The following is a 72089-nucleotide window of genomic DNA, read 5'->3' on the forward strand; positions in this document are numbered from 1 at the left end:
AAAATGAATATCATAAAAGCCAATAAATGAAAATGCAATATTATTACAAAATAATAAAGGTGAATATTGGTCGATTGGTGTCGATTCTAGGATAAAATCAGCACTGAAACTAACTGTAATGTCTATATGTGGTAGTTGGTCAACGGTCGATTCAGTTGGTCAATTTTCTTTTTCTTTCTCTTGTTTAGCGTGTATGTGTCCAACGCGTGTGTTTCAAGTCAACTATTGACAGACTTCAATTCAATCAGATTTGTTCAGTCATATTGATTTTCAATGTATTTATGTTCATGTCTACGAAATTGTGTCCTACTTTTATAAAATTGATATTTGTAGTTATGTCAGGATTGTTATCATAGTTTAGACATCTTATACTTGAAAATTGAAATTGAGCATATTTATACTTGTAAGTTTGTTGTTAGGTTTGCATGTTTTTACATTCATTTTGAGCATTTATGTCATCTGATTTTATGTTTTAGTTGTTGAATTTTGTGTGATTTATTACTTTAATTTAGTTTTTTGAAGCATTGATTGCAACACTTGTTCATTTTCATAGTTTAATTAAAAAAAAGTTCAATACGTTGAAATTGATCAACTAAACAAATTAAGTAAACAAACTTGAATATATATAACTAAAACCTAACAAAATATAATGCCTAACTTTTTTTCTAAGCAAAAAAATAAACATAATCCAACTAACATATGAATATGTTAGCGATTAAAAGATTTATAGTTTGAAATTCATACATCTATTGTATTAAAAAAAAACATTTTTTAAAGTTGAAGCTAGAAAAAAAGAATAACTCAACTAAATGTAAAGGGTGAATTATGTTATAATAATAATAATGATGATGATAATAAGTGTGAAGAAAATTTTTTTAAAAAAAACATATTTTATTTTCTTAATTATGTCACAAAAATGTGAAGAAAATAATTATAGCATGGTGAATTTGTCTCTCCATCCTACAAAATGTACAACAAACAAATAAGATTTGAGAGAGATTATGGTTTGTTTTGTGCAATTTAAAAGGCCAACATGATCTCAATTCTCTGACCAAACTGTTGGACTTTGTGTTTTTTGAAACTCATTATTTTATGTATTTCCTTTTGCTTTGCAAACTCCCATAACCAATCTTCAAACTAAATATTATTCCAAAGCACAATGTGGATTTCATCATTAAATACTCTCAATATTCTTTTAACTTAGGTCTATAAAACTATATATTATTTCTTACCAAGTATTTTGGTAGCAAGTTGGATTTTTATAATTTAAGATAAAGAAATTTGTGTTTGTTATTCAAGATTTGCTTGTTAGATGAGTTACACATAATCCCGACTTCTGACACTAAAATTATAAAAATACAATTTTCTTAAATCACAAATTTATGGGATAAATTTTTTTTTTTAAAAAAAAAACAATTCATTCAAGAACTAACCAAGGCCACACGAAAAACCAGTTCGGGATAACAAGAGAAACCCCACCCATAACTAAATATAGATTATATTAAGTATACATACATAAAAAAAACTTGGGTGCAACTCTTCTATTCTCTGTTCTATCTAAATAAAAATATGCAAAAAAAATATATATATTAAAAAATTATTTTTTTATGTGTATTGACGAAGAGAAGCATGGAATTTAGGTGTTGCCTATGCTGCATTATAAATATATTTGTAATGTAATTATTTTACAACTGGGAGATTAGTTAAAATTCTACATATAATCTTAGGTTAAGTGCTTAATTAGGGTGACTATATTGATTATAAATTATTTTCTTCCTGTTGTGTCAAGGGAGCAACTCATTATATTGATTAGAAACAAGAGTGCAACTAATATAATTAAACAATATATCTTTTAATTATTTTATATAAATTTTGTTTTTTCCCCTTAAAATACATTATTATAAATTAGAAAAATCAATTTTGAATCAAAAATCTAGAAAAGAATAATATTGTTGTCTAACCATTTGAGTTATGTTTTAATTCGGCCATGTGGGTTTAAACTCAAAATATTGGACCATGTCGTATTAAAAAAGAAAATTTATTATCTTGACATATAACTAACTATATAGATGTAGATATACACATGCATCTCAACTATATATTAATGCTTAATTGATTCTTAAAGGACTCAATAAGTTAATATGTTTGATGAAGGTAGTAATAAGAGGCATGGTTGTTAAAAAAAAGTTAGATCTTTATATATGTGAATTGCAATATTGCAAAAAATAATGTGATATATTATTATGGCATTGAATATATTATAGTATAGGGTCAAACAATTATTAAAAAGGCTATTCTACTCAATTTTTGAAGAAAAATTAAAGGCAATTAATTAATTTGTTTCTTGTTTCTAAAGAAGAAGAGTGACTATATTGTTAAAATAAAAATAAAAATGTCATTAAAAAATAAGTTAAGCACTCACCAAGACTTATTTCATAATTTATTTTTTTTAATTCTCTTTTTTTAAAAAATAAAATCATTATTAATTCGTTGGTTATATGTCAAAGTTGGGTATAATCTGAATCATATTCAAATTAGGATTTACATTATTTCATAAACCAGGAAAATAAAAACTACATACATTTTTTTATAATTTAGCGAAGTTATCTCAACTCTCTTTAATATATTACGTAATTATGATACATTAACATACTTTAAATTTTATATATATAAGAGAAAAAAAAATATATCACATGATTTCTTAACTAATGGCAAGAGTTGTGATGATATTATGTTTTCTAAGAAGTAACAATTATCCTTTTTGTATAGTTTTAATTTTAATTTTCTATTTTAACCATTTCAAGTATTTTCTTTGAAATTCTATCATTTTATATATATTATCATAATTATATAATGTCATTATAAATCCCTATCAAATTATTTAAAGCATTCCAACTAACCCAATTTTCAGTTAAAATACAAAATAAACTCATTATCAAAAAAAACCTAAATTTAAAAGTAGAGATAAACAAAACCCCATGAGAAAGAAAAAACTAAAAAATAAATAAATATAGTAATAAGAAAAATTAATCCTAGAAAAACACAGCCACAATCAAGCAGATCTAAAGTGAGGATTTGTTAGTAATAATTATTAATTTTCACATGCATGACAGTTAAAAAAATTGTGCATTGAAAAAGACAAATAAATTAAATTTGTTGTGTGTGATAATTATAAATAATTAGAATTCATTTTTTCATGTTTTCCTTTTTGGCTAATTCCCATGATCTCTTGTCTGCTTAGGGTTTTGTTTTTAACACAACACAAAATATTAATCTTTAAAAAAAAAAAAAAAAATTCTTTATAAACCCATTGGAAGATTTAGGGAATATATGATGGGGCCATGCTTCATTTATCTGATTAGACATTGGGTCTTTTGTTTTGGATCTAACTAATTTAAAATAATAATAATAACTCTGAGAAAAATTACAAAATGTAATTACAATTACATCTATAAACTTTTAATAATGAAAAAAAATAGACCCTCAAACTTGTATAATTATAGAAATTGTAATAATTCTATAAATTTGAGGATTCAATTTCTATTATTTTAGAAATTTCGAGAGTCTAATTTTTATAATTGAAAGTTTGGGAGTGTATTTATAACAATTATCATCATATTTTAGAGGTGATTTTTACCATTGTCAATAACTTTTAACTTATTAGAATGTTTTAAGATCTTTAAAGTTAGTTAATTACTTATGTTTTTAATTAATTAAACCCTAGGTGCTTATTCTTTCATGAACTGTTCAAATTATAATGGTGAAGAATTAGAGAGAGAGAATCTAATGTCTATGGCTTCCACTAATTGAGGCACCTAATTAAAGGAATATCACTAATCACTCTCTTTTTAGAGGTTATTAATAATTAACACTACTTAATTAGAGACATATTAATCATGATCCTTGGAACGTTGTTCAAAATGCTTGAACATGATTATTTATATAATTCTTGATTTGGTTCTAATTTGTAGATTCCAAGCTAATTTTTAGTTAAAATTGGTGTTGAATTAGGGAAAAAAAAGATGGAATTGAAAATTGATATTCTTTAAATTATTCCAACCACCTGTCCAAAAGTTTTAGAAAAAGAAAAAAATAATAATCAACAATAGTCAATTAAACTAAAAAAAAAAAAACTAAATTGATTTGAAGATATATAATAAGAGCTCTTTAATATGGTTGTTTCTAATTGATAAGTGTCCTTTGATTTGTTAAGTATATAATTGGGAAATTTTCACCAATAAAAAAAATGTTTAACTATTTACAAAAATAATAAAAAAAAATACTGATAGATATTGATAAATTTCTATTAGCGTCTATCACATAGTATCAATGATAGACTTTTATTTGTTTCAATCACTAATAGACATAAATGGACTTCTATCAGCCTCTATCAAAGAAGATTAAATTTTGCTATTTTGTGTAAATAATTTTTCTTATTTTTCTATTTTTTAAAATTCCCTTATATAATTATTACTTTTGCATTTCAAATATCTTAAAAGTTTCTAATAAAAGATTTTTGTAACTAAATTACCAATTCGGACTTGAGCTTATTAGGGATTGTTATAAACTTTAAAACCATTACTAGCAACGGCACTTTTAGGGAAAAGAAAAAAATTAATACGAAGTAAATTAGTGTTTAGTGATTTCAAAATAAAACACAGAAAATTAAGTGTACTAAAACAAGAATAAAGTAGGTAATTTTAGGAGTTTGGTTAAGAAAAGAAATCAGATTTTATATCTTACAAAAGAAATATAATAAAAAAGTTATTGTCTCGAAGTTAATTTATAATCAAATTCACCCGACACTAACCACGATTAAGAGTCGGTTTGGATTCACTACATAAAAATTGTTTTTCAAAAGGTCATTTTGATTTATATTCTTTTGATAAAATCCGCTTAAAATACACTTTGAAAATGTTTAAATTTTGTTTTTGAGTTTTGTCAAACATTTCAATTTTTTCTAAAATTACTTATTTTTAAAATTAAATCAGGGATTCTCTCATAATTACTTTTAGTCGCGACAAAATTATCCATTCCAAATGCAACCTTAGAAAGAGGAGGTCATTTGAATCTTCTAGATATTTTTTAGTCTATGAAAGAATTAGCTACTTTATTTGATTCTTCTATAATACCTTACCAAGCACATCTTTTATCATTAATTTTGGGAAAAAAAAACCTCTCACTTCTACTATATTAAATTATAATCATAAAATAAAACAACAAAATAAGGAAACACAACTAGAAAATCTACATGATTTTACATGAAAACTCCAAAATGAGAGAAAAACCATATCTCATCTGAAAGAAATCTACTATATGAAAATTTATTACATCACATAGAATTTTTCTCTTTGGTTTCAATGACGAGTATTTTCCCATGATTTTTCTAATACTCACCTTTTTCTCCACCGAGAATATAACTAAATTAAATACACTCACAAGTTTAAAGTGTTTCTAACTATAATGATTTGAAACCAATGTCATATTTCCTCCTTTGAACTCACCACTTTCTCAAACTTTTTAACGGTAAGATAGCTACTCTTCTAAAATTCTGTTGAAACCCTATCATTTCATGACTTTGTATTCAAGCTTAAACAATTCTATGAAAATTGAAAGTTTAAAGTTAAAATTAAGGGGTTTTACATATAAGGCCTAAAGAAAATCCTATATTTCATAAATGACTTAAAATTTGAATTTTTTCAAAGATGACTTTTAGGGTTAATTTTGGACAATTATACCATTTTTCATTTATTTACATTCGATTTTTTATATATTTTCCCCTATTTTGGAGCTACTTTAATGATGGAGAGAGAAAATAAATTTCTTATAAAGAGAGAAAATGCATTTAATATAATTTTTCTCACTTATCAATTGGAGAGAGAAAATATATTTACTGTAATTTTGTTTCATTTTTCAATTTGAACAAAAAGACATTTAATAAAATTTTATTTTCTATTTACGTTGGTTTTCACGTATCAATTTATTGGCTTTTTTTATGGATTAATGGTTATTTTAAATATACTTTGGAACATTTTGACGAATTCATGGTTATTTTAATATACTTTAGAACATTTTGTTAGGTATTTGAAAATATTCTAATCAATACATGAAATATACTACAATTTATAAATTAGTGATTCACTCAATGTTTGACATAAGTCACAGTATAAATAATATTTGAAATATACTACAGTATATAAATCTTTATGAATTTCATTTACACCATAGTATATATATCTTAAATTACATGAAATCTAATTAAAAAAAAAAAAAAAAAAAGAACACTGTTTATATCAAATAAATGAATACATATACCACAATATATATATAAAAAATAGAAAAAAAATAAAACTAAAAGTTGAATAGAGTCTTTTGTTCGTCTGCTCCGAGTTCACCGTCGTCATTCATTTACTCTGAGTTTGCTGTTGTCATTCATTTTCTCCAAATTCGTCATTGTCGTTCATCTGCTCCGAGTCTGCCATCGCCATTCTTGCCGTCCTGTGCTCCCTCCATCACCGGATCATCCAACGTCATCCGTCTCCCATATGTAACTCACACTGTCGGGAGGAGAAAAAATAGGGTGGAAGAAGGAGAAAAGGGATGGAAGAGGAAGAAATAGCCGCATGGGGAAGAGAATAATATATATATACCTATTTTTAGGCTTTTTATATAGAAATCCCTAAAATTAACCCACAAAACTAGGGCAAAGTTGAATTTTTATTATTAAAAAAGAGAAAATATCAATTTATACCCAGAATTTTCATAACTGTATCAATTCAAATAACCTCCCTTATATTTTATTTGGATACATTTATGAAAATTCATGGCTTAAATTGATATATAAGTTCAGGGTTTAAATTGATACAATTATTAGTTTGGAGTTTAAATTGATACGATTCCCAAGTTTAGGATTTAAATTGATACGACTCCCAAGTTTAAGATTTAAATTAATACAATTTTCAAAATTCGGGGGTATAAATTGATATTTGTCCCAAAAAATCAAAACACCAAATTGGTACAAACCTAGAACCACAAACATATAATTCTAATAAACAAAACCCACAATTTCTCATTTCTCACTCTCCATTTATATATAACAAAAGGCTGTGAAATGCATCACATTTGAAGCATATAAAAACACCAAAAAGACAGATCGAAGTACAAAATTCAACAAATTATAGACATCCATAATGGAGAAGGTGAAACTTTAAGATTTTTTTGTTGCTCTAAAATTTTCAAATCTTCCTTTAAAAAAAAAAATGTATATCTTAAGATGGTTCCCATTTCATATCTTTGAAATTAAGACACAAGACAAAAGCAAATTAAAGCTTGTGTTTGAGACATGGCAATTTATTGATATTAATAAAATCCTAATTATTTTGAGATCATACCCTTCAAAGGCCTAAGGCTGTTTCAGACAAATCTAAAACAAACAGACCACTCTCATAAATATTTGATTCATTTGCTTATTCTCAACATAAAACCCTATAAATTATTTTGCTATAAGTGTTCGATCTATTTAGAAAGCTAGTAGTCAAACAAATTACGAATTGTTTTCTAGATCTAAAGGATAAAAGGCGTCTTTTTTAGTGATTTTGAAATTATTAATCATTTATTATTTTATTTTACCATTTTAAACGTGATTTTTTTACTATTGAAATTGATTTTGAGTCCTTATAAGTAGAATGTTTGGAAATGGTTCTAACATTTTCAAAAATTACTACAAACATGTTATTGAGTTTGTCAAATATGGATGGCCCAAAATTTGGGAGAAAAATGAAATGATATATTTTTTTAAATTCAAGTTTCTTGACTTTTTGCTTGTGTCGTATTCATGTGAAATTACTAAAACGGAACCTCTCGCACACATATTGAGAGCCCTCTTACTTGATCTCCTATCGTTCTCCTCACTCTCACTCTCCTCTCACATAGATCAATCGTTCACTCTCACACTCTTGTTCTCACTCTCGCTTTGAACACAAACCACACAAATGGAAAAAAAAAAAAAAGCCTATGAAGAACACGAAAAAGAAGAAAATACACAAAGGAGACGAGGGAGAGGAAGGAGAAAAAAGGAAAATCAAAGGTGGAAACGAAGGAGGGCAACGAAGGGGGACAAAGGAAAAAAAATCAGGAAGAAGAAGAGAAAGGAAGAGATAAATGATAATTTTGTAATTTTACTTAAAATGATGTAAACAAAAGGACGAAATTCTTAAATTTCAAAAAATCAATAGGGCAAAATTCTTAACTTGCTCAGATTTCAAAGTAACCTGGACAATGCTTTTAAAGTACAAGATAGATTTGAAAATTAGTGAACTTTATTGTGATGTTTTTTCTTTTTTGAAAGAAAAATTTATTTATGGATTAAGATTAGGTTGCACTTAATCGTAGCTGTTTTGATATAATTACCTCTCTATTAATGCTACATTTTAGTTGTCACATGGTTTGAATTTAGAGGCATGCGCGACAGCTTTATTGGAACTTAGGAGGAATCAAGTAGGGCAAATGACAAAGCTCAAGAAAAGCCCTTCTATTCATGCTTTACACAACTGCCTCAAAAAAAAATCCGGTGCGGCAGTAAGTTCATTCTTCTCGATTTTGAGGTCAACTAAGAACAAATCCAAATCAATCATTCTTTTGAACAAAAAAAAATCAAATCTATGTTCGATAAAGGATTGAATCATTAGTTTAACTTTTGGTCGGTTCTGTTTGTTGTCAATTTGGTTTTGATTTTTTTCCCAATTGGATCTTTTTTTTTTTTTTTGCTAATGTTTTCATTTTTAGAGAATTTTTGTTTTGAAACAGATAGACCTTAGTTTAGGTCAATTTTGAAGGTCTTTTACAATGAAAACCTAATCAAAACAAAACATTTCAATTTTCGTTTAAAACCAAATTGTAGTGTCCAATACTTCTGTAAAAATCAACCTGAACTACTGGATTGGTTTGGTACGGTTCAATTTTTTAGTTTTTTCTATTGTACCCCTACTTCGTACCATGTAGATTCATGCTCATAATCAAACATATAAGTTAAACGTTAGTTTTTTTTTTTTAATCTGTGAGTGTCTCGATCAGTTTACATACACCTCAACTAACTTCACAGGGCAACCTGCTTAACCTTCCAATATTTGGGTGTCAAAAAAACTGGTAGAAAATTATTCCTATGTAGATGACCACCATGGATTGTACCCGTGACCTCTTAGCCACTAGTACGTTATAAGTTTAGTTAATTAAATTTTAGTTATGTGTCTATTTAGTCTTTAAGTTTTAAAAAGTATTCAATAAGTCACTAACTTTTTATTCAAAATTATAGACACGCCATTGAAAATTTAAGATCCCATTAAACACGAAATTCAATTAACTAATAAATCAATAAAGTTTAAAAAACTTAATTTTTTTAATATCTTAAGGACCTATGGAGCACAAACTAAAATTTGAGAAAATTAGTAAATACATTTTTAAAGTTAGAGACTTACTAGACATGAGATTCAAAATTTAGTGACATACTCGACATCTTTAAAAGTTAAAATACCAAATAAACATGAACATGAAAATTTAAAAAGCTACCTTGTCATTTACCTTTACTGGTCTCGTAAAGCTTTTAAATAACTAGTCTATTTAGTAGGGTAAGTATATATAAGATTACAAAGTTATGAGAGATTCAAGGTTTAATTTATAAAAAAAAAAAAAGGTTACTTGTGGCTTAACTAGTTAGACGATGGTGTCTTAATGTAATTAGTTAGATAGATGATCAAGTGTTCAAAAATATCCAATATGTTTTTTCAGATAAAGAAACACTCATCTGACTGAATATTATTATTGGAGTGTTACATCTTATCCATTCTCCACAAGGGTCCAAATGCAAGAACCATATTCAACCATAAGATTTTATTGTTTTTGCCTTCTCGATTTTTGAATTCAAAACCTTTTACAATTAGATCTAACTCTAGTGTTGCTCTTTTCTTTTCTTACCAAATTGTACCATATCAGTGTAGATTTCATTCCTATGGTCAATAACCATCTACAATCGAGTTAAAGATGGCAAAAAAGTTCGATCATTTCGATACACAATTTTATCTTGTTAATGTTTCCTCCCGTTTCGTAACTTTCATCGAGATATATTCTTTATAAAATCAAATATCATTTAAAACTATGACATGTCTGCTGCTACTAGAGTCCCTCTCCAAGTAGGGTCGATGTCGATGAAATCAACCATGTCATTTCAAACCACGAATGTGAACATATACTAGTCCCCTTTGAGCACGGTCGAGGCATCAATGAAATACCACTTTTGAAATACACAACCTCTTTTAACCTGGGTTTTAAGAAAGGTTTTTTTATCGCACACATACCCTCCCAAGAAAACCTCACATTTACATCCACAATCAATCAGAGGTTACAGTACGAATCAAGGATAAAAATATTCATCGATATATTCATAAATCAAAGGATTCGACATCCCTATTAAATATAGATTGATATCTCCGACATTTTCAATTAATACTTGTAAAACATTAAAAAAAAATGTCATACATTTAATCCAATATGAAAGACGATTCAATTATTAATCTAAATAATTTTTATAAATTTCGTAACTTACAAATATATCCTTCGATATTGATATTTTCTATCAATATATCCGTCGATATATTCATAAAATTAACATCTCGATGTCGATATCGGCATCGATGTTTTAATCCTTAGTGGGATAGATCCTCCATTCGAATGAACAAGATCTCTAGACACAAATCTGTCAAATACATCATATTTCACATGGGAGCATAAAAATACAAAAGGACGGATCCCAAGTACAGAGGTCTAACAACATCTAGACATCCTTAATGGAGAGCATCCCCAGACCTCATGAGGGTGGAGGAAACGTGAGATTCGTTGCTCTCCCCTTCAAGAACAATCATATCCTAATATGGTCCTTTGGAGTTGGAATCCACAGACAAACCAAAAATTTGTGTTTCACACATGGCAATTTATTGGAATTTAACCTTAATGTATGATAGCATCAAAGGCCAAGGCTGTTTGGACAAATGAACAAACAGACCAATTATATAAGTATATTTTCTTCATTTGCCTATCCTCCCTCACAATGGCCAATATGGCTGTTCGGCTAAAATGATCCAATCCTGCTTAGATAACTATTTTCTTTTAGAGTTACTATGTTGTATTCAACATTAAAAGATTCAAAATTCTGACAAGAGTACATGTTTAATGTCCGTTAAGCTACGCTTACATTGACTTGAATGTATGTATATCAAATGTCTGACATTTCGATATTTTCTAAGGGGAAAAAATGTTTTATATTAAAATTTTCTATCTAGGCGTTTCTCCAAACATGAAATTAAGAATTAGATACAAAATTGAAAGCTTAGGATTAAACTTGTAATAAGCTTAGAGACTTATTAGGCTCCATGTTTTATCTAATAAACACACTCTATTTGGAGTTTGAAATTTCCATCATCCTACAAGTACGTTTGACTCGTAGGTTTTGTTAGTCAGAGTTCGAAAACAAAGCCAACATTTGATGGATGGATCAAATCTCTCAAACTATGAATCTACAAATCCTATTCACTACATAACTTAAAAGAAACAAGTATGTCTTAATCACAGAAAGCACAGCCTAAGGGCAAGGGTGAGGATCCCCCTCCAAGGATTTGAGCTACGCTATAGTTACATAAATTTTCTTGAACAAGAGACCGAACTTTTCATTAATGTAATGAAAAGAGACTAATACTCAAAGGAAAATACTTGAGCCTCATCAACGGGCCCGAAGCCCAAAGACCAACCTAGACTGGATTCAAGCTCGACCCGAAGTCAACGTTTGATTAACCCAACCCAACCCGTTTGTTATTTGGATTGGATATGAATCACTATTTTGATATGAGCCGACCAATTTGAATCATATTGGGCCAGCCCAATGAGCTTTTCATTGAACCAACCCAAATATTTCTATCGAATGTATTATATTTTATATATTAAAAATGTAAATTTTTTAAAATTCTTTTTCAAATATACTTAGATATATTGTTGTTTTTAATTAACATTAATTTTTTAAAGGGTTAAAAACTAATAAAACTTTTCAAGGCAATTAAATACGAAATAAAATCTTATAATATCAATAATTTTATCTAAAAAAGTAAAAATATAAAATAAATTTAATAAAATTTAGTAATGTTTCTTTCCGAAAATCGCATATATATTTTTAAATAATTAAAAAATTAATATTCAATAGGCTAATCTAATGGACTGACCCTTGGGCCTGTATAGAACTTAGGCCTGCCCAAGGATGAGGGGGTGAAACATAGAGTGAAATGTGTACAAAAAAGAATCGTTAAAAAAATAAAAACAGTAAAAAAGTTGTTAAAAGACATATATCCTGCAAAGGGAAACTAAAGGGAGATTTGGATATAGAACACCAGGATGAAACCGACGAGCTGATTCAAAACAGCCATGCTTGGTCTGGAAGCTATGCCATAGTTACATAAATTCAAACTTCCAAATACTATTCCTCAAACTAAAGCTATACCAATCACGAGTTTCGTACCAGCACCAAAAGAAATAAAAAAAACATCTATGCTAATATTAATTGAGCTGACCAAGTGTATCCCAACTGAAGTTAAATCCGACATGGCTAATAAAAACTTAACACCTTGACCTCGACTAACCCCATGGTCAACCACCTCTACCTACGACATTTAATTGTCAGAAAAAATAAAATAAAATAAAAACAATAGAATTTTAGTATCACAAACTAAGTGGCCACCAGAATTTGAACCTTGAACCTATTATGCCAGTTTCCTTGTTTCTGACATACTCACAGTACCACTAGACTAACCCTCTAACTCACGATGGCTGTTCGAATTTCCTTTTAAAGCTCATTTTTTATTTTAGAACCCAAAAAATTCGATGACAAATTTCAACATTTTATCTGAAAGCAGCTAAATTTTTCTTAATGATTGTTAGAAATGATCTTTTCTTGTTGACAATATGGATACCATAACATAAAGACACATTAATGAATTAACACAACACCTGCACCAAGAAAGATGAGAAGCAAATTATTCATTTCAATCAAAGAAAGGAATCAAATGATATGTTAGTCCTCTCATCCATCCATCAAAACTAATTGTAACTCAAATATAGTTCTTAAGACCGAGGTAAGATACATCTACATGACTCTTCAATGAAATATAGAGCCATTCAATGCAACATGGAACAAAAAAGTATTAAAGAAAAGTAGATCGTGACCAACTACCATGTATTATTTCCCTTTGAAATTCAACTGGTGCCTCACTTTTTAGTCTGAGCGGAATCAGCCATACCTCAGTGATGAGCCTTTGCTTCAGCTTTCTTGTGAGATTTTGCCTTCGCCTGCGGTGATAAAAATAGGAATTGAAGTATAATTCTAAAATCAGACATGTACATTTAGAATGGCCTCGAAAGACAAGACAGCTTGAAATAACATGAGATTTTAAAATCATAATGCCTATAAGTTAAACTGAAATTGAACAGGAATGCCATTAGAAATAGGAGAATAAATAATTCGTCTTCATTCGTATATTAATGGAAATTAGGGAATAAAGTCCAAGACCACCAAACATATTTACCATGGTTCAAAAACCAAACTCTATGTTTTAACTTTGAAAATAGTTACTTCCAATATCATTTTCAATCCAACTCAATTGAACCGTCAAGTTCAAAGAAATTGACAGCCCATTAAAAACAATTAATCCTTTCTTGGCATTAGACATTTAGACCAATTAATCCAATTTAATATATTTATCAACTATGATGTAAAACATAAATAGTTGCTTCAAAAAAAAATGTTTAAAATGTAAATCGTAAAATGATAAATTAATGATGATCTGTTATAAAATAAACGACAAAACAAATATTGCAATCAGAAAACACATCAATTGCATCATACATAATAGTAACGACAATAAAAATCTTAATCACTAAGGAATCAGTATTCTAGATCAGAAATTTTTTCTTCACTAAATTTCAAAAAGAGTGAAGACAAGAGATGGCTGATGGCGTTCCTTTTGATGGAGGGGGAAAGAATTCGGAGAATTGTTGAAGAAAACTTGTCAAATCTACCAGAGATGATTGATGGCATTACCTTTTGGTTTCTGGACGGTATACTCTTTTCTAGGAAGCTATGCAATTATTCCTTTTTCGATATTCAAGTTAACTGGATGGTTCAATTTATAACTCCCATCATTCAGTAAGATAACCTCTCGCCTTCACTTTCTACTCTACTTCCTTATAGAGAAAAAGACTAAATTATTGAGATATATATATATATATATATATATATATATATATCCATGAGCTTTGAGGTTAGTTTCAATTACACATTTATCGTTTCAAACTCTTTATTTCTATTCTTGACCTTCAAAATTGATTAAAAAAATGCTCCTGAACAATTTTACCATTGTGATGAAATTGACATGGCTGTTGAGTTGTAGATAAAGTACTGGCAGATATGTCTATTTAAAAAGGATACGAGAACAAGACCATCCCTTTTCAAACTACATTGGCCCTTCATTTAGTCCATTTTTGAAAAGCCATGTCTGCCACTGTACACTTTCAAGTTAAAACTAAGCAGCCCCATCAATTTCCATAACTCGTTTTAAAGATAAAATTCTCAAAGAGCATATTTGAATCAATTTAAAGGTTAAGGGTAGAAGGGAGTCTTCAACAATAAGAGTAAAATCGAAACTAATCTCAAAGCACAGGGGCATTTTGAATAACTTAGCCTTAAAAAACAATCAGATTAAAACTTACATACGCTCTAAAAATATATCCTATATCTAGAATGCGACGATATATAGCAGATGGCTCAACGACACGCTTGGCAGGAATGAGAATTTAGAAACACTAACAACGGAATCCCAAATCAACGAACCTGAAGGTACTTGAGCTTGAGGCTTCCGTAGACAAGTCCAACAGAGAACGCCGACGCACGAGCAACCTGGCAAGGATCAAGACCGTTGAATATGAACATTAATTTCCATTATTGAATCCAAAATCAGATCCAGAAATAGCAATTTCAACACGAAATGTTCTACCTAATCTCCAGACCAAAATTTTGAAGGAAAACGATGGGAAAACAAGAAAAACATACCAAAGCGAGGGTGCTGGTTCCAGAATAGGGGCCTGGAGGAAGCGCCATTAAAGGATTTTGCAAAGGAAAATGGAGAAGAAGAAAGAGTTTTGTAGAAGGAGAAGCCGATTTTGAGAAGAGAGGAGCCCTAGGAATTTGGAGGTTCGACTCTGGAGATTAAAGTCCATTACTGACCAGTCCAGGATTTAATCCCGTGCGGAGTGCTCTCTAATGCACTTGAGTTTTTTTCTTCTTCTTTTTTTTCTTAATTACGATGATTTTATTGATTTTGAATTACTTTAGTTCCATATATAGATAGAAATATGAAATTATTTTCATTTTTTAAATCATTAAATTTAAAATCATACGAAAGTATTTTCATTTTTTAAATCATTAAATTTAAAATCATTTCTAGCGAAATTCATACATCAAATAGAGAATTAATATTATGGACTTTTAAATAGGGACAGATCTATAAAAGGACCAAGAAAGACAAGTGCCCCTTCAACTTGTGACTTTTTTTATATATGTATATTGTTTTTCATTAAATATTAAATATTAAATATTTGTAGTTATAATTAATATATAATATTCATTCAACAAAAAACCAATAGCTAGAGAATTGTTAAGTGGTGTACAAGGGTTATATTTTTATATAACATAAGCATATAAAACCGTCAAAACAAACAATCTCACTCTATAACTTAAGCATTATAATTCTATTAGAGCATGAGTAGTGAAAATCGCCTCCAACAATCTAATCATTACCATAAAAACGACGATGAAGACTATGATTGATATAATAAGTGTCAAGACTTCTACGGTCAATATTGTTTTGTTGAAATATGATTGTGGGCACAACGAACGACAGATGGAAGTGGCAACAAATTTATCCCTATTTGAAACTTCTGGATTTTGAAGGATTTCAAATCAAAATGAAAAACAAATGAAAAATAAGTATAAAATCATACTGACGACCAACAATGGCACTAGTGAAAATGAAGAGAGAAGAAAGAAATCAATGACGGTGCAGTGGCTATCACGGAGATTGAAAAAGCTTTCTTATTACTGTAAATGCTATGGAGAACGTGAAGAAGAAGAAAGTAATCAAACACGACAAGGTTTGGGTGTGATATGGCTACCACACGTAGAGGTTGAGAAACTTTCCTCTTCTTAATATGGCAATGAAGATCGCAATTAATTATAATAAGTATTAAGACTTCTATGGTTGACATTGTTTTATTGAAATGCAAGTGTTATTCTACTAGGCACAATGGACGACAAACGGGAGTTGGCAACAAATTTACCATATTTAAAACTTCTGGATTTTGAAGAATTTCAAATGATAATGAAAAACAAAGGAATAATGAGTATAGAAGTGTACTGATGGCCAACAATGACAATGGTAAAAATGAAGAGAGAAGAAAGAAATCAAAGACGATGGGTGTGATGTTGTTGTCGCTGAGATTGAAAAACATTTCTTACAACCAACAATGCAACAGTGAAAATGAAGAAGAAGTAAGAAATCAAACATGGTAAGGTATGGTGTGATGTGGTTGCCACACGGAGTGGTTGAAAAACTTTCTTTTAGTAGGTTTTATGCAAGGTCGCGGTCTGTAGGTTGGAGAATGAATAAAAGCGATTTAAGGGTTATATATATATATATATACATATACATACATATATACTTCTCTACTATATTAAATTCCCCACATACTTCTCTACTATATTACATGAAGAGAAAAAATAAAATTAAGGGGAAAAAGTAAAATGAAAACTTTAAAAGGAAGTAAGGACAAAATAGAAAATTAAAGATTCTCTCCATTTTGTCCTTTTATTATAGTAGAGAAGTAGAGATATATAAAAATAATAAATAAATAAAATCTAAACCCTAAAATCACTTTTGTTCATTCTCCAACCTATAGACCACGACCATGCATAGAACCCACCAAAAGAAAGTTTTTCAACCACTCCGTTCGGCAACCACAAACACCTAGACCTTGTTGTGTTAGATTTATTTCTTCTTCTTCATTTTCGTTGTTGCATTGTCGGTTGTAAGAAAGCTTTTTGAATCTTAAGGGCAACAACATCACACTCATGTCGTGTCGTCTTTGATTTCTTTCATCTCTCTTAATTTCCACTATTGGCACTTCTATACTCATTTTTCCTTTGTTTTCTTTTTTTTTTTATTTGAAATCTTTCAAAATCTAGAAGTTTCAAACAAGGGTAAATTTGTTGCCTTCCCACCCGTCGTCCGTTGTGCCCAGCAGAATAACATTCGCATTTCAACAAAACAATGTCGACTGTAACACTTATTATATTAATTGGAATCTTCATCGCCATTTTTATGGTGATGATTAGATGGTTGAAGGTGGCTTCCACTCCACCTCTTGCTTTGGCATTTCCGCCTCTCGCATTAGGTCTGGATGGCATCAGTAATGACCTCGTGCCATTCAAATTTCTAATTACTTATAATTGTTGGGGCAATAAGAGATGGAAAAATATTTAGTATCACTTTTGCAGATGGTTGGATCGAGCTTGCAGTGTCATTTGTCGATGTTATGAATGCATGAATAGGTGAATATTGAATAGAATCATAATGCTTATGTTATAGAGTTGATTTAATCATTCTAATTCTCTTTAAGTATTTTGTTTAGTCAAATCTAGAGATTGTCTATTTTAGTGATTTTGTAATGATACAATTATTCATATTATTTTAGTTTTCATGTCCACTTGTATATAGAAAAATGATAAATATGAAAAGTTCAAAATTCAAACAAAAGATGCAATTCTCACTATTTGGACCCAACACCTATCACCAGTTATTGAAAAATAGAGCCCTTGCACTGAACCATTCTTTGGATATTGGTCTATTGTTGAACAAATACTATATATTAATTATAACTACAAATTTTTAATATTTAACGAAAATCAATATACATACATACATACATACGTACATATATATATATATATATAGGTCATCGATTGAAAGGGATACGTGCCCCCCAGCCCCTTTATAGATCCGTCCATGTTTGGGCCCCCGAGATGAATTTTTGGATTCGCCACTACTTTCAAAAGTATAAATTATGCAATTTTGGTTCATCAACTCTAAGGGGTTGTTTGTTTGGCAGGTATCTAAGATTCCTATGGAGTGGGCATCTAGATTACTGCACTCAATTTGCGGTATCATAAGATGTATGTCATCCAAAGATTCTCAAATATCCTAAGATACCCTTACGAAGGGCATCTTGAGAGTCTGGATATCCTCCTAAAACATGAGATTTCTAGATTCTCTTATTGAGACTACGCCCATTTTACTTTTTTGTCATTTCTTTTTCAATAATATATATATATATATTATATATAATATATATATAAAGAAATGGAATTCCATAGTGGAAGCGTGTGAACTCATGTGTCAGTGTAATTCATTTTAGAAATGTGTGAAAAGCAGAGATCATACAACATGCATAGAATAAATAAAATAAATAATATATATATATATATATATATATATATATATATATATACAAACAACATGCTTTAAAGGAAAGAGAAGAATATCTCTTGAAGACCTTCTTCAACGCAATATCTCTTAAATATCACATATTTAGTTTCATTTGAATCGTATATTCTCTCACATAACCTATAGTTAAATATGAATTTTAACCTATGGTTTTATTTGAATCTCATTCATATAACTAATATTTAAATCTTATTTGAATATTTATCTCTCTCATAAAGTATAATTTTGAGTCTTATACAAAATTAACTTTATATTATAATGTATCCGCATATATATATTAATTGTATCTCATAAAGTTAATTCCCTTATTTAATTTGAACAATTCAAATTAATCCAAAATTAATTGATTCTTGTTTTACCCTTATTGACCTAGTAAGGGGACCTAATAGATCTATAGATTGAAGCTCCAATGATACGAAATGAATTGGTTAAACTCTTTAATTACATTAATAAACATTCATTAATTGTAGATCACTCCAATAAAGACCCACAGTTACATTTTTCACACTATAAATATATTTCTGTGTCCATGAATATAACCAATCAATAGTAAGTCGACTCTTCAAGAATCGTTCATAATTATAGCTAGGTCAAATTACCTTTTTACCCCTGTAATTACATCTAACTTCTTAAGTACCATTGATCCCTCTAATGAACAAATAGTTGATAGTCTAATTATAACTAATCCCTCTTGGACCAGTGAGAGGGTGAGTTCTCATTGTTCAAGACCCGAAATCAGCCCATAAGGGAGCAATTCATCTACTTACCTAAAGATAGGAATGAGTGAATTCCATCGTATGTAGCTATATTCCCCGCTCCCTACTCGAAAAAATCCCCAAAATTGTAGGTTTATTGAGTCCATGAATTCAGCCACTCTCTCCCATACAGATTAAATGACTGCTTTCATAGACATGAGTTCATAACTAACTCAGGATTAAGGTCAAGTCACCTATGGTCACCTAATGAAATATTAATCTCTTCAATTAACGGTGTTAAAAGATAGACTAATCATTTCGCAGTTTAGTCTCATACAAATTCTTTATATAGAATACTCCCACTCACATATCTCTACGTGAACGATTAGGATCACATCATTTGTAACACTTTACAACTTTGTAACAATTACAAAGTAGGTCGTATCCATAGTGTCACCAAAATAAGGCATCAAACCTTACCCATATACTACAGACCATTTAGATTATTACTTAAATATGATCCACCTGTATGTCAACCACATATATGTTTAAGTTACATAAAATAACCTGGAATCTTAGTTTCTTGGATTGAGTAAATGCAATCTAAATGTCGAATAAAATAACACATTATTTTATTAAGGAAATAATTCGTATACAAATTACAAACTACAAAAACCACGAGATTTAGGACATCAACCCTAACAATCTTCCACTTTTCCTAAAGCTAGTGGTGTATACAATAAAAAGTACAATAAAATAAACTAGGGCATACACTATACCCAATAAAATCTTCCACTTGCCCTAGACAAAATGATGAAGTCCTGTAGACCTAGACTCTCCAGGTGACTGTAAGCCCTTGTTCTTTTTCCTCTTGTTTATGCTTAGGATTAACTTAAATAAGTAAGTTTAGATTTTACCTAAATGAATCACATTGATTATATGACCTAAGCATGTTTTGTTGCTAAGTGTTGAAGTTAATAGTTGAAAATTACTTTACAATAGCAAGTTCATTTTTATTTATTTAGTAACTTGGTAACATTATTGATTGTTGGAGTAATTAATTATGACTGGGTGATTGGCTACAGAAAATGAGTTATGATTGGCTAAGTGTTAGAAAGAAAGAAGAAATAAAATTTGGTAGGAGAAACAAAGTGAGTTAAGAGTAAGGAGGAGGAGTGTTTAGGTTGGAAAATAGTTTTCAATTAATTTCCTAAATTTATAAATTAATTTAACTTGATAAACTTAATTAAGGATGAAAAAGATAAGGAAAAATGAGAAGAATCCACGTAAAAGGACGAGCAAATGGTTGACTCAAAATGGTTGGATGAAGAAAATGCAGTTTTTGGCAGCATATGAAGGGCATTTTTGGAAGGCTAGTTCTTCCATACCTGTGTTATCTTCGTAAATTTTAGATCAAATGAAAGTTGATTGAGTGTAGAATAAATATTAGGGCTGCTGAAATGATTGGAGATCAAAAAGGTCAAGAAAACTTGAAGAAAACAGAGGTTGTCTAGAAATCGAGTGAATCTAAGCTTGCTGTTTTAAAGGAGTTTTCAAGGCACTTAGTGGAAGATTTTAGCACCCAAAATTTTTTATAAGCTAGTTAAAAGGTCTCACTTAAGTTTCATAAAATTTATTTAAAGTTTATTTGATTGGAATTAGTGTTTTAAAGCTTTGAAAAATCAGGTTGCAGTAGGAAATTCACTAGGCAAGGACAGTAGCCACCCCCTCAGCCATGCCCAGCCCCGCGCGCGCGCCTACGTTGTGTCACCACCCTCATTTGCACACCTACGCTAGCCTAATCCATTCACTCATCCGTCTATCCCCCGTTCACGCGTCTCCTACCCATTAACCTTATGCCCACGTGTGCTTCTACCATGCCAACGCCCACCCCCACCCCCCAACGTGCCTCCCACGGCCACCCACGCACGTGTCACACCCTGCCCCAAACCACCCTCTTAGCCTAGGAAAGGGCATGATTGCAGTAGTTATCAACCCTTTGGTTGACACTTATTGCCTAATAACTCTTGCGGAAATAACTCTGATACCAATGAACAAATTTAACAATCAACTGATTAAGTAGGCCCATTTTATTTACAACAATGTATCATTTATACAACTTCAAGACATAATTACAAATTACAACAACAACTGTAAAACCCTCCGAAAGTGTAACTGTGGCACGTGGCAGACCTTGATCTTAGCAGCACCCTGGAACTCCTCACTTTTCGCTACCTGGGGGGAGGGTAAAACATAAAACATGGAAAACATGAGCTATAAAGCCCAGTGAGTAGTGCCTTTAGATAAACAAATAAATTTGTCAACAGAAATATACTTTTGGGAAAGCAATATATAGTCAACAAGAACATTACCACAAGTTCATTATTATTTTCCAGCCAAACCGCTGGGCAATCCCCAACTCGACTGCTGGTTAAAACAATCAACCCCAGCTTGACCGCTGGTTATCACATAATAAAAACATCCCCAGTACTTTCACACATATATAAGACAACAACAATTCCTGTGGAAACTTTCCCTGTACCCTATTATCCCGCCAATGTGCACATCGACTATTTTCACGCTAGCTATGCTTAGATAACTTGACTATATTTCCCGTCTGTCATCACCGACTATCATTTTCCGCCGACCGAAGCCGACTATATTTCCCCGCCAGTACCCTTTTCAAGCATGTTAACTATACATCCCGGGTACAATTTCACTTTCCAAAACAAACATACAAGCAATATCTCAACAAGCATAGTAATCAGATAAACATATATCCCTGATCATGCCTATTTAACATTATCCCCTATATATATTTACCTATATATAGAAATTATATCAACAATACAACACACAATAACTACTCGCCTTGATTGGTTAGGAACTTTCCTTTCCGAAGTTCCTTAGGTTTCCTTGGTTTCTCTTTTGAACTCTAAATTCCATATTCAAATATCAGCTTAGATTACTTATATTTCCAGACCTTATTTTAAGATACTTCCTTCTGCAAACATGTTCTAAAATGTCTCAGAAAGCTTACCATAACATCTTAGCTCAGAATTCCTCATGGTTTAGTCAAAATCTTCAAAAAATCAATACTAGCCCAGCTTACCCGATAACCTGACCCTTTTGTCTTTTTCTCAGCTTTCAGCCCGATTACTTGGAGCTTCTTCCCGGCAGCCCCACCATGAAAACTAGACTCTTTTATTTTTCAGATGGCTTTAGAATCACTCCAAACGCACGAGTATTCTGGGAGAACTCCTCGTTCCAATTTTATGTTACTTCTTGTCTTTTCTACCCGACAGCATCTCCCCTCATGGAACTTCTTGACCAACGAATGGTCTTCTCCCACTTAGTCCTCATACACTCTTCTATATTTTCTTTGAAGAGAATTTGAGTTCTCAACTGAAGTCCTTGGCTCTATTTATAGGCGTCCAAGATTGCTCCATGGCCGACACCTCCTACTTGGCCGCACGACCAAGTGTCTCTACCTTACACCATCAACGCAATCTTCTTCTTTCACCAACGCATAAGCTTCCAATCTGATGCAACCACCTCAAATTCTTAAGGCTTAAGGCTTCCTCCCAAGAAGACACATGGTTTGATGATGTTTTCTATGTGATCTCATCCTTTATATGCGTCCAACTCTTGGATGTTCAACGCATAGTCCACTACTCAACGCTTAGCAACCCAACTTAACCATCGCAATCCAACTTAGCCATCACAAGAGCCAACACCATGCGTCTAACCTAGTCTATCGCATGGCCTATGTCCAACACATCCCTCGTGCAAGCCATCACCAACCTCCAATGCATCGCAAGGTCGCACGACTCCAATGCATTGGCTTAGCATCAACGCATAGTATTGCACTGTTGCATCCAACACATCCAACGCGTCCAACGCATCCAATGCATCCCACGCATCCAACGCGTCCAACGCATCCAACGCATCCAATGCATCCAACGCGTCCAACGCATCCAACGCATCCAATGCGTCCATCATCCAATGCCTCCAACGCATCCAACACATCCAACGCATCCATCCAGCCTAATGCGTTGGTCTAACCTCCAAGGCATTCGTCACTCCCACTTTAAATTCTCCCTTTGCCCAAGTAATCTTTCCAAGATCTTATGGCCAATGCATGGCAATACCTAGTCCAACACTTAGTCGATTTTTCATCAATTTAAGCTGAAGTCAAAACTACTTAAGGAAAATCTATTCAACATCTAGAAATTTTCCTTCACTTCAACATAGAATTTAACTTTTACTTAGTTAATCCTTTAATCGCTGGCTTAATTAGGAAAAATGGAAATTCGGGTTTCACATGCACGCTCACGTCCAACATTGCCGCCCAGCCCATTGCCCAGCACCACCTATTTTTAGTGCCCAGTTGCTTGTTTTTTAGCATTGTGAATGTTGATGAGCATTTTTTAAGCCCAGTTAGGATATTCTTGATATTTTGACTCTAAAATGAATAATTTTATTTTAAAGTGACTTTTGGGCCATTTTGGATAATTTGATAAAAATGGACTTAAGAAGCAAAATGTGAGTGTTTAGAGTTAAATTGAGTTCAATTAGTCTCATTGAATCATTAAGGGTTGTTTAGGGTTAATTTCACCTCTTGTGAATATCTAGTAACCTTGGGACTTTGTTTCAGGTCAAATTGAGATCCAGAGGGCTTATAAGCAAAAGAACTCATGCCCGTGACCATTAGTGATTTTATTTTAAGTATTTCGATGCGAAAAATATATAAGTATGATAGTATACTATGATTTATGAAATGTGATGGCATGATCTGTTTTACTTGGCTATTAATTCAAAAATGCTTGAATCATGATTTCTAAAATCTCTTTGGTTTATATGAGCTAAATTTATGAAAATATAGTTTGGAACCTGATTTTACATTATTGTGATTTGTATGGTTTTATTTAAAAACCTATTGATGATGGATTTAAGAATGTTGATTGGTTTGTGAAAATGGTTTCAAACTACTAATTCTTGTACCCGGGAGATGGTTATTTTTTCGTGCTACTTGAATATGTTTCAGTAGCGTTGCGAAGGCGATCAAAAGGCTACCGGAGTCAGATGTGGCCAAAGTATACTGGGGAGTCCAAAGGAACCTGTAACTGTAACGCCACCTAGGCTACCAGGGGGCTACTGAAGTCAGGTGTGACCAGAATATACCGGGAAGTCTAGAGTATCATGGGCCTGTGGTATAGATCTATATATAGCCTCGAGGTAGCTCTACGTGCACGCATGACTTTCTTATTTGGTTCACACTGCATGGGGCATTTCTTTTCCAGAGTAACCCGCCGTTGTAAACAAGTATTTGGGTACAGAGTTGGTATGGTTTCTTGATAACTTCTGTATGCTTTATAATGTGCTTGATCATGCCATTATTTTACTAGCACGTGTTTGAAATGTTACTAAAACTTTATTACTTCAACGATGATTTACTGAATGATTCGACCAACTTTATTGATGATTTAGAAAGAGAAAAATTTATGTTCATATTAAATTACCACTCAGTGGGCATTAGCTCATGCTTTTCAATGTTTTATGTTCCCCCAGGTAGCGATAAAGTTTCGAATTCAAGCTTAGTTGTCTACTGCCACATGACGAGGGTCTCCTGCTACATTATAAGTCTACCTGTTTTTTAGTCTTGTTGTAAATAGTTTGCACATCATGAACCATATGTATTTGAGTGTTGGGAATGTGGGATAAAAGTAGTTGTATGGTTGTATAGTTTTAAAAAGTGTTTTTGTAGTACATGAACTTTGTTGATGGTTTGTATATAACAGGAGATGGGAAAGCTATGAAATATGTTTGTGAATGCCATTAAATGGAATATGTCGAATGGAAATTAAATGTATTAAATGATCATTGTGTAATTGTTCAAGTTCATGTACAAGTTGAGCTGGTTAGTTGGATGCTAAATGTCATCAGGGAAGGTGATGTTTAGCATCTTCACACCTCTTTCTAGATTAGGTGGGTAGTCTGGGAGGGGGTGTGACAGTGACCCTAAAAAACTTTAACTGTAAGAGTATTTGTATATGGATTGATAACATTGTGCTTCGAAGCAATCTTCGTGACAATCACGTCTCCTCGTTGCACAATCTCCCTATCAAATGATACAACTACTACAAAAATGGGCTTTAATGTTGGTTTAAAACTAACATTATAAGAGTATAATGTCGGTTGACAACTGACATCAAAGATTGTGTTATAAAAGTTCTTCAATGTTGGTTGTCTTTAATGTCAGTTTTAAATCAACATTATAGATGACCAAGTTTTTAATGTCAGTTATCTTCAATGTCAGTTTTCAACCGATGTTGAATATTATTTTCAATGTCGGTTTTCAACTGACATTGAACATTATCTTTAATGTCGGTTTTCACCTACTTTCTGTTAGTAATTGTCCAATATTAAATATTTGTCATCGTTTTGTCATTAAAAAGAATATATATAAAAAAAATTTGCTTGCGCACATGCAAATCAATAGTATTTATCTTTTATTTGTACATGCACAAAATAAAATCTTATTTGCTTGTAGGTATACAACTTAGCTTTCATAAATAAAATTAACTAATTTACAAGAAAAAAATGATAAATTGTTTAACTAAGTAACCTATCAACAAGTTACATTGATATTGATACATAGAGCTCGAAAGTCTAAAGTTTAAGAGAGCTAGTTGTCTACTTTTGAGGGTTCGATTTAATCCAAACCTACAACCAACAACCTTTCACAAGTCATACTATTTTCAAAGATCAAAACTATAGTTTGACATCTAAAGATGAAAAAATGTCTCTATTTGAGATCTAAAAAAGAAAAACCACAAAGCTCAAATACATAATGTGTTGGATCTAGAGTTCCCCAAGAAAAAGCATAAAGAGGCTGTGATACCAAATCTTTATTGTTGCACCTGCAAAACAAGAAAGCTCAATAGTTGAATAAATAGAAGACAACTAATAAGAAAAATATAGACCTGATTTCTAAGCCCTAAAAAAATCAAAAGTAAACCTTACTTGGATGGGTCTTCCAAAGGCTGAAATTATATATCTTTCTACCTTGAGAATTGATGGCCGTATAGATGAAGATTGGAACTAAGTCTGGTAGTCAAAAGAGAAATTAATCATTCACTCATGTCCATCAAAGTATGAGACATGATGCATACATTAGTTCCATAAAATGATAATAATAACATTCAAAGTTCTTTCCATTCTTAAAGTTCCAAAGGGAACTACAAAACCAGAATAGTTCAAGGTACACTACTTTTGGAAAATCAAGTACATTATGTTCACTTGTAACTTACCCACGAGAAGGGAAACAATGAGAAGAAAAAATGGAAGAATGGGTGGAGCCAAAACATAAAAGGAAGGCCAATAGGGCCTCTAAAGATTAAACTTTAAAGTTTAAAGCCTATTTTAAATAGACTAAAAAGCTTTCAAAAGTATAGCAACTATCAAACTATCCTCTCATTTTGGTATTCTTTATGAGTAAATTAGGATATCAAAGAGAAATTGGAGAAAATCAAAATAATATTGCTTAGGAGAGAAAAACAAACTCTTTAGAATGAAAATCCTTGTGGTTAATTACTGGCTCAATTCCTAATGTTCCCAAATCTCACGGTGTAAACTATCTGGAGATGTGGCAGTTGAAATCTATATATCGAATAATTGATTTATGTTTGAACAACTTCCTCTTATTCACCGCAATCTAGATTTAAGCTAAAAATTACTTTCCGTATGGAGGTCACTCCCAGGGTGATAGGAAGTATCGCTTAGATCTTGATTGTGAACTCTTAGAGATGTAAGAGTTAAAAATAATTTATCGTATATGTTATTAATCTCCCAATGAAGTGTTCTAATAACTTTATCATATAGAAGTTATTAAACTGCCACTGAAGTGTTCTATTAATTGGATAGATTTATATTTAGGTTCTTTTCGGCTAATAAAACAACCCTAAGCCTATGTGGTTTATCCAAATATAACGCTTATAATTGGATTTTAACCTACAATGTCTAGATGATAAACCATTTTATTACATCACATTGCTCACGTATGCTCATAAAACTGGTTACCAACGCTCAATAATTCAGTCATAATCTCCAGGTAGGAAGTGTTTCGTAGACCGTCAACTTAAGTACCCCCAGCCTTAGACAGGATTATATACTGGTTGAGTTTGTAACCCAAGTTTTACAAGTTTTAACTATTAAAACAGATGGTCAACCTAGTGAGCATGCAACTGTTCTTTATGGATTTTAAATGTCTAACCTAATTTTATAACAACTTATAAAACTTTAGACATACTAAACATCCATAACATGCATAAAGGCATTCAATATTTAATATAACACTTATATTAAATATAAGAAATCCTAACATGTGTTGGAATGGTACTAGTACGCAGCGGAAGCGATGAGAATCGATAAACACTCTAACTGATTAATTTTGGCAGAAATGAAAGCATGCTCAAACAGAATTTAATGGGTTTCAAAACATACCTTTGATGAACCTTTGAAATCTCAACTTCCAGCTGCAAATTCCTCCAAATCTTTCTGCAGATCCTTACAAGATCTTCCCTACTATTCTCTTGATGTTCTAGATTGAGTTATGGGACTCAAAATAAGTTGGAATCAAAGAGAACTTGGGGAATGCTCACAGTAGCAACCCAATGAAGAACACATTCTTCAACCCAAATTTTTTTAACTAAAATTCTATCAATTGCCTAACTCCAACTTCACTCCAATCTCTTCAATATATTGCAGACTATCATGCAAAGAGATTTGCTACATGGGATGTAGCTCATGCTTGGAGTAAATGAAGTTTGAAGATAATGGGTTCTTCGTAAGCTAGTTGAAGATGAAGTTGGAAAAAACCATTTTTCCATTTTGTGTATTTTCTATTTCCAAAATCCAATTTTGATTTTAAAATCATATTTTATTTCTAAAATCAAAATTTATTAATTTTATAAATTAATTTTCTAATAAAATTAATAAATAATTATTTAAACAATTTAAATAATTTTAATTAATTTAATATCCAATATTAAATTAATTTTACATAATTCCATCTTCATATATTTAAATCATATTTAAATATATATTCTCCAATTCTGTTTGATTCTAATTTGAATGTTTCAAATTAACTTAACACACTACTCTAGAGCTAATCCATTTTCGAGCTAGTAGAGAGACCTCGTGGACCCACAGATCATGGGCCCCAACGATCCGAGATTAATCGACTAAACTTATTAAACCGATCTAACCCTCATTCATTAACTAATGGGTCACTCCACTAAAGCCCATAGTCGAACTCCTTTCACTATAGATATATTATGTCCACTCGATATAACCATGATTAGTAAGTCAACCTTTCACAGGTTGTTTGTAATAACGGGTCGAATCTCTGTTTTACCCTCGAAATTACCTCATGTTCTTTGAGTCCCCATTGATCCCCTAATGAACAATTGTTTTGTGATCCAATCAATAAAACCGAGTCTCTCTCGGGCCAGTGAGAGGGCAGGGCCCCTTATTTGAGACCCAAAATCAACACTTAAAGGAACAACCTCTCTTTTATCCCTAAAACGGGTAGGAGTGAATTCCGTTTTGCACCCTATGTCCCCAGCTATCTATCCAGTCTTACCCCTAAAATTGGAGGTTTATTGAGCCGACACTGTTGAGTCAACCCTCACCTATGCAAATCTAAGGATAATTCCAAATAAACAAGAGTTCATAGTTAGCTCAGGATTAAGGTCAAGTTAATTATGTCATCTCTTTGAAATAGTTAGTCTTAAACAGTAAACGGCGTCATAAAGTAAGAGTGACTAATTTCGTGGTCCGATCTTGTACAAACCCAACATAAGGACACCCTTCACTTCTCATGTCCCAACATGAATGAATTAGGATCACTTCATTTATAGCACTTTACAACTTCTTGTAACAACTACAGAGCATGCCGCATCTAATAGTGTTGCCATAATAAGGTACCCAATCTTATTCATACACTATAGATCATTTTGACTATTTACTCGAATCTGATCCACCTTTATGACTCCACATAAAGTTTAAGTACTCATCCAATAGTCAAGGGACTTTCAAGTTTATTGGATTTCTCATAAGCAAAACATCTATTCAATATCACCTTATTGAACTTTCAGAATAGGTTCCATTGTTTACATACCACAAGTTTTAGGACATAAAACCTAACAACATGCATACTATATATTATAACAAATTATAACATAATTTCAATGCATGTAACATGCTTCCTATGGTGGGATTTTAAATCTAAATGGCATACTGTATGCACATACAAGATTTATTTAATTATAACATACATCAAATGCATAAATAATTAAACACAGACCATATATGGTTTCAGTTTTGGCATAAACAAGCAAACAGAAGCCTAACTATTATAAACAACTTCAAAACCCACTCGAACCGCTCCAAACCGAACCCAAGCATCTTAGACCGAACTGGATAAGTCTGAACTGGACCAGTCAAAAGCCCTTTGAGGCTGAACCAGAATGGACCTCGAGAAAATCGGTCGAACTGGCTGCTCTCAGTCCAACCTCAAAATCTCGCTAAGGCTAATCATGTAACACTGAGGCTATCGTCTAACGCCAACACCTAGTGTTGGGTAGAGGTACACGATCGCTTAGTGTCTTTTGTCTATCGTATAGTGCGATCATTTAGCTCTCAAGTAAAACTACATGATCACTTAACACCATTGCATAGCACTTCTTATCATCGTTTAGTGTCCATTGAAGCTACACGATTACTTAATTCCATCGCATAGAACTTCACCGCATCGTTCAGCATATAGCTACACGATCGTTTAGTTCCATCACATAGAACTTCAACGCATCGCTTAACACCGCAGCTAGACGATCGCTTAGCGTCATCAATAGCACTTCATCACATCACTTAGCGTACGCCGCAGCTACACGATCGTGTAGTGTCATCGTATAGCACTTCCAACGCATCATTTAGATCCCACACAAAGCTAAACGATTGCGTAGTGCTATCATATAGCATTTCAACGCATTGTTTAGCTCCCGCAGGTACACGATCGTCTAGCGTCCAATATCATAACGACCAGCGCCTATAGCTATACGATTGTCTAGATTTTCTTCACATCATGTAACGCCTGGAACTAGACGATCGTTTAGCATCTGAAATTCAACGACGATTTTGGGCAGAAGCTAAAAAAACTGGAAACAACAGCTCGACCTTCTTCACTTGTTTCTTTAATTACAACTTAATTTCAACTCTAATGACTCCAAATAAACTACAGACTCTTGGGTACACATATAAGCTCATCAAACAAAAGCCAATTACAAATTTAATTAAGAAATCAAAGAGAAATTAAAAGCCAAAACTCATAAAACCATATCGGTGTAGAAGTTTCATATAACTCATATAAAACGCCCACCACACCAGATTAAACTGAATTAAATGCTTATATGATACTCTAATATCAATTGTAGGATTGTATCAGCAACAATGGAAGTAACAAGGATCATTAAACACTCTAATTCATTAATTTTGACAAAATATAAAGCATGCTTTTTCAGAAACAAATGAGTTTCATGACATACCTTTGTAGAACTTCTTCAAAGCTTAATCTCCAGCTGCAATCTTCACCAAATCTCGTTTCAGACCACCTCAAGATCTTCCCCACTATTCTCTTGGTGCTCTAGATTGAGTTGTGAGACTCAAAACAAGCTTGAATCAAAGGAACTATGAGAAGTGCTCATAGCAGCAATCTGGTTGAAGAACACCTTCTTCACCACGAATTTTCAACTAAAATTCTATCGATTGCATGCCTCAAATTCACTCCAATCTCTTCAATATATTACAGACCATCATGCAAGGAAGATAGCTACATGAGTTGCAGCTCATGCTTAAAGTCATTGAAGGCAATGGTGATGGATCTTGTGTGAGCAAGTAGAAGATGGGTAATGGAAAAACTTGTTTTTCCATTTGTGCATGTTACCAACTTTTCAATTTCCATCAAAACCGATTTCAAAATCAATTTTGATTTTAAAACTGAAAATTTTTATTAATTTTATAAAATTAATTTTTAAATAATACTAATTAATTTAATATCANATTTTTATTAATTTTATAAAATTAATTTTTAAATAATACTAATTAATTTAATATCAAATATTAAATTAATTTTTACACATATCCATCTTCATATATTTAAATCATATTTAAATATAAATTCTCCTATTCCGTTTAATTCTAAAATTAAACACGTAATTACATCTCATATAATTACTAATTTTCTTAATTCTAATTTGAATATTTCAAATTAACTTATCACGCTACTCTAAAGCTAATCCATTTATGAGCTAGTAGGGGGACCTCGCAGGTCTACAGATCATGGGCTCCAATAATCCGAGATTAATTGGCTAAACTTATTAGACCAAATTAACCCCCATTCGTTAACTAATGGGTCACTTCACTAACACCCATAGTTGCACTCCCCTCACTATAGATATATTATGTCCACATGATTTAATCATAATTAGTAAGTCGACCCTTCACTGGGTTAAATATCTGTTTTACCCCCGAGATTACTTCTTATTCCTCAAATTCCTACTGATCCTCTAATGAATAACTGGTTTGTGATTCAATCACTAAACCGAACTCTCTCAGCCTAGGGAGAGGATGGGGCCCCTTGTTCAAGACCTGGATTCGGTACTTGAGAGAACAACCTTTCTCCTATCTCTAAATCGGGTAGGCGTGAATTCCATCTGGCACCCTATATCCCCAACTATCTATTCAGTCTTACCCCTAAAATGAGAGGCTTATTGAGCCGGCATTGTTAAGCCAACCCTCACCTATGCAAATCTAAGGATAATCCCAAATAAACAGGAGTTCATGGTTAGCTCAAGATTAAGATCGAGTTACCTAGGTCATCTAAGTGAAATAATCAGTCTTATACAGTTAACAGCATTATAAAGTAAGAGTGACTTATTTCTTGGTCTGATCTTATGAAAACTCATTGCAAAAGACGCCCCCACTCCTCATGTCATAACATGTACAAATTATAATCACTTCGTATGTAGCACTTTACAATTCTTTGTAACAACTACAGAGTAAACTACATCCAATAGTGTTACCAGAATAAGGTATCCAACTTTATTCATATACTATAGATCATTTTGACTATTTACTAGAATCTGATTCACTCTTATGTCTCCAGATAAAGTTCAAGTACTCATGTAATAGTCATGGGTCTTAGTTTATTGGATTTAGACTCTCATGTATATAATTTATAAAATCAATAACAAGTTTATTGACTATAGAAAATGTTTATCATTTTACAAATTGCGAGTTTTAGGACATAAAACCCAACAAAAGATGCCTTTATCGATGAGCAGTTGCTTGCTATTGACCATGTTCCATGGTATGTTGATTTTGCCAACTACTTAGAAGTTGGAGTTTTGCCACCAAAAGCTACCAGTAAGAAAATGAAAAAGTTTGTCCTATTGGGGTTGATGCCCTAAATAACGTAGGGTCCTATAGTTTGTAGTATTATACAAATTTTTTATTTATGTAATAAAAATATGTGTTATTTTATTTCAAAATTAGTTGCATTAACCACAAACCAATAAACTAGCATCCAACGTTATCTTGTAACTTAAACATGTATGTAAAGACATTAGAGTGGATCATGTTTAAGTGAAAACCTAAATGGTTTGTAGTAAATGGATAAGGTTGGATACCTTATGTTGGTGACACTACGAGTATGCCTGCTTTGTAGATGTTATAATTGTTATAAAGTGCTACAAATGATCTGATCCTGATCATTCATGTGGAGACATGTGAGTGGGAATATTCTATACAAAGGAGTTAGTATAAGACCGAACCATGAAATATTAGTGGTACTTAAGGAGTTAGGTGTAACTACAAGGACAAAATGGAATTTTTGGTCCAGCTATACTTACGAGCAATTTGTGAATGGTCATAGTACTGTTGATTGGTTATATCCAATGGACACATAAATATATCTGCAGTGCGAAGAGTGCAGTTGTCAGTCTTTAGTGGAGTATCCGACAGTTAACGGATGGTGAATAATTTAATTAAATAGTTTAATTAATTATTCACGTACCGTTGGAGCTTCAAGCTACAAGTCCATGAGGTCCCCACGGTAGCTCAACGGGAACTAATGAGAATCAGTTTTGGATTAATTTAATTGTTCAAATTAATCGAGGGAATTAGTTAATTATATGCGATATAATTAATTCTAATTACATGTGATATAATTACTATAATGTATTTGATTCATTATACTATTAATGAGTGGAAATAAATGTTTGAAATGATTCAAATATTAACTATATGAATTAGATTCATATTGTTAAATTTAATGTAAATGTGATCTACATTAAATGTCATTGGTGAGAGAAAGGAACTATAGGTTATATGTTATATTTTATATAACATATAGTTTAATATATATATTAAATATTTTTTAATTTATTTATTTTAGAAAACTAATTATGGGAGTTGTAACTCCCTCCCCACCTTTTGCTCTCTCAGATGTGAGAGTGGGAGGTGATCCTGTGCAGTTTTTGTGAAAATTGGATACAGAGTTTCTCTCTACACATAAATGGTCTGTGAAAAATTCAATCCTTCCTCCTCCTCCTCTCTACTAAGAAAATTCGTTCTCTCTCAAAATCCCTGAGAATACCATGGTAGCCATTGTGGTGGTGTCCTTTTTTAAGAGGATTTAACGTGAAGATTGGATTTTTCAAAGATAAGGGTTCTTAACCCAAATCCATTCCCTTTTGTTTGTTTTTTCGGCATGTTGTAATTATTTAATTAAATGCATATTTTTTGTCATTTTACTGTAAAATTTTTATTCTATGAAATTTGGGACAATTGGGACGATCTGCTTCTGCTCAAGAACCCTAACAAGATTCCTTCATTTTCCTGATCTCAAACATTATTATTGGGATGACTCATACTTGTTCAAATTGAGATCAAACTAGATCTGGAGATGTGAGTTGTAGAAGAAAAGTAGCCACTATTCTTGAAGCATGTCACAAGGCTCCATACGGAGGCCACTTCGAAGGAATGAAAATAGCAGCTAAGGTATTATAGAGTGGGTATTTTTTGCCGATGCTGTTTAGAGACGCTCATAAATTCACTCAAGAATGTGACAAGTTCTAGAGAACAGGAAATTTGACAGCCCACAGCGAAAATATTGATGAATTACATCCTTAAAGTGTAGATCTTTGATGTATGGAGAAATGATTTTATGGAGCCTTTTCCACCATCGCTTGGAAATTCTTTATATCCTCCTAGCGATAGATTATGTTTTGAAATGGATAGAGGCAGTGGAAACTGCTTCTAATGATGCCAAAGTGGTGAAGAAGTTACTCTTAAAGAATATCTTCTGCAGATACGAACACTAAAAGCCCTAATTAGTGATGAAGGAACTCATTTCATCAACTGAACTATGGCAAGCCTATCGCAAAAGTACAATGTGAAGCATCGAATTGCCATAGCATATCATTTATAGACTAATGGTCTGGATGAGCTTTCAAACTAGGAGATCAAAAGTATCCTCGAGAAGACAGTGGATCCTTCAAGGAAAGACTAGTCGCAGATTTAATTTCATTTGAACTATATATATATATATTTAAATAGTATTAATTAATTAATTATTATCACATATTTAATTTCATTTCAAATAATATTCTCTCGCATAACCTATAGTTTAATATGAATCTTATTCATATTAATTTTAACTTATAGTTTTATTTAAATCTCATTCATATAATTAATATTTGAATTTTATTCAAATATTTATCTCTCCCGTAAAGTATAATTTTAAATCTTATTCAAAATTAACTTTATATTATAATGTATTCACATACATTATATTAATTTCATCCCATACAATTAATTCCCTTATTTAATTTGACCAATTCAAATTAATCCAAAATTAATTTATTCTTGTTTTACCCTTATTAAGCTAGTAAGAGGACCTAATGGACCTACTCCAATGATACAAGATTAATTAATTAAATTCTTTTATTTTAATCAACATTCATTATCTGCAGGTTTCTCCACTAAAGACATACAGCTGCACACTTTGCATTGTAAATATATTATTTTGTGTCCACGGATATAACCAATCAACAGTAAGTTCATCCCTCATGAATCACTCGTAATTACAATTGGATCAAATTATTATTTTACCCTTGTAATTACATCTAACGTTTTAAGTACCACTGATCCCTCTAATGAACAAATAGTTCATAGTCCAACTATAAATTAATCCCTCGCGGGTCAGTGAGAGGGTGGGGCCTCATTGTTCAAGACTCAGAATCAACACAAAAGGGAGTAATTCATATACTCACCCTAAAGACGAGAATGAGTGGATTTCATCTTGTATAACGTTTTCAACTCCCTACTCAAATAAATCCTCAAAATGGTAGGCTTATTGAGTCCGCGAATTCGGTCACTCTCACCCATACAGATCAAAGGGTTGTGCTATAAACAGAAGTTCATAACTCACTCAGGAGTAAGGTTGTCATTTATGGTCCTCCTATGAAATGTAATCTCTTCAATTAACGTTGTTATAAAGAGAGATTAATCATTTTGCGATCTGGTCTTATACAAGCTCTTTGTATAGGATACCCCCACTCGTATATCTCCACATGAACGATTAGGACACATCGTTTGTAACATTTTACTGAATGACTACCAGTGACAGTTTCTATGCGAAAGTGGGGATCATTCCCAATTTTATTTTTACAGAATTCTAAAATTACATAACATAACAGAGATGCATTATCAAACCAAATTTTACAGCATGCATTTGAGGGTAAAAGGGAAAGAAATATACATTACTTTGAAGCCAATTTCTTCATGTTACCTCGAATAGACCCCGATCTCTTCTTTGATCAGGACACCACCACAAACTGGAACCTTTTGTATTCTCAAGGGTTGAGAATATGGCAGGAGTTGTGGGTTTTGCCCAATATTTGGAAGAGAGAAGAAGAGGATGAGAGGGAAAGAAAAAGGTTTTCTTCTCTATAAATTTTTACAAAGAGAGTTACCCGGAGAGTTCTCAAATCCACAATTGGTGAAAGAAGATGACTGAATAATCCTCCCAACCACACACTACACATTTTATTCAAAGAAAAAATAGGGGAGAGAGTTGTAACTCCCTCCCTTTAATTAAAATAAAATTAAAATTAATTTAATCAAATTAAATTAATAATGATGATGATATATATATATATAATAAGGTATATATATAATAACTACCTTATTATATATATATATATACACACACTATATGTTATATAAAATATAATACATAACATATAGTTTTTATATTGTATCAAATACAATATAACTTATAGTTTTATTTTCTCTCAACAATACATGACATTTAACATAAATCATATTACTAAAATCAATTATATGAATCTCATCCATATAACTAATATTTGAATCATATTCAAAATTTAATTCCTCTCAACTCATTATGGTATTTAATATAAATCATATTTATATTAAATTTAATTATATGAATCTCATTCATATAATTAGTATTGGAATCATATTCAAATTCCTCTCAGAATACTTTATACTATAATATATCAAATATATTATATTAATTATATCATATATTTAATTAATTTAATCAATTATATCATATATAACTAATTCCCTAAATAAATTTGAACACTTCAAATTAATCCAAAATTAATTCTCAATTAAATCCCTGTTGAGCTACAGAGGATACCTTATGGACCCGTAGATTGAAGCTCCAATGGTGCTTGAATAATTAAACAAACTCTTTAATTAAATTATCCAACTTCCATTTACTATCGGTCACTCCACTGAAAACCAACAGTTGCACTCTTCGTACTACAGATATATTTTGTGTCCATTAGATATAACCAATCAATAGCTTATCCATCTACTACAAATCGTTTAGGTTATTACTTAAACAAGATCCACCTGTATGTCTCTACATATTTATTTAAATTACATAAAAATAACCTAGGATCTTAGTTTATTGGATTGAGCGTATACTCATAAAATAACAATTATTTTATTAGTAACAATTTGTTTATACAATGTTTACAAACTACGAGAATACAAGATATTTAGGACACTAATTCCAATATTTACAACCTTTGTAATAATTAAAAAATGGGTCGTATCCGTAGTATCATCAGAATAAGGCACCCAACTTTATCCATATATCAAAGACCATTTAGGTTATTACTTATGAAGGACCTGTGAGGTCCACTGCGAAAACGGGGATCGTTCCCAATTCCCAATTTTCACCGAATGATAATTTACAGTATAAATTAATATACATTAACATAAAATTACATTATAAATTAATATACATTAACATGAAATTACAACATGCTTAAGAAAAGAAGAGGAAGGGTTAGGAAAACACTTACCCTTGAAGAACAGCTTCTTCACGTAATTTCTCCTCTCCGGTCACGAATAACCACGATCAAGAACCCTTTGAAGATTACAAACAATAAATCAAAGGGACACCACCAAAAGTAAGTCTTCTGTATTCTCTGTAGGGGATAAGAATTACAGGAGGTGTGGGCTCTGTGTTCTTTTGGAAAGAGGGAGAGAGATTTGAGAGAGGAAATTTCTCAGGGATGAATTTATATAAAACTTACAGAACCAGAACCCTTTGTTCTCACTTGGGAAGAAGAAATAAATGAATGATACGTCAAAAACCAACTCCCCTTCTCCATACATTTTGAGAGAATTAAGGGGAGGGAAGTTATTTCCCTCCTTTTAATTTTAAAACTTAAAATTAAAATTAAAACTAATTTAATTTTAATAATTATATATATATATATAGTAACGAACTTATTATATGTATATATAACTATATGTTATATCATATATAACACATGACTCATAGTTTTTATATTGTATCAAATACAATATAACCTATAGCTTTTATTTCTCTCGATGATATATAGCATTTAATATAAATCACATTTATACTAAATTTAGTTATATGAATCCAATCCATATAAATAGTATTTCAATCACATTCAAATATTTAATTTCTCTCAAAATAAACTTTATATTATAATGTATCAAATACATTATATTAATTATATCATATATAATTAAGTTAAATTAATTATATCACATATAATTAATTTCCTCAATTAATTTGAACAATTCAAATTAATCCAAAATTAATTATCAATAATCTCTGTTGAGCTACAGATGGGACCTTATGAACTTATAGATTGAAGCCTCAATGGTACTCGGATAATTGATTAAACTATTTTAATTAAATTATTCAATATCCATTAACTGTCGGTCACTCCACTAAAGACCGACAGCTACACTCTTCGCACTACAGATATATTTTTGCGCTCATTGAACATAACCAGTCAACAGTGCGATGACCCTTTCACAAATTGCTTCTAAGTACAGTTAGGTCAAAATTACCGTTTTGCCAATGTAGTTACATTTAACTCCTTAAGTACCATTGATCCCTTTAATGAACAATAAGTCATAGCTCACTATGACCAAACCCCTCTCAGGCCAAGAAAGGGTATGGCACCACATTGTTCAATCCCCGAAATCAGCCCTTAAGGGAGCAATTTATCTACTTAACCCGACATTAGGGAATGAGTGAATTTCGTCTTATGTAGCTATGTTCTCAACTCTCCAATCAGATGAATCCCCAAAATGGTAGGCTTGTTTGACTCGGTGATCTGGCCACTCTCACCCATACAAATCAAAAGACCGCCTTCATAGGCAGGAGTTCACAACTCAGGATTCAAATCATGTCACCTATGGTCATCCTAGTGAAATGTAAGTTTCTATTATTAACAGTGTTATATAAAGAGACTATTCATTTCATGGTTCGGTTTTATACAAACTCTTTTATATAGAACACCCCCGCTCACATGTCTCCACATGAATGATCAGGATCAGATCATTTGTAGCACTTTACAACAATTGTAATATCTACAAAGCGGGTCATATTCGTAGTGTCAATAGGATATAGTATCCAGCCTTATCCATCTACTACAGACCATTTAGGTTATCACTTAAACATGATTCATCTGTATGTCTTTTACATACATGTTTAAGCTATACAAGATAACCTTGGATGTTAGTTTATTGGTTTTGTGGGTTAATGGTACTAAATGTTAAATAAAATATCTCATATTTTATTAAATAAAAAAATCATTTGTACATTACAATTACAAACTACAAAACCCACAAGATTTAGGGCATCAACCCCAACAACTTAAACATGATCCACCTATATGTCAACCACGTACATGTTTAAGTTACATAAAATAACCTCGAATTTTAGTTTATTGGATTGAGTTAATGCAATCTAAGTGTCGAATAAAATAACTCATTATTTTATTAACTGAATAATTCATATACAAATTACAAACTATGAAAACCACGGGATTTAGGGCACAAACCCCAATGTATCAATGAGACTTCTATCAGTTTCTATACACTTATAAATTTTTATCATCCTCTATCAGTCTCTATCAAATAAAATTAAATTTTGCTATTTTGTGTATATAGTTTTCTTTATTTTTCTATTTTTGAAAATCTACCTACCTTAATATATATATATATATATATATATATTTATATATAATTTTACCTATATATAGAAAAAAAAATAAAAAAAAAAAAAAAAAAAAAAAAAAAAAAAAAAAAAAAAAAAAAAAAAAAAAAAAAAAAAAAAAAAAAAAAAAAAAAAAAAAACATATCATTATCTTTCATTTGCATTATATAACTAAAATAAATACTGTCAACCATATATATCACCTTTTTTTTTTTGTTATATCGTAGTTCTATTGTTTTTTAAGCGTAATATTCAAATTCAAATTTGAAATAATATATAAAATTAGATAAATCGTATTAATTAAAAAGATATTTAAATTGATAAAAGAAAATATGTTGTTTAAGTCCAAATATAATTAAATTAATTGTAAATTAACAATTAGTCTCAAAGGTATTCTTTGAACTTTATATAATACATCTACAGTTTATAGATCCTACGAAATAAACAAAGTTATTAAAATATACCCAGATATCCGTAAAAATAATCTTATAAAACAAATATGGTTATCTAAAGATTTCGGTCGTCTACGTTACAAAAAAAAAAAAAAAAAAAAAAAAAAAAAAAAAAAAAAAAAAAAAATCTATTTGATAGATTCTTAAAACTTCTAATTTTATTTTTAATAGGCCTCTAGCATTTGAGAAGTGATGTTTCAAAAAAATTATTTGAAAAATGTCTAATAGTTTTTGGAGTTTTCAATTTTTTGTTTAACCGCAAGAATATTCCACATATTTTAAAATTTACACGTATATAAAGCATAAATTTGAAAGTTGTCTTATTAAAATTTAATTTTATATTTAATAGTTAGTTAATGTTTAAATTTTTTAATATGTTCGAGAAGCTATTAATCAGAAAATTAAAAGTTCTTAAATTATTTTTTTAGTTTAGAACTAATAGACTTTTTAAATTTCAAATATTTATTAAACATATTTTAAGGTTTAAAAATTTTTAGAATTAAACTTGTAAGTTTATAAGCTAAGCTTATCACTTAATTTTTTTTTTAATTCTATTTATGCAGGTGAACTTTTAAATTGGTTCCATTTTAGTTCAAAATTTTTAATATACCTATTTTAATTTCTAAACTTTAAAAAATGACCATGCAAGTCCTGCTACATTATTTTCCACAAAATGTTCATTTTCCCAATTCTCATCTCTAAGCTATGCAACTTCAAAACATGCTCATATTTCTATTTTCTTTAGTACAAATCATGCTCAATAATGTGTCATTAATTCATTGAAGCCAAAACAAATGTAAGAATAAAAAATTATGTTGAGACTGGAAATTTTTAAAATTTTAGGAATAAAAATGAAATAAATCTAAAAGTTCTTTTTCCAATTAAAATAGAAATATTAAAAGTTCAAAAGACAAAAATAGAGCCATTGTAAAACTTCAGGAGTGAAATTGGTAGGCTTAATTTCAATTACAATTTCCGGAGCCTTCAAAAGAGGAAGAAAATAAAATGAAGCAAAAATAAAATAAAAATATTCATTAAATTCAAATTAAAATAAATATATGCAATGACACGAATTAACAATTAACCCACATTTATCAATCCGTAATGATGTATAATTATAATAGAATTCGATTGATCTAATAATAGGTCACAATCACAAATATAATTAGATTGTTTTTTATCACATTTACTTAAAATTACGAATTTATCACATTTATTGTTATCATTAATATTTAGGATCAGACTAACAATAATGATAAATACAATAACACACCTAACAAGTTCATAATTAACATATTGTAATCATAACAAAATAGTAAACATAACGATGTCAACTAATGGGTCTCATAATTTTGAAACACAATTGGATTGATCATCCTCCACACCTCAATTGGATTGTATTCTTTTATTACAAACGTAAAAGTGAACCCCGCATTTTATTCGATTACAGAACATAGGAAAGCAACAAATATAGTCGAATAGAGTCCACTTTTCAAATAATCATTGATTTACTAAAATAAACGTATCTTAAATGTAATAATTTAACAGCTGTGCAGAAAGGGCAGGCCAACAGATTTGTCCTTTTTTTCCTAATTACTGCAGCAGATTTATGATGTAATCGGAACATAAATATATAAATAATTTGTGAGAAAACTAAATTAGCTCTTCAGCCACTTAACTGGCGATGCACGCGGCAAAGGCCTTACAATACTCTGCATCAGCAATGGCACCAAGAAGAGAATTGCAGCGATCATCTTTGTAGTAACGAATCCAAATTAGCCATTTTCAGCTCGGTCGTAGGCGTTGGACTTGTGTTTGGGTGCGAACGAGAAGCCATCAGGAACTTTACCAAGCAACATCTCTGAGATCTTAATCTGCAAAAATGGGAGGAGATTACAATTCAAGTTGATGGTTTGATTTCTCACCTTGCAATTGAAAGGTATTAACCAGCCAAAATTACTGGTGAGTTATAAAAGTGTTACCCAGTCAGCAGCAGAGTCAGAGGACATGAGCGTCTCGAGGTCATCACGGCCGAAATACGATGGTGGTCGCCAGTTTAGACGTTGGGGAACAACATCCAGAAGACCAACGGGAATATATCTACATGTGTAGCTAAGCCATTCCAATAAGAAATGCCTTGTCGTCTCAACACCTGCAGATTTAATATAGAGGGACAAAAGGATTGCATAAAAATCGACCGAAGAAGCCCACGGTAGCAACAGAATGCTTTGCTGAATATTTAAATCAAATTTCTATTGGCTGTCGAATATGCTTTGAGAATAAATAAGTATTTAGTAAATTTTTAATTTTAAAAGCGAAAAAGTAGAATAAAATAGGAAAAATGAGAATCTTAAAAAGTTAATTTGAAGAGTCATTTAAGAAGTCAATCCAAAAAGCTACATTACAAATCAACATAATTTTGATTTTTTTGGGCTAAGTAATAGTTAGTTTAATCAACCACTGGAACAGTTAAATTCTTCACGTAATCACTTGTAACGCCTCCAAAATCAATCCCAAACGGAATCTTAGTCTTTTGTTGAATAAAACGTGTACATCAGTATAACGAGCAACAAGCAATAAGTGGCATACCTTTTGTGTCGGATCCCCAATGCTCAAGCCCAAAATGAACAAAATCCTTCAAGATGTTTAGCCGCTCCCCTGAAGTGATGTCCCAGTTTCTCTGTTCCTTAATTTCAGTAAATAACCAAGGCTGCAAAAGACAACAGATGATATTAAGAAATATTCATAGATATCTACGTAAATCAGAAAGTGCGACATCGATATTGTGGTTTAATTGATATCCTTGATATCTTTTATAAACACTCGTAAAATTAAAAAAAAAAAAATGCAAACAAAAACAAAAAATCATCTACTAATGCCAAAATATTATAAATACTAATAGTAAGATCTATTACCAATTTAAATAATTTTTATGATTTACATGAGCTTCCCCCAATATTTTATCAATATATCTGCAAAATTTGAAATTCTGATAACATCAATATTTTAATCCTTCTCCAACTAAGTCGAAGCTTTGAAACAGAAAATCGAATAAAAAGAGATTGTCAAAATCGAATAAAAAGAGATTGTCAAAATCGAATAAAAGAGCATTAAACTGCAAACCTTAATCAGTGCTCCTCTAGCAATCATGCATGTGGCTAACTTTGGACCTTCGTCCCTATGTCGATTCCAGTCTGAATATGAAAATACGTCCCCGTTTCCTATAACTTGCAGAGATTCAGGAGCCAACGAGGAACAACGATTTATGTATTCCCAGTCAGCAAGCTTGCTGTATCGTTGCTGACGAGTCCGGCCATGAATGGTTACAGCACTGGCTCCCCAGTTACCAATATCTGCAATAAGTGAATCGATACGGTTTTTCCCTTCAAAGTAGCCTGTCCGAACCTAGTTGGCATGATAGTACGATACAAATTGAAAAACTTGGGGATCAAGAAAAATAACCAAAACATAGATTACCATCCTAAGTAATAACAGTTCCCGTTCCCCCCTCATTTCCCCCTCCCCAAAAAAAGAATATGCTGGCGTTCAAATTCAACAATATACTCTCCACTACTATACAAAACTATTTCTTTTTTTATTTGGGATAGGAAATAAACACCATGCATTCATCACTATATAGAAGTGAAATTAAAGGTGGAGCTACGACTATGATTAGGATTGGTAACAGAGTCGGACGTGGGGAAACTGTCCTCGGCGCTTGGGAGAAATCCACCCCATAACCTATGATTGCAACTACCCAAAAAGATATGGTCATTCTATTTGGTACTTGCATTCTATTTTAATGGAACGTGTTTTTTTACCCAAAAAAGGAAATTGAAAAAACGAAAACTAAAGATCTTTCGTCACTAAAACAAACCAACTGGGAGAGCAGCTTCACATATAGAGTGGGGAAAAAAAAGAGGAAAGGTGGGAGGAAACCATAACTGGTCTCTGACTATTCCTTGTAAGACTATGAATTAAATGATTTCACATTTTTCTCCATATTACAAATGTTAATCCTCCATTAGGCTTTTTGCCTCTTAAATTCTCAAAAATATTTATCTGACTCATTTTCTGTTTTAACTTTGCCCTCCTAACCAATTCATGTTATAAATTTAGGATATTATTAAGGAAAAAAGAGAAATGTAAGGAGTGTGCCCATTACTTCAGTTAAGAGCAACTTCACCAGTTAATTTTGGTCATTCCATTGAAATATGTACATAAGACTCAGATACCTTAATTGTAATGGGTGTATCCACAATTCCCGAAGCTGCTTCTACTACACTTTTCATGCGCATTGGCTTTGTGAGAAGAGCTGATCCAGCACCCTTATTCACAACAATGTCAATTGGGCATCCCATGTTTATGTCGATGAAGTCAAGCACACATTCTTTGTTTATAAGTTCCACAGCACGTGAAACTGTGTCCGGATATGCACCGCATATCTGTACACCAAATAGATCTTCTGAGGAATGTCGTCTCAACAATGCCCATTCTGAAGCTTGACCCTATACCACATGAGTAATAATATAAAAGAAGGTTTCATTAAATTTATCTTACAAAGTATGAAATGGAAACATCATTAAGTAGTAATTGTATTAGAAACATGCCAAATAAAGTACAATACAATGATATTTAAGATCAAAATGAAAAAAAGCCAAACCATGTTTGATAATATAAAACTGCACATCTAGAACTGAAAATGTTGTTGCATATTATCATAACTAAATGCCTAACCAGTGGACCTTATCACAAACATACAAATGATTCGTTATGCAAGAACATACAAATGATTTCAAAACCAATAATTTGGAACTTGGTAGCTAGCTGATGCTAATCAATTAAGGACCCTTTACTGATATTAATTTCTGTAGATCCATGGAAAAGCTGTACAACCTGCAAAAGATTGGTACACATTGCCATTTCACCGCATGTCACATCTGCTCCTAAAACTTTGCAAACTCTTCTAAAGGGAAGATTCCCAACAGTGGTCAGAGGGGCAAGATACAGCTTATCTCTAAAATCAATAAGCTTTTTTTCACGGGGATGTGGTTTTAGACTTGCATCACTATCAAGAAGTACACTGTCATTCATAACTTCAGACTCGATTGGTGTATGGCCCTCACCAATGGTTTCATCGATCATACGTGCCCCTGTTGAACACATGAAAGTATAAATAACAAAAGGAAGATGAAAGTATAAGATAAAGTACTTGCACATAAACATCTCTGAACAAAACTAAACGGAAAATATAATATAATATAAACCACCATTGTCAACTTGATCAGAATGGAAATTCTCTGAAGACAAAGATTTTGATTTCTTCAGGGGTCGAGATTCATCAGATGAAAATGTTCCTTCTTCCTGCTCATTTTCTTCTGGCACTTTCACAGAGATCTCTAAGTCAGCATCCAAGTCGTTGTTCACTTTGCTGCAGCATGTTCTGTCTGCAACCACAATGTCATTTGATACAGCATTTTCCTTATCTTCTTTGACCCTCAGTTTTGACTTTCCCTGAGCCTAACAGTGCCAAAATTACGTCAATGATTATGCAATGTAAACAGACTACATTATGGGTAACAGATTAGGAAATGCATTAGAGTATATTCCTTAAAAGCTGTAGCCTCTTCACCCCTTATCTCAAGATGATACATGGACAGGATTTATGTAACATTTTATCGTGAGAAGAAATCAAAATACAAGTGTCATACCCAATGACAAAGAAAAAGGTCTCAAAAAGATACAAAGTACGCTTTCTGGTCATACCAAGAGCCCAAGTTCTTTGAGTTTGGAATCAGCTTTGGGAAATTTCATCTTGTTTTTCCATAAGAGCTTTTGAACATCTTTATTCAATCCATTCATTTCAGAGCATTTCTTCAAAGTAACTGAAGAACCAGCAGGAACACCTTCCTTATGGGTCCCTGCAAATCTACACGCTAAACCGTAGGGGCAAAGTTGTTCAGCACCACTGAAGGGACACTCTCCATCGAGATCAGCAGGTTTCTAAGATCATAAACCTCTAGTCAAAAATAAAGGTAAAATCACAAATTACTTGGAGACAAATTTTGATAGACAAAAATGGGCTAGAAGTGAAATTTACAATAAACTACCTGAGATTTAAAGGCTTCAATATCATGACTAAAGCGGCATTTATCACTATACCGACATGAACTAACATCTCCAGTCTTCGCTATTTCAGGACACAAGTGGCGAGTGGACTTCTGTTCCTGTAAAGATTAAATCCGATACTCATAATCTGTACTTATCGAAGAGCCTATACTTTTCACTTAGAATAATTTTTCTTCATGAAATCAACAAAAATATACAGCGATACTCATCACATTTATTTGTAAGTATTTGTAGTGTTCAAGTTAGTCGTAAACCATCAATTCCAGATAGGAACGTATACTCCAAGCTACATTCCATTCAAAACAGTATCCGGCAAAGAAATCCCACAGTGCAAGTTAAAATGACGTAAGTTAACGAACACTACAAGAACACAAAGCGATATGAATAACAAGTTAACCTGACGTCGTTCTCGTTTCAATTGACGTTTGGACTTCTTCTCCTTCACCAAGCCGGACGGAGCAGGTTTATCATCACTGTCACTCTTAGCGGTGGAAGTGGCATCCTTCACGTTGTTAGAGGATGATGACCTCACTGGCGGAGGGCGAAGAAACTCCCGCTTAACAGGAGCTATGGCCTTGGCCACCAGTTGTTGAGGCGTCAACTGAGTTCCGTTGTCGGCCGAGTGAGAAACCGGCTCCTCGGAAACCGCCGTGTCGTCGAGGAGCTCCGCCGTAACCGAGTCTTCCATTGGTGGGGGAGTGTGCTAGGGCGAATGCGAACGAGCAACTGAAAGTGGAAAGTTACGTCAAAGGGCTTCAAGAAGTTGGACTTGGACCATGGAAAAATGGCGTGGATGGCCTGAAAGAAGAGGCCCAGATAGTAAATGAGTACGTTTTTTAAATCAATAAAAGTGCTCTTATGTTTATGTTATCATGGTCTGAAATTACCATTTTAATCCCAAATGTATTCCTTCTCTTTTCTTCATTTTGCAACGTCTCTCTTTTTTTGGGTTTTTTCTTCTTACTTTTTTTTTCTCCTTTTTTACAACTCTTTTTTGCGATTCTTTTTTTTTCATTTCTTCTTCCGTTCTTTTTTTTTCCTTTTTCTTTTATGTCTTTTCTCTGCATTTCTTCTTCTATTTTTCTTTTCTTTTTTCTACATTTCTACTTCTTCCTATTTTTTTCTTTTTTGCATTTCTTTGCATCAAGCATAGAGCATCATGTGCTATACATCAAATATCGAGCATTGTGTATCGTGCATCGATATACAATGCTCGAGCATGGGACATCGTATATCATGCATCGATACATAATGCTCGAACGTGGAGCATCATATATCGTACATGGAGCATCGAGCATCGTGCATGGAGTATCGAGTATCGATTGATCATAAAGTATACAACATAAAGTGTACAGTATAGAACATGGAGTGTCATGTATCGTGCATCGAGTGTCGTTCTCAGTTGCAAGCGCACTGGTGGTTTTTAAGATCGAATTGGTAAATTCAGAGCAAGTAGAAGACCACTTTTCATTCCCTTTTAAAAGTACCCATTTTTCATTAGAGCTATTAAAAAAGGGTCATTCATCCCGCGGACCCCTTAAACCACGTTAGGGTTCGATTTCATTTTTAGCTTCTAATAAGTCTAATTTAAACTCTTCTTTGACGACTTTTCTTGTAGAAGTAACTATAAATATACATTTTTGTCTTACGATTTCAAAACATTACAATTTTACCTTTGAGTTTTGAATTTTGCTTATTATAATTTAAGTATAAAATAGTAAAATATAAATATAGTAGGTTTTTTTAAGGGAAAATGCATTTATTACGCCACAAGGAACAGATGAACAACATCAAGAACAACAATAGTAAAAAAATTGATGGAGGGAAAGAATTGAACCAACTCCCAGAGAGGGAATTGAGCCTAGCTTTCTTAGCCAACTTTCAGCTAAGAAATCACATTCACATTTAACAAATTTCACTTTACATTCCATAAGGGTTTGCGATATATCCCAGATTTCAGTCAGTCAGCATACACATTCATTTAAGGAAGAAGAAGATCCATTGATCAGATTTGAAGCTTCAAGACAGTCTACTTTTACTTCAACGTGTAGAACATTCATACTTCTGGCAAATGGAAGGCCTTCAAGAATGGCCAAAAGCTCAGTTAATGGCGGAGAAGAAGAGATATCTCGACAATTTACAGAAACAGCTTCGTAAAAACCTTATTATCTCAAATTATAGCACTCCATCCTCTCATTTCTAAGCTGCATCTACATTGAGCTCGAAGAAACCACTTACTGGTGGAGTCCATTTAGGTTAAATATATTATGTTAAAAATCACTTTCTGGTGGAGTCCATTTTGTTTAAATATATTAGGTTTAAAAAATCACTTTTTGTTTCTAAACTACGATAGAAGTAACAATTTAGTCCCAGAAATTTGGTTTATAATGATTTAGTCTTTATACTTTCAATATTGTTACTATTTGTCTCTAAATTTCACTATGTAACAATTTAATCCTTGTACTTTACAATTTGTAATGATTTAATCCCTATTGTAGAAATTAATATTAAGATTTAATGAGATTTACATAAATAAATTGATAAACTTATTAGAGACTCATATTTATATAAAATACAAAGTCTGCGTCATAAAGTAATAAAATTTGACATCTAATTTTGATAACAATTTTTTATGTCAATGACTAAATTGTCACAATTTTGAAAATACAAGAACTAAATTGTTACGTACTAAAGTTTGGGGACTAAACTATTACAAAACTGAAAGTATGAAGACTAAATCGTTACAAATTAAGGACTAGATTGTTATTTCTATGAAAGTTTAGGGACCAAAGTAATTTTTAACCAATATATTGTTATGATTGCCTTATTTTAGTCACCATACATAGAATGATCAGAACATAACTACTACATAGAAAAGTTCACTTGATCGATTTTATGGAGTTGGAGGGCAAGGAAATAAAGACCTACCAATATATTTTCCATAATCTTTTGATTTAACTATGTTCCTTTGATTCCAAGTAAAATTGTTATGCGTGGGATGAAGAATTTATTCGCTTCATGATTTAGATTGTACTTGAGTCCTTGAATTTTCCAATTAACGTTTTAATTCCTAAAGTTTCAAATAGTCTCGTTCTTGTCCTTACAACACTCCTTATCCTTCCCATAGTTAATTATTTTTAGAACTCATGAATCTTAAAATTAGTAAATTTTTAATAACTTTTAACTTTGAATCCTCTCACAATTTCATGATAATTCTTATTAGGTTAGAATCCTTCGGTAAAAGTGTATATAGTGCAATCTCCATATGACACATTTGTGTTATGTACTATTGTTTATTTGAGGTCAAATTGTGAGATGAATATAATCTAATTGATAAAAAAAATATGACCTCTCGACCAAGAATTAGTAAGAGCTTATAATCTCTTACCCATATATTGTTAAACTATATAAATAAATTTTTTTAAAAAAAAAAGAAAGAAAAGAAAGAAAAGAAAAAAAGTCAAATTGTCTAAAATACTATGATACTAATTTTAATAAAAGAATCATTTTTCTTTAGAAACATGAGAAAAAAAATCAAGTTTTCAGCAAAATGAATACAAATAATTAACCAAATAGACAATTGAATTAATCTCTCATAAGTCACAAATTTCAACAAAAATTTAGTTATATTCTCCTTCTCTTTTTTAATTATGTACTAAACATATATATTAATCCATAAAAAACATGTGAAAATATTTTAATTGACAATTATTCAAATTAATATATATATATATATCTTTTAGAATGTAAAAACTACAACACTTAAAGTTTATTTGCAACATCTCAAAAATTAAGGATAAAAAGTGATGCAACTTAACATGTTTAAAATGGATTCCGTTATTTTATGGGAAAAATTTCACATTCAAAATGTGTAATGTTATATTTAAATTCACTCAATAAAAAATAAGAAGTGTGAGAACCCATATGACAAAAAGTGATAAAGTATATTAGAGTAAAAAATAAAATTAAAAAATATAAAAGGAACCTTTCACCAGTATTCATACAAAGATCTTTTTGAAGATTTTGTCATCCCATTTCAATTCACAATTTGGACAATGCCATCAATATAATAATTCCAATTGTCTTTTTGTCAAGTATATTTATTGTTTTAAAAAAATGTTGTCACGTATTCAAAATATTAAATATAAACACTAACGACTCAATCCAAATCATAGAAGCTTCTTATGATTAGAAGATTCTATGAAACTTGGATTGATTCTCTTGAAATTGGTTTAATTTACAAGGAGAATTAATTGGACTTTTGCTTGATTACTATTGTATTTGTGTTAAACATGTTCAGAAATCAAACCAAAACACTACTGTTCACACGAGATTTCAAGAGAAATTTATTTCGTGGAACTTGAACTTTGTATTTGTATTAATTTTGTAGAAAGTGAGTACAATCTCTAATACACAGTATTTTAATGCTTTCAAAATAAACTATAAACTTTAAGCTAGTTGATCTTTTTGTGTGATCGACCTTTGGGCTTGTTGATCTTTGGGTGATTGGCCTTTGGGTTTGTTGATCTTCTTGGGTGATCGGCCTCTTTGGGCTTGTTGATCTTCTTGGATGATCGGCCTTTGGACTTGATGATCTTTTTGGATGATCGGCCTTTGGGATTGATAATCTTCTTGGATGATCGACCTTTAGGCTTGTTGATCTTCTTGGATGATCGGTCTTTGGACTTGTTGATTTCCTTGGATGATCGGCCTTTGGGCTTGTTGACCATATTGTAGGATTAGTGTTCGCACGAGGCTTCCGGAGAAACTTGTTTCGTGGAGTTAAACTTAAGTTGGTGTTGATGTTGATGTTGAAGTTGATTTGATGCAATGTGGTTCGATCTCTAGTACTTGATTCTCTGATTCTCTCTCAGTTGAATGAGTACGCTTGATTGCGTGGAGTTGAAGTCTTGGAAGAATACTTGTATCTCCAAAGGACTTCAGTCTTTAAAGGTCTTCTATCTTCTAAGAGCGTTGCTTTAAGAGTTTTGGAAATCTTCTGCTTGTTGATGAATTCTCTTTGGATTCTCTAAATGTAGAATTGCTTGTATCTTCAAAGGACTTCAGTCTTCAGAATGTTTGTATCAAGACTTCAGTCTTCTTCAGAATGTTTGAAGATGCATCTTCAAAGGACTTCAGTCTTAGTCTTCAGAGTGTTTGTATCAAGACTTCAGTCTTGAGTCAATGAGTCTTCTGATTGTAAAGAATTCTCTATAAGCTCTCTGGAGTATAGAATTGTTGATCTCTCAAAATCAGGAAAGCTTCTCTATTTATAGAGTTTACAGGTGGGCTTAGGTTTGGTTGATCCATGGGCCTGGCTTTTGGGCCCAACTAGTTAGACTTGGGCTTGGTTGGTCCATGAGCCTGGCCTTTGGGCCCAATTAATCGCATTTACGCCTGATTTGACATTTGGTTCAAATTAAGCCTATTTTTCCGCTTAGTTGGACTTTCACCCAAATAATAATATCAAATTGGATCAAATTAATCTTATCTGATTCAACGGTCATGATAAAATCACGTGGCATCATTAGGACATATGTCAACTCCTAATTGAGCCCAAATTTAATGATTTGGAATTTCATCATTAATTTAGTAAATGACGTTGCAACTTATGATTGGTCCAAAATTTCTCATTCAACAACTACTATTTAGATTACTAAAAGGTTAACTTCCAAAATTGGAATATTATCTGACTTTTCATAAACATAGTAAGAAAACATTTCAATGTTGAACAAAAAACGAGACCTAAAATGATGTGACAATGACTTGGAATTGAAATTGAAACTCCAACACAACTACACCGTTCTAGATCATCACCCCAGCCATAACATATCTTAATTTTCCTCCAAAATTCTAATAAATTTCTACTACGAGAATAGTTGTGAATAATTTATGAAAAGTCAGGAGTAATATTGCAACTGTTGAGAGATTTAAAAAAATGCATTTTAAATAAAGGACAAAGTTGAAGGATATTTATGTAATTTAGCCCGTATTAATAAAACGAAGTCCACTACCCTAAGTAACAAGGTAATTGTGAGATTAGGAAGCCTGAGCCAGGGGGAAGGAAGAAAAGAGGCTTTCAAATGCTACAATATCATATAAAGTAATAATTATCATCCAATGAACACTTCACTTCTCATTTTTTTTGGTAACAAGTTTGCCTACATTCACTAAAGTATTTAAAACAAAGCATAAGGTTAAACTGTGTGATTTACACAACTTTAAAAAGACTATTGGATGTATTACAGAATTACCATTTGCCAAATGCCAATAATAATAAGGAGATTTGCTTACTTTAATGCTGATGGACAATGTGATCAAAGAGATAATGAAGCTCGTCCATCTTCAACGAACTATTATTGGTTGGATTCTGGTTTTGCGGTTGCACTCCCATTTTGCTGCATCTGTTGCTGTTGTTGGTGGTGCTGAAGCTGAAGCTGAAGGCTATGGTGACTGATGGAAGATTGGGGCACTACTCCATTAGCGGGATGAGACTGTGCGTTTAGCTCTGTCGTAGCGAGTTTCAATCTTTGAACCTCCGCGGTTAAGGCTTCATTAAGAGCTGTCACATTTGAGAAAGCAAAATAAATAAAAGCGGAAGTATAAGTGAATTTTCGACAACTGAAACAAATGATAATCTACATGCTCACCAAAGGAGTAACAGTATTGCTTCAAGCCTTACCATGTAGACAAGATTTGAGAGACTAAATGGTGAATACTAGTCAGAAAACTTGAATGCAGACACTTTTTAATGGTTTAACATTTGTAAGGTTTCTCCAGGTGAGGTTGGCTGGCTCATTTGCCTTGCCAGCTCCCAGCTTTTTGTCAAATCTAAAGTCATCGTATAAAATTCATTTGATGCTTGCCTTGGCAAAATCTTGAACGAACTAGCTTTATTTTTAAAAGGGAGGCATATCTCCTGTAACTTGCTTTATTTTAAGAGAGGTGCATATCTTTTGTATCTTCTACTTTTTGTTTGATAGGGAAGCATATCCCCTATATAGGTCACAACTCAAGAAACATTTTACTTGTAGAGGAGATGTTTGCTCGAGTAAAAAGTATAATAATTTTCCCAGCATCAATTTTTCATTTTAAGATAACTATTTTATCAAAAGAAAGACTGAAACAAAGGAGCAAATTGACTTATGATGAAGTCGGCCCCGGTCTGGGCAGGTCAATAAACAAGCTAGAAAGAAGGGGAGGAAGAAGCTTGTATAGTTTCTGAATAAAATTCAGTGACAGAGGAAGCTGACAACAGCTTCAAGTTAAAAAGCAAGTGCCGTAGGAGTTAGCCATGAAGTCCAGGAAGCCTAGGGCCCGCTAATACTAATAAAAATTCTTAACTGGCACGACAATAGTAAAACAACAAGTAACATTACACATCAACTCGGATTGACAGTACAGTTAACTTGTACCATCTGATAACTAAGGCCTAGGAGGTGAAAACAAGCCAGATTCAATGCTACAAATACAAAACCCCATGATGCGTTTCTCAAAGATCTGAACTAATCAATGCGATGATGAGTATATTGAAGGTCATTTTCCAGAAATAAATAGCTAACACAGTTTTACTTGATGCTTTAATTGGCAATCTTTTCAGAGACATAGGAGGAAGAGAGTAAAGAGAAGTTTCAATACCATCCCGTAATTGTGCTTGTTGTTCCATGGCTTGGAGACGAAACTTTAGTTCATTATTCTGGTTTGTAAGTCCAACTGAATCTCTCTGAATACATAGCAATGATGGAAAAACTCGAAAATTTAGCAGCAAGAAAATGGAAATAGAAAATAATTTTCAATACTGAAGATTTCTACCTGTAAGAGTGTGAGTTGGGCAGACAGTGTGGTAGCTTCTGTCTGAAGAGTCTGAACCTTGTGTTCCAACTCAGATATATACCGCATCTTTCGTTCTTTTGATCGAGCAGCAGACTGACGATTTGCCAAGATCCTGAAGTAAATTTATTGCTCAAGATTAAAAGTCAAATAAATGAAGTAATTTAAGTAAATCAGTTTATGACACAATTTGCACATACCTCTTTGCACGCTTGGGATCAGTCAAAGCAATCTCGGCAAGTTTGTCATTTGCCATAATTTTCTTCAGTTCAGCCCCACTGAACTCACCATTACCAAACTCCAAGCTGAATGGAGCAGAATTACCATCAACTAAGTTGTTTGAAGAAAGTTGCCCTGGACGAACACCAGGTGGTGTAGGGGGCATTTTGGGAGACTCATCGCCAAACTGCAACTTGCCCATGAAACTATCCATGGAGACGCTTCGGTAATGTCTGGTAGTCGGAGCAATATCTCCCCCTGCGGTCCGTTTAATCCCTTCTCTCTTCTCAGCAGACGAATTCAATCCTGGCATTTGAGCGCTATCCCCGCTTTCATTTACGCTGCTTTCTGCTTCATTATCACTGCTCTCACCCCCATTCGTCTTTGTTCCACTACCCCTACTATCCAAATCCTCACGATTCTCATGACCATTTTTGTCGTTAGTCCCAGAAGAGTTGAACAAATCAATATTATCCAAATTCATATAAGCAGAAAATAAGTCGTCCACACTGTCCCCATCGGATTTCCTCTCACCCATTCCTTCTAAATTGTTGTCAACGCTTTTCTCCAAACTAGGTTCTCTTTTAACAAACTGGCTAGCGGGCTTTAATAAGCCAGCATTCTCTTTACTACTTGTTGAACGTTCCAATCCACCAGAGTTATTGAATGGGAGAAGAGGAGATGGCTGAATCATTGAAGACAATCCAAATGGAATATCACTATTAGACCGCCTATGTGCTTTACGAGGAGGTAAAGAATCTCCCATCTTCGAAGAATTGGCTCTCATGTAAGGCGAGGGAGGCAACAAAGAATGTGAACTATTATCCCTATCCTCCATTGATGTATCTGCAGAAACCTGATCTGAATTCGACGTAGTTGGGGATTCACGAAATGGAGATGGGCTTAAAGGGGGCAAAGAATCAAGAGAGAAAAAAGAAGGCTGAGACAACGATCGGGAATGAGTAGGCACTGGATTATAATTTTGCTGATTCATCGGACGCGAGATCGGGATCTGCGAATACGGTGAAATTGGCGGGATCTGCGGTGAGTTGGGGCTAGGAGGTATCCCAATTCTTCTATTATTATCCCCAAGGAAATTTGACTGAAAGTGCGGTGGACGGATTTGTGAGCAGTTCATTTGGGAAATTTTAAGTTGATCCATTGAGAAAGGAAGATTTCCAGCTGAAGAAGAAGATACTCCATATGAACATTGAAGATTTCTCATGTTCTCAGTGTTAGCATCTTCAGTATCACCCATTTCTCCTCAAAAACCAAGGTCTCAGTGAATGATAATGCTCGAGAGTGAGAAGAAAACGAGATAAAAAGCCTAAATCACCACTTCGAAAACCTGGGCAACTCCACTACAGTTCAACCCCAATTGACTTCCAAACTCCTAATCATAGACATAAACAATCACCTTCACAATCTGCAACATATTAAAACAAATAAAACCTCACATACAAAACCTAAACAATCACCGAAACAACATTAAAGAACGCTACAGAACATTCTGAAGTAAAGCAATGACTCTTCATTGACAATAATAGACATTCCAAAGATGTTAGAAATACCTCATAGGAAGTAATCACTCCAAGCCGACCGGAAGCTGGACAATGTCTTCGCCGGAAGTTAGCCACCTCCCTCCGACGACGGCGGCAGAGTTTGAAGAAAGAAGAGACCTTAATTCTCCGCCACTGAGAGAAGCATTTCCGTTCAGAATTAGCAGTGAGGTTATATAAAGCAATCCGCCGGCGGGAATCACGAGGACGCCGGCGATTTCTCTCTCTAAAAATCGCTTCGGCACTTTCTCTCTCACTCACGACGACGAGACGATGACGAGGACTACTGGTACACCGATTTTCATAACGCGTACGCGTGAATTTAATAAGAATTTGCATTTCAGCCGAATTTGAATTTGGCCTGCATTTCAATTTCATTCCGACCGCATTTCGACTGTTGCCCTCTCCTCCCTCAATTTTCACATGAATTGACTTAGCAGTTAAATTCTCCAAATTACAATTAGATTCTTATATGTCCGAATAAATATATTCTTTTACCTGAAAGTAAATATTGAAATTTAAAAAATAATTTTAAATTAATTATTCTGTTTGAAATAAAGATTTGAAATTAATATATTAAAATTTTATATTTGGATGATAATCGGAAAAGAAGAGAAAGTTAATAATGTACTAATATAGGCTTTTACCATGTTGAATTTAGTTGAAAATTAGAATTTGACAAAATTAATTAAATAATTTATTTTCAAATTTGATGAAATTCGACAAAATTCGAGCATTTTAGTCAGAATTTTTTTTAAGTAAAACAAGATTTGAAATCATTTCTAATTTTATGTCCTATTTTCTGTCTTCCTTAAAATCACAAAATTTCAAACAGATCATTAATAAAATATATTTTTACTAAAATATTATTCTATAATTTAGAATTGTGGATTTCTTCAAGAACATTTTATAAACTATTGTTAATATTTTAACTACGAAATTTGGACATCATTGTATATTTTTTGTATAAAGATTTTATTGTCGATAAAAATTAGCTTTTATAAACTATATTTAAATTTATTGTAAATAGTGAATTGACATTGGACATTTGTAAGTAGGTTAATTAAAATGGAACGCAAGTACATTAATCAAAATCGTCCTCTAACCTCCATGAAAATAAAGATTTAATTTTTTATTGAACTTCAATATATTATATTTTAATTCAAGTATTTTAAAATTAGAAAAAAATTAGAAAAATCTTATCGAACTCGAGTGTTGATTTTTATTACGTAAGGCTTAGCCTTTACATTTTATAAACATGTTTATTTCCTAATTAATTTATTGAGCTCCATATGTCAAAAGTTTCATTCAACCTTAAAGTTATAAAATAATTGTGATTTTTAAACCTTTAGTGTAATAATTTAATATTCTTGATTTCGAATTTCTTTTAACAATTTACTCTTTAGATTCTTCAACTTCAGTAGGTAATAATTTAGTTCTTATATTTAAAATCTAAAACAATCCAGTGCCAATAAAAATGAATTTTATTATTAATTGGAAGAAGAAAAAAAAGTCATATTTTCTCTCTACATTTAGTAAGGTGTGCTTTAAAAAATAAAATAGTAAGGTGTATCAGTTTTTATTTTATATTTGTTTTTACTTTATACTTCTAACTTTTGCCAAGTTAAACATTTAACCTAACCAAAAATAGTAATATTTACCTTAAACTCAAAAGTGAAGGTTATAATTTTACTTTCTAATTAGTTTTCATTTAACTACTCGTTAAAAAACATATGTTTAAATTATAATTTTAGTTCCTAAGGTTTTTCAAGAACCTATTAGACATAAATTGTAAGTTCAAAAATTTATTAGACAAAAAAGTTGAAAGTTCAAAAATTCATTGGACATTTAAAAATTTTCAAGGATAAATTAGACACGAACCTAGAAATTTTGAGACTAAACATGTAAAATTCGAGTCAAGAGGAGTACATGAATGAATCAACATCATATCCGAATGAGAGAGATTCATGGTATATAAAAGTATTGTTAAAAAATACTTAAAAGAACTAATAACTACCGTCTATACCAATCTTCAAATGTCCAAATTTTATTAGTATCGTGACATTGATTAAGATATAAAGCTAAATCTCAAATGAAACTGAGGAGGGAAAAAAACCTTCAACATCTCAGCGAGGGTTTTTATTTTCACCTCAATTATTTATTAAAAAAACATTAATCAAACAAATTTATTTCATAAGTTCTAATACCATCTTTTGTAAGGTATAATTTGAAACTTGTTATACTTTAGTCAATATATTTAAAATGTCTGAATTCATTCTTCTTCTTTTTTTAGAAGCTCATACATAAAGACAACTCACGAAGTAATAAGCCGACAAATCCAATTAGGAAAATCTTCCCAACACACATGCAAACAAATTCCATCAAGTGCGCAAGAGACCGGACTGTTACAAATTTTTGTGAATGGCTAACATGTTAGAATTGCTCCATCTCATCCACATTCAACTCAATAATCTCTTCCACTAAGGACCTCACAACAGTAAACTTGACCTCCTCTATATTCAACATACGTAATACTGTTAAGCTATCAGACTCCACCCTTATTGAAGTAAACCTCGAGAAGCAACAACCTTTAACCCTTCAGCAATTGCCTATACCTCTACAAGCAAAGGATCGTACACCCCATGCACATGTCTGCATCCCATGCCTCTAATTTGCCCTTTGATCCCGCATCCCACATCTAAATCTAGTCATCATATTTCCAATAAAACTTAAATTTAATATACTAACAATTTATGATTATTTTTACTGAAAAAATATATTAGTTTCATTAGGTTTCTCTGTGAATTTAAAACACATTTGATGTTTTTCTAAAGGAAACAAGCATATATTATTTTATCCATTTTGAAAAAAATAACTCATAGTAAGTATGAGAACCGAGCTTATATAGACTAAATTTGAATATTTGAAAGTCCAAAAATTAAAATATAATTGTTTTAAAGTATATATACCAAAAACGATATTATATATATATATATTACAATTACTTAAAGGCAAAAATTTGGTAAGTGCTAAAGTTGCTAACTATATATTATTTTCCTTTTGAATATTGATCATCAAATTTAGATACATACTATTTTTCTTAACTTTTTTTTTCCTTTTCCCAATTATGATCTCTAAAAAATAATAAAATTGGGTATGAGATTGACATCTCTAAGGCACTTGTAAAATGTTGTTATTCTCCATAATTGGAATATTTATTTACATCTTGAGTTAATTTGTTCTAAGAATGGTAGCTATGTAATCCAAATTTTAGAAACTTTATAAATATATTTCTTTTTCAAATTTGGTTATGATATGTCACTATAAATAACATCCATGTTCCTTATTATTATTTTTATTTTTATTATAATTATTTTTTTAATGTATTGTCATTTTCCAATACAAGAAGTTCATCCCATTAACTATAAATAGAATCTAGAAGTTGGAGACTTGTCATCCCATTTTTTTCTAACCAATAAAGAAACAACAAATTAAAGCACAACCAAAACATCCCCTAATAATCAAACTCTAAACTAATATAGAAATGTTCTTTTTCATTGTCAATAACTTTTTAAAGTATATTTTAATCCTTTTTATTAAAAATGTTTAAATAAAAATGATTTTTTTTTTAAAAAAAAAAAAAACCGTTTTTTCTTAAGTCAATTTCCTAAAATCATTGTTCAAAATAATCCATCAATTATTTTGATCCCGTCATGGAACAATCGAGACAATACCACTAGAAAAATCGTCTAATTGCAACATCCACAACCACGGCCATAAGAACTTGCGACACAAAATTGACCTAAAAATTGAAGTAAAAAACAAGCCAAGTATCTCTTTCTCTTCTTAAAATTAAAGAAAAGGAAAACCACATCTCTTGTGATAGCCATGCACAAAAGTGCATCGTCAATGATCTTGCCATCCCAATTCATTATATCTTGTTCGTCAATTTATTATTAATTTTATTATATTTAAATGATATCTATCAATCTATAATTTGGGTCTAATTTTTATTAGACAGTTGGGATTAAGGCTTTGTAGATATCTGGGAATAAAGAATTCTTGGGAATAGGATATCTAGGAATAAAATGTCTGGAATGATGGTTGGCTATGTATGGGAATGAAAATAAGATGTTGAGAATGTGTGATACTTTTTATGCAATTATAAAATATAAGAATAATAAGAATTAATTTTCATTTGTTAATTTATTTTATTACATTAAATTATTAAATCAATTTTAAGTCATTAAAATTTAACTAAATTTACTCATTCACCCCCCGTTTAATATATTTATTATCAATTAATTTTTTATTGTACATTTATATTATTAATTTTTATTAAAAAAATATTGGTAATTGAATAGTTAATTAACTAATTGTTTAATGACAATCATAGGCCTTATATATATATATATATACACACAAAAGAAGTTATATAAACTAATTGATTATCAAACAATGTTTTTAATTATGCTTGTAGATTAAAACTCGAAATACAATTGTACAATATTGTTTAATTGAAAAAAATTGACATATTTTATTATTAGTTAATTAATTAATACTTATTAAAATATTTTTTAAAGACTAATTAATAATTTTAATAAATAATTTATTATCTTAGTATAGATTACCAATAAAAAGAAAATTAAGTAAATATAATTACGGTTATTCTTATTTTATAAAAAAATTATGGTTTTTCATATTAATTCATAATAATATAAAAAATTATTATATTAGCATTATTATTAACAAAATTAATTATATATGTCAATTATAAATTTAATTTAAACATATTTATAAAAATTAAATAAATTAACTAATATCAACAATGAAAAAAAACAAATAAAATGAAAAGATAAAAAATAAGAGAGAGAAAAAAACTATTAAAAATGGAGAAAACTCATTTATTTGAGTGGTTATGAAAAGCTGACAGTATATGAAAATTCTTGCAATCAAATATTCTCATTCACAAAGTTAAAAATTTGTACCAAACATGGTGATAGAATATCATTTCTCATTTCCACCTCTTATTCCCATGAACCAAACGGGTCATAAATTTTTAAATTTAAATTTGATTTCATCTTAGTCATAATTTGACCTTGAGGTTTGAGAAACTAAACGAAGTAGCTTATGATTTTTTTTTTTAAAATCTAGTTTTGAATTCAAATCTTCTTTTATAAAGATAAAAACTATTGTAAAGAAAATGTAAGAAAAATAATCCCAAAGTTTTAAAAATTAGGTACCAAATGGCTATTAAATAAATTGAAGCCTAAACAATTCAACACATAAAACAATGTTAAGTAATTAAAGAATTCAATTGGTTATTTACATGTTTAATTAGAAATGTTCAAATAACTTGATGACCTAAACAACTCGAACAATCTGAACCATCCAACCTAAAACGTAAGGGTTAGTTGGGTTAATTTTGTTCTTGAGCTTGGTTGGATTAATATATTTTTATTAGGTTGGGTTGAGTTGTGGGTTGACTAAAAAAATTGGGTTGACCTAACCCAATTTGAATTATATATATATTTTTATTTTTATTTAACGTTTGATTATTTTATATTGATTAATTTATGAATTTTTGATATTCTTCTTTTAAAATTATTATGATATTTGTATTTATTTAAAGTTTGCAATTATATTTGCATTTGAATTTTATAAAATTTTAGTCATTAGTCATAAATTTACATATTTTTAATTAAAAAAAAAATAAATTATAATCCAATAACTCAACCCAACCTGGATTTTAAAAGTTGGGTTGAAGATTTGTATTTGCATTGTCAATCCAACTAATCCAAAAATTCAGGTTAGTCCAAAAAAACAACCTCAATCCAATCTAATTCATGTATACCCTTATTTTTAAACTCAAATTTTATTAAATAATCACTTTCAATCTTCTGAAACGAGTCTCTGCAGGACCCATCTTTAGATACAACTAGATAAATAGTTAGTAAAAGAGCTTGAATTTTAAAAAAATTAAAAACTAAAAATAAAATCATCATGATTTGAAGCTTCAATTATTTTTATTTAATATTAACGATTTATGATAGTAATGAGAAAAAAAATATTAATATTAACACTCGTGACATTATTTTGCTTGAAGTTCAATCAACTGTAGATGTGAAAGGCAATAAATGGTATTAGAAAAATAAAAGAAAAAAAAACCCAATAAATGAAACTCATAATTTAACAATAATTAACCTTTCAAATTAAAATATGAAATTTTTGCTCATATATATTCACCCTTATCTGCTTGCTAGCCAAAATGTATTATTATAAAATAAAAAGTAGCAAATAACAAATATAAAATGTTCAAATCAATCCATTTAACTTTTGAACGTTTATAAATCAAATAGATTCAAATTTCAAATTTTAAATATTTAATTTAATATACATATTATTTTTTTCTACTAGTTATGATATCGATTTTTATCAGAATCAAGAATCAACTCATTCCAGCAATTTTAAACTCATTATACTTTAACATTTCGTTGAATATTCATTTAGTTTTAAAAAATTATGTTTATATCATACCACTTTATGATAATATTTACAATATTCAAGTTAAATCTGGAAAACGAAATCCTTAGCGAGTCTTATTTGGTAATGATTTCACCGCGTTTGATAATTATTTGATTTTTCTAAAATTAAACCTATTTTCTCATATTTTTTTTTACAATGGTTTGCATTTTTCTTAATTATGAGAGTTGAATTCTTACCAAATTAAAAAATGAAACAATTTTTTTTTCGAATACTGTTTTTAGTTTTCAGAATTTGACTTTGTTTTTAAAACATTGGTACAATAATAAATAAAAAGCAAAAGAATTAGAGATGAAACGAGTGTTTATAAGCTTAATTTTCAAAAACTAAAAACCAAAACTCAAATGTTATTAAATGGCATCATCGCTTTTTTTTTTTTATTATTATTTTATGATTTTCACCTTCGTTATACAAAAAACACTTGAATTATTAGTCAAGTTAAAAACCAAAACACGTCATTTATTTATTATTTATTTTTTATTTTTCAAAATTGAGTTTAATTTTTCAAACATTAGTTGAAAATAGACAACAGAGCATAAAGACTTGTGAGTAGAACCGTAAAAGTAAGGTTTATAAGTTTAATTTTCAAAACCAAAAAACTAAATTGTCATCAAATAGGACCTAAGCAATATAGTTTTTAAGAACTCGTTCTTGGTTTTAGAATCTGAATAAGAATTCAAACATATCGTCAACAAAGTTGAAAATCATACTAAAAAAATTAGAAGAAAACAAACATAAAAATTTCAAAAACAAAAAATTAAAATCTCAATGGTTATCTAACAAATCTAAACAACTTTTTAGCATAAAAATTATTCCTATTGAAAAAGAATAGAGAAAGGAAAAAAAAAACAGAATATCCCAACACATGTTTAAAACACATCAACATAAAGAAAAAAATTAAAAACTAAGGTCCAGTTTGACAACCATTTCATTTTCTTTGTTTTTATTTTTAAAAATTAAGTCTATTTTCTTACTATTTCTCACAATGATTTGCATCTTTTCTAAGTACAATGGTTGAATTCTTAACCAAATTTTAAATATAAAAATAAATTCTTCAAAACTATTTTTTTAGTTTTTCAGATTTTGACTTGACTTTTTAAACTATTAGTAAAAGTAGATAGCAAATGAAGAAATTTTGATAAGTAGTATATATAGACTTAATTTTCCAAAAAAAAAAAAAAAAGAATGATTATGAAACGAGTCCTAAAAATAATCATTAATTAAGAAACATTAAACAATAGTGAATTTGAATAGAGCAACAACTGGAATTGTTTACCTAATATTCATGAATGTATCACAGTTGGAATAAGAAGCATCCTTTGTCAACTCATGTGGACAATTTTGTGCATGTATCACAAAACTTGGGATTTGAATCTAATGATTATGATTCAAATTTTGGATCAATTTCATCATCATTCTCCTATTATGACTAAAGTTCATCTTTTAATATAAACTCGGTGACATGACATTTTGTTTTTATTAGAAGTCATTTGGATTGACAAATATGTATTTATGTTAAGTTTTAAATGTTATTTGGATTGAAAAGAAGAGAAAGATTGTAAGATCAATTAATTTTTGTAGGACAACTAGACATGTTTGTTTCATTCTTTTAAATATTTTTACGCTAGGATTTTGTTATTCTCGTTACAAGTAAGGACAACAAGTAGAATTGATGATATATTTTTGAAAGCATAAAGATTATATTTGATCTAACGTTAAAGTAGATAGGTAAAATTAAATTTAACAACAACAAAAAAACATATTTATTGATAAATTTCTAATCTTCCTCATTTTTTAAAAAGTTTAATTTATTTAATGTAAGATTTTGTTGCATCATTAGCCTACCATCTTTCAAAAGTACCCCTAAGATATTTCAAATATTGTTTCATGTGTAACCCTAAGTAACTTCTTGCATTAGCTTTTTGTTGATTTTCACTATCGATAGAATGACCAAAAAATAATGGTGAACTTTTGAAAGCATAAAGATTAATAGATTATATATGAACTAAAATACAATTTAACCAGACAAATATCGACTAAAAAAATACCTAATATATATTTCACTTTTAATCAATATGAAATTTTGATCGCATCTTTTAACCTAACATCTTTATTGATGAAACATTTTGATTCTGACCTCAAAAATCAAGTGTATGTCAATTACTGTTAGTTATACTCGCTTTATACTCACTTTAGCTTTACACTACCATCTTTTCGACGATATAATTAGGCCATCAAATGTGAGTATACAACTATTTAATACAATAATGCAAAATCCACTCATTTACAAATTGAAGCATCTAAACCCTTTAATGATAGTAAAGGAATCAAAACATTAAGTCCTCATTTTGAAAGTTAAATCTACATCCTCTCAATTTGTTATACTTGTTACACTAAATTTCAAAAACAAAAATTACCTTTTTTTACTTTTCAAAACTTAGTTTGGTTTATAAAATTATTGGTAAAAAATAGTTAATAAAACAAGAAATTTAGAGATGAGAAAATTGGTGTTTATATACTTAATTTTTTGGCTTAAATATTTAACCATGTCATCTAATTAATACAATGTTCATACTAAAAAATGATAATGTGACTAAATATACATGAAATAGAATAAGATCCATTACCAACCAAATGGGGTGCTCAAAAATAATGGAATCATTGAATATGATCCAAGAACCTGCAAGAATTTGAAATGCCTAATCATTGTAAAATGTCTAGAAATCAAATAAAATAACACGATTTAGATAGTTAAATACAATGTCAGATGAACTTGGAATCACTACTTGACTGAAGGAAAGAAAGGGAATTCCCATTCCAAAATATCATATAAAGTAATATATTATCAAGTACACTTCTCTTTTTGGTAACAATATTTGCCTAGACTCTCTAAACAATTGAAAACAAAGCATATAAAAAATTATAAAGTGTGTGATTTACACAACTTTGGAAAAGACTGTGTTGGGGTGGATATTTGACAAATGCAAATGCAAATAATAATAATAATAATAATAATAATAAGCTAGCTTACAATAATGAATATTTCTATAAATGAAACAAGATGATCAAAGAGACAATGAAACTCATCTATATCTTCCACAAAAAATAAATTATTGGTTGGACTCTGGTTTTGTGGTTGCACTGCCATTCTGCTGCATTTGTTGCTGTTGTTGTTGTTGGTGGTGGTGGTGGTGGTGCTGCTGCTGCTGCTGCTGAAGCTGAAGCTGGAGTCCATGGTGGTTCATAGAAGATTGAGCCATTACCCCGTTCGAGGGATGAGATTGCGCATTTATATCGGTTGTAGCGAGCTTCAATCTCTGAACCTCCGCAGTTAACGCTTCATTTAGAGCTGTAAAATTTGATAACAATTTCGTTGAATGAATGAAGGGTATGTTGAAGAGAAATAACTTATGCTGAGTACGTTCAGAAAGGTTTGTCCGATTGGCATAAAAAGAAGAAAAAGGGCAATTATCAAAAAGGCATAAATCAACTACAACATAAAGCAACGGAAAGATAATTTTTACAAAACTTTTCTTCTGTCTCGAGACGACTCATGCACTATTCAGTATTCTGATAGAACCCGAATATATCGAGATATAAATGGTAACAAAACTACAAGATAAACCAAGTTCTTCAAGGTAATTGGACCTTCCTCTCTTGAGATATTCAGCCCACACAACAAGGACCAAGTAAATGGGAATGAGCCAGAAGAATAAGCTAAAAACAAATTTCCAGAATTGCAAAGCGAAAGGGCGGAAGGAAGAATGCATCAGATTTGCAAAATTGGTAAGGGGAGACACAAGCCATGGCCAGGGGTAACTTCTTTGGAGACTATCTCGAGTGTTAATGTTCCATAATTTTAAATCACCGATTGATCCAAAAGCTTAAGCTGATGGGTGAAAGTAAATTTATTATTATATCCATCCTAACACCTAAAAAGACCTTCCACAAAGAAAAAGTTGACTTCCAATGACTCCTCCTGACGGAGAGAGATTTCTTCCAAAGAATACGGAATCCTTGGAAGGGATCAAATGAGTCCAGAAAAGTCAACCAATATCTTTAGAGCTCCAAGAAGATTTTATAAATTAATAGAAGAAAGTTATGTTTTCTGTAGAATAACCAACGAAAGGGATAAGTTTAAGGATCACCAATTTAACAACACCTCCTTCTTCTAAGCTCCCAGCCTCTAATACTCCAAATGAGAATAGTTATAGGAAAGCCATATCAGCCCCAAGCCTCTAATATTCTTCAATGAAAGTTCGGTTATTCATAAAAATAAGAAGAGGGGAAAAAAAGACTATGGAAAGAATCAATTCTGGAATACTGAAAGAGAATGAAGGGGAGGAAATTGGAACAACAAAGTGAGCAGCACATATTCTTGCATTGAGGGGTTTGATCTATTTTATGAGCAAGTGTTGAAAAGGTAACCCAGAGGGTGAACGGTCAGTTTGAACGGAAGAACTTTCTTCAATTAAAGACATCAGAAAAGGTACCAACTTTGCATATTCTCGATTGCCAAAGACTCTAAAGGACGTATCTTCCTCCCAAAAGCATCAAGTTCTAACTGCTTGAACAGTCACTTTCTTGCATGATAGACTCTGTAATAGATGAAATTCAAGTTCTAGAAGGGGATGTAGGAAATTTATATGAGTTCGGAAAAAGTGAGAGGATGCCAATAATAAAGTCAGGTTAAATGTACGTACAATGAAACAGGAGAAAATGACTTAGTAGTTAGCCTAACCATGAACTACAGAACGCCTATGGTCCACTAAATTGTACTAGAGTCCAATGATACAAATTGGAGACTCTCAAGCACGAAAATGGGTAAAACAAAACAACAAGTAACATTTCATACTAATGTACTAAAGAGAGGTATGAACATGTCTTGTATCAACAATTATACTGTCTGAAAACTGAGGCAATGCCAGGGAGAAGGATTCATGGTTCAATACTGAAAGTACAAGACTAAAAGACGTGGTTTTCAAAGAAGTAATCTGAAAAATGATAAAAATATACAGAAAGTCGTGTACCAGAAATAGGCTTACAAAGTAAAATATAATTTGTGATTCAATGTGTCAATGAAAAGCCTTGCCAATTAGGTAATGAAGGAAATAATTAAGAGAAAAATTGTCAATACCATCTCGAAGTTGTGCTTGCTGTTCCATGGCTTGGAGACGGAACTTCAGCTCATTATTCTGGTTTGTAAGTCCAACTGAGTCACGCTGAATATAAAATAGTTACGGTAAGATCAGGACATAAGGAACAGAAAAATGAAAATAAAAAATAGTTGTCATCACTCTAAATCTCTACCTGCAGAAGTGTGAGTTGGGCAGACAGCGTGGTAGCTTCTGTCTGAAGCGTCTGAACCTTGTGTTCCAATTCAGATATATACCGCATTTTTCGTTCTTTTGATCGAGCAGCAGATTGACGGTTTGCCAAGATCCTGAAGTAAACCAGTAACTCAAGGATTAATAACAAGTGGATGAAGTCATTTTTGGTAAATCAGTTGATCACATAATTTACACATACCTCTTTGCACGCTTGGGATCAGTTAGTGCAATCTCGGCAAGTTTGTCATTTGCCATAATTTTCTTCAGTTCAGCCCCACTGAACTCACCATTACCAAACTCCAAGCTGAATGGAGTTGAATTACCATCAACTAAGTTGTTCGAAGAAAGTTGCCCTGGACGAATGCCAGGCGGTGTAGGAGGCATTTTGGGTGACTCTTCACCAAACTGCAACTTCCCCATGAAACTATCCATGGAGACACTCCGGTAATGTCTGTTATTAGGAGCAATATCTCCCCCTGCAGTCCGTTTAATCCCTTCCCTCTTCTCAGCAGACGAATCCAATCCAGGCATTTGAGAGTTATCCCCACTTTCGTTCACACTGCTTTCTGCTTCATTATCACTGCTCTCACCCCCTGTCTTTGTTCCACTGCCTCTACTATCCAAATCCTCCCGATTCTCATGACCATTCTTGTCGTTCATCCCAGAGGAGTTGAACAAATCAATATTATCCAGATTCATATAAGCAGTGAACAAATCATCCACAGTGTCCCCTTCGGACTTCTTTTCACCCATTCCTTCCAAATTGTTGTCAATGCTTTTCTCCAAACTATGTTCTCTTTTAACAAACTGACTGGCCGGCTTAAATATGCTAGCATTCTCTTTACTACTTGTTGATCGCTCCAATCCACTTGAGCCACTAAAAGGAAGAAGAGGAGATGACTGAATCATCGAAGATAATCCAAATGGAATATCACTGTTAGACCGCCTATGAGCTTTACGAGGAGGTAAAGCATCACCCATCTTCGAAGAATTGGCCCTCGTATAAGGTGAAGGAGGCAACAAAGAATGTGAACTGGCATCCCTATCCTCCATTGATGTGTCAGCAGAAACCTGATCTGAATTCGATGTAGATGGGGAGTCACGAAATGGAGACGGACTTAAAGGGGGCAAGGAATCGAGAGAGAAAAAAGAAGGCTGAGATAACGATCGAGAATGAGTAGGAACTGAGTTATAGCTCTGCTGGTTCATCGGACGCGATACCGGGATCTGAGAATACGGTGAGATTGGTGGGATCTGCGGTGAGTTGGGACAAGGAGGTATCCCAATTCTTCTATTATTATCTCCAAGAAAATTCGACTGAAAATGCTGTGGACGGCTTTGTGAGCAGTTCATTTGAGAAATTTTCAGTTGATCCATAGAGAAATGATGCTTTAAAGCAGAAGAGGAAGATGTTCCAAACGAACATTGAAGATTTCGTAAGTTATCAGTACGAGCATCTTCAGTATCACCCATTTCACCGCAAACACTAGGACGATAATGCTCAAAACAGGAAATAAAAAACCTAAATCACCACTTCACACAGCTACGCAAATTGAATTCCAATCACAAGCACAAACAATCATCCATTCAATCTGCCACAAATTATAACAAAGAAAAATCCATGAACTGAACCTAAACAATCACTAAAACAATTAAAACAGCTACAAAATGTTCAAATGTAAAGCAATGACTCTTCATTGACGATAATGGACACTTTGTGGCTGTTAATAATACCTCCTAGCCAGTAATAAGAAACTCAACAATGGCGTCCACAGAAGAAAGCCAGCGACGTTTCGAAGGAACAGCAAGGCTTTCAGTCTTTATTCCCTGCCATTTCTAGAAGATGAAGCACTTCCGGTCAAAAACCAGCGCCAGAACTTTAAACTAATTTCCCGGCGGGAATCCCGAGAGAACGCCGGCGATTTCTCTCTCTAAAATTTCTCTCTCTCACGGTGACGATGACGACCTTCCTCCTGGTGGTACACCGATTTTCATGACGCGTACGCGTGAATTTAATAAGAATTTGCATTTCACCCGAATTTGAATTTGTTTTGCATTTCAATTTCATTCCGACCGCATTTCGACTTTTTTTTATTCTTTTTTCTTTTTTTTTTTATCGGCCAGATTGCATTTAAATTATTGCGATTAAATTCCATGAGATCACGTATGTCGGGATAAGGTAACTGAAAAAATTCAATTTCTTCCAAGAAAAAAGAAATGAAATTAAGATTGTACATTTCTCTTTTAAGTTTGGTAATTATTTTATTGGTTGTTTTTAGTTTTTAAAATTTTAGTCTATTTTCTCATTATTTTTTACAATTGTTTACACATTTTTTTATTACAATAATTAAATTCTTAATCAAGTTACAAACACAAAAATAAATTTTGAAAGGATACTTTTTAGATCTCATTTAATAACTATTTTATTTTTGTTTTTTGTTTTTGAAATTAATCCTACAAATATTACTTTTACTCCCAAATTTATTCCTTAATTATTTGTTTTTAACTATTGGTTTAAAAAACTAAACCAAAAATTGAAAACTACAAAAATTAGCTTTTAAAAACTTGTTTTTGTTTTTTAAATTTGGCTAATAATTCAACTATTATATTTGGTAAATATGTAAATCATTATAAGAAATTGAAAGAAAATATACTTAATTTATTAAAAAAAAAATAACACTCATTGTGTCGTCTTTCTCTATAATTCTATTTAAATTGTACAATTTGTACTATGTTTCTGAAGTAGCTGACAATATTTTGCAATGGTTTTTCAAAGAAAGTTTGATAGAAGTTAAAACTTGCCAAATTTATGTTAACATTTATATATTTATTTATTTATTATTATTATTATTATTATTATTTGTTTTGAGGTGAATAATGAATCAAGCTTTATTTATGTCTATTTTTTTATTTATTAGTATTATTATTTTTAAGATAGTACAAAGACAATGAGGTAGATTTTGAAACTGTAATACTTGGTTCTTTGTGTGTCCCTTCAATCATGATGATAAAAAATAAAAATGTATAATTTAAATAAAAAATATTATCACATGACAACTTGTAATTGGACAAATGAGTGGATAGTACAAAAATATATGCAACTCAATATGTTCCTAAATATTTTTCATTGGACAATGAATACGTGTAGCCTATAACATATTACTAACCGTTTATTGCACAACAAAAAAAATAACAATTTAAATTTGAAATAAAAATGATTTTAATTGGATAATTGATGGGTTATAAAAAAAAAAAAAAGGCTAGTCTAGCTTGCATCCAAATATTTTTTTCTTTTTTCATTTGAAAAAACAAACAATATGTATGGAATTTGAAAATGAAGAGTTGCTAATATCTTGGCCAAATAAACTTGCTTGAATTAGCAATTAAAATTTTGTTTTTAAGAAATTGGCAGTTTAAAATAGAAAGCAGCCAACTTTGCCAACACAAGGGTGTAAATTAATTGTATTCCCATAATAATATTCATGTTTTTGCCATATTTAATTATGCTTAATTCTTAAAAGGGGATTACAATATGGCCTAAAAAAGAATTAAAAAAATTGTATTTAAAAGATGCAGTTATTGTGTCCGTTAAATTTTAAACGGGTAAACGACCTTTTTTATCCATAAATTTTGAAATATAGGTGTTATTGGTTTTCCAATTTTTAAATTATACCTTATTGGTTATTCGATTTTTAGAGTAAGTACATTTTGGTTCGTACATTCTTAAAATGTATTTTTTTAATTTCTAAATTTTTAAGAATATATTTAAAAGATCTTTGAATTTTTTTTTTTTCATCCAATATAATTATATGAAATGTTGAATTATAAATATATATTTAAAAAATAATTTTAGAGAGAAATGTAATTTTTTTAGAAAAAATATCTCTACTTTAAAATAATAATTATAAATTACTATAAAGATCTTTCGAACTTTTTTTTTTTTAACTTGGTAACTTAAAAAAATACATTTTGCAAACTTAAGGATCAAATGCACGTATTTTTCAAACTCAAGACTAAAAAGGTAATTTTTCTATT

General features: G+C 31.3%; 4 protein-coding genes across 6 annotated transcripts; all 4 read right to left on the reverse strand.

Annotated features, from left to right (window-relative positions):
• Positions 1-13054: 13054 nt before the first annotated feature.
• Positions 13055-15326, reverse strand: LOC120077638. The gene is made up of 3 exons (XM_039031588.1): positions 15140-15326; positions 14921-14986; positions 13055-13380 (listed from the first exon to the last, which is right to left on the reverse strand). The coding sequence occupies exons 1-3, from the start codon at positions 15185-15187 to the stop codon at positions 13333-13335; spliced, it is 162 nt and encodes a 53-aa protein (XP_038887516.1). The 5' UTR covers positions 15188-15326; the 3' UTR covers positions 13055-13332.
• A 26481-nt stretch (positions 15327-41807) lies between these two features.
• On the reverse strand, positions 41808-47379 carry LOC120078469 (tRNA-dihydrouridine(47) synthase [NAD(P)(+)]-like). 2 transcript variants are annotated; one of them, XM_039032735.1, is made up of 10 exons: positions 46971-47374; positions 46555-46671; positions 46211-46447; positions 45715-45964; positions 45341-45597; positions 44680-44952; positions 43568-43849; positions 43034-43154; positions 42427-42596; positions 41808-42318 (listed from the first exon to the last, which is right to left on the reverse strand). In XM_039032735.1, exons 1-10 carry the CDS (start codon positions 47259-47261, stop codon positions 42220-42222), a joined length of 2097 nt encoding a protein of 698 aa, XP_038888663.1. In that variant the 5' UTR covers positions 47262-47374; the 3' UTR covers positions 41808-42219. The 2 variants fall into 2 exon arrangements, with proteins under 2 accessions (XP_038888663.1, XP_038888664.1); XM_039032736.1 differs by lacking the exons at positions 41808-42318; positions 42427-42596; positions 43034-43154 and adding an exon at positions 43347-43416 and having other exon boundaries at positions 46971-47379.
• Positions 47380-52646: 5267 nt separating this feature from the next.
• LOC120078038 (transcription factor RF2a) lies at positions 52647-56471 on the reverse strand. Of its 2 annotated transcripts, none has more exons than XM_039032220.1 (5): positions 56194-56471; positions 54604-56015; positions 54386-54518; positions 54212-54296; positions 52647-53135 (listed from the first exon to the last, which is right to left on the reverse strand). In XM_039032220.1, the coding sequence occupies exons 2-5, from the start codon at positions 55878-55880 to the stop codon at positions 52930-52932; spliced, it is 1701 nt and encodes a 566-aa protein (XP_038888148.1). In that variant the 5' UTR covers positions 55881-56015; positions 56194-56471; the 3' UTR covers positions 52647-52929. The 2 variants fall into 2 exon arrangements, with proteins under 2 accessions (XP_038888148.1, XP_038888147.1); XM_039032219.1 differs by having other exon boundaries at positions 54604-56048.
• Positions 56472-65510: 9039 nt separating this feature from the next.
• On the reverse strand, positions 65511-70042 carry LOC120077916 (probable serine/threonine-protein kinase tsuA). The gene is made up of 5 exons (XM_039032018.1): positions 69789-70042; positions 68254-69646; positions 68035-68167; positions 67862-67946; positions 65511-66073 (listed from the first exon to the last, which is right to left on the reverse strand). The coding sequence occupies exons 2-5, from the start codon at positions 69525-69527 to the stop codon at positions 65835-65837; spliced, it is 1731 nt and encodes a 576-aa protein (XP_038887946.1). The 5' UTR covers positions 69528-69646; positions 69789-70042; the 3' UTR covers positions 65511-65834.
• Positions 70043-72089: the final 2047 nt, after the last annotated feature.

This window comes from Benincasa hispida, chromosome 5 (genome assembly GCF_009727055.1).
Source record: "Benincasa hispida cultivar B227 chromosome 5, ASM972705v1, whole genome shotgun sequence".
NCBI classification, from domain to species: Eukaryota; Viridiplantae; Streptophyta; class Magnoliopsida; order Cucurbitales; family Cucurbitaceae; genus Benincasa; species Benincasa hispida.

What these genes read in the sequence shown, in the direction of transcription:
- LOC120077638 (XM_039031588.1), bottom strand. Translation starts at nt 15,187, where the DNA reads ATGGCGCTTCCTCCAGGCCCCTATTCTGGAACCAGCACCCTCGCTTTG. An exon ending in GAACCAGCACCCTCGCTTTG is followed by an intron (nt 14,987 to 15,139) that starts GTATGTTTTTCT and finishes GATCCTTGCCAG; the next exon opens with GTTGCTCGTGCGTCGGCGTT. An exon ending in TCAAGCTCAAGTACCTTCAG is followed by an intron (nt 13,381 to 14,920) that starts GTTCGTTGATTT and finishes TTATCACCGCAG; the next exon opens with GCGAAGGCAAAATCTCACAA.
- LOC120078469 (XM_039032735.1), bottom strand. Translation starts at nt 47,261, where the DNA reads ATGGAAGACTCGGTTACGGCGGAGCTCCTCGACGACACGGCGGTTTCC. An exon ending in TGAAACGAGAACGACGTCAG is followed by an intron (nt 46,672 to 46,970) that starts GTTAACTTGTTA and finishes TAATCTTTACAG; the next exon opens with GAACAGAAGTCCACTCGCCA. An exon ending in TTGAAGCCTTTAAATCTCAG is followed by an intron (nt 46,448 to 46,554) that starts GTAGTTTATTGT and finishes TTATGATCTTAG; the next exon opens with AAACCTGCTGATCTCGATGG.
- LOC120078038 (XM_039032220.1), bottom strand. Translation starts at nt 55,880, where the DNA reads ATGGGTGATACTGAAGATGCTAACACTGAGAACATGAGAAATCTTCAA. An exon ending in GATCCCAAGCGTGCAAAGAG is followed by an intron (nt 54,519 to 54,603) that starts GTATGTGCAAAT and finishes AATTTACTTCAG; the next exon opens with GATCTTGGCAAATCGTCAGT. An exon ending in ACAAGCACAATTACGGGATG is followed by an intron (nt 53,136 to 54,211) that starts GTATTGAAACTT and finishes CAAATGTGACAG; the next exon opens with CTCTTAATGAAGCCTTAACC.
- LOC120077916 (XM_039032018.1), bottom strand. Translation starts at nt 69,527, where the DNA reads ATGGGTGATACTGAAGATGCTCGTACTGATAACTTACGAAATCTTCAA. An exon ending in CCCAACTCACACTTCTGCAG is followed by an intron (nt 67,947 to 68,034) that starts GTAGAGATTTAG and finishes TTTTATATTCAG; the next exon opens with CGTGACTCAGTTGGACTTAC. An exon ending in GCAAGCACAACTTCGAGATG is followed by an intron (nt 66,074 to 67,861) that starts GTATTGACAATT and finishes CAAATTTTACAG; the next exon opens with CTCTAAATGAAGCGTTAACT.